The sequence below is a fragment of the Athene cunicularia genome (genome assembly GCF_003259725.1).
Source record: "Athene cunicularia isolate RWA chromosome 1 unlocalized genomic scaffold, athCun1 chr1_part1, whole genome shotgun sequence".
NCBI classification, from domain to species: Eukaryota; Metazoa; Chordata; class Aves; order Strigiformes; family Strigidae; genus Athene; species Athene cunicularia.
Window position 1 is genome coordinate 98,333,874 of NW_020799091.1, and position 60,064 is coordinate 98,393,937.

The 60,064-nt window shown below is 41.8% G+C and overlaps 2 protein-coding genes across 3 annotated transcripts; both read right to left on the reverse strand.

The window, feature by feature from the left end:
- Positions 1-11,736: 11,736 nt before the first annotated feature.
- Positions 11,737-51,604, reverse strand: MRPS6 (mitochondrial ribosomal protein S6). Of its 2 annotated transcripts, none has more exons than XM_026860615.1 (3): positions 51,473-51,604; positions 25,017-25,156; positions 11,737-12,359 (listed from the first exon to the last, which is right to left on the reverse strand). In XM_026860615.1, the coding sequence occupies exons 1-3, from the start codon at positions 51,578-51,580 to the stop codon at positions 12,179-12,181; spliced, it is 429 nt and encodes a 142-aa protein (XP_026716416.1). In that variant the 5' UTR covers positions 51,581-51,604; the 3' UTR covers positions 11,737-12,178. The 2 variants fall into 2 exon arrangements, with proteins under 2 accessions (XP_026716416.1, XP_026716420.1); XM_026860619.1 differs by lacking the exon at positions 51,473-51,604 and adding an exon at positions 26,076-26,120.
- On the reverse strand, positions 38,780-51,488 carry SLC5A3 (solute carrier family 5 member 3). The gene is made up of 2 exons (XM_026860602.1): positions 51,473-51,488; positions 38,780-46,459 (listed from the first exon to the last, which is right to left on the reverse strand). The coding sequence occupies exon 2, from the start codon at positions 46,155-46,157 to the stop codon at positions 44,016-44,018; it is 2,142 nt and encodes a 713-aa protein (XP_026716403.1). The 5' UTR covers positions 46,158-46,459; positions 51,473-51,488; the 3' UTR covers positions 38,780-44,015.
- Positions 51,605-60,064: the final 8,460 nt, after the last annotated feature.

Here is a 60,064-nt window from a genome sequence, read left to right on the forward strand (position 1 = left end):
CACCCCCCCCGACTCTCTGTGCTACCCTGGCTTCAGACTATCTGCAGGGATGCCACGAGAGCCCCTCTGTTGGTATGATGGGCTGGGAACCTCCTCAATAGTTTTCCCAGAGCTTTCCAAACCCCTTATATGCACCTGCAAGATAACACAGTGCTGGCCAAACCACTGCACACCCATATTGCTCCCCACCCCACTACAGACAGTGTGTCTGCCCCGAGGTCACACAACACCTAGCACATCAGTGTGGGGGGACTGCAGCAAGCTCCAGCATCAGAGGCAAGTCCCACTTGCCACTCGTCCTGCCACCAGGCCCATGGACTACCTCCACACACGCACAGCTCGGGCAGTACCAGCCAGCGCAGTGAGCTTCTCTGGGCACAGCACCGCACGCACAGGCCCAACCCCATTTTGTCATGTGCAAGGCTATTGCTCCCCATCCTCACTGTGCCAGCTAAGCCCTCTCCACCCAACCTGGAACCTAAGCTGCAAAGCCAGGCTGCTGTACTCGGTGCTGTCTCCAACTCAGGCAGGCACCAGCTGCCTGGTGCGGGAATGCATCCCCTGGCACATGAATACCCTAGGTTGTAGAATCATAGAAGCATTTAGGTTGGAAAAGACCTGTAAGATCATAAAGTCCAACCAAGTTGATGCACTTGTCCCTTGGGGATGGAGAAGGAGGTGCATATGAGGATCCATGAAGTGACTCCAGCTCTGGCCTACCCATTTTCCAGCAGCTGTAACACCCCAATCTCTGCCACAGACCACCTGCCCACACCTCATTCTGTCTTGCATCACGGTTTAACCAGGCAGGCAGCTAAACACCACGCAGCTGTTCACTCACTTCCCCTTCAGTGGGAAAGGGCAGATTATCAGGAAAAAGGTAAAACTCATGGGTTGAGATAAAGACAGTTTAATAGGACAGAAAAGGAAGGGAAAATAATAATGATGATAAAAGTATATACAAAACAAGTCATGCACAATGCAATTGCTCACCACCCGCTGACTGAGGGCCCGGACAGTCCACAAGCAGCAGACCTCCACCCCCCAGCCAACTCCCCCCAGCTTTATTTGTTTAGTATGATGCCATATAGTATGGGATATCTCTTTGGCCAGTTGGGGTCAGCTGCCCTGGCTGTGTCCCCTTCCAGCATCTTGTACACCCTCAGACTCCTTGCTGGTAGGGGAGTATGAAAAAAGTCCTTGACTTAGTGTAGGCACTTCTCAGCAACAGCTAAAACATCTGTGTTACCAACATCATTATTCTCATCCTAAATCCCAAACACAGAACTGTATGAGCTACTAGAAAGAAAAGTAACTCTATCTCGGCCAAAACCAGGATAATGTCCACCTCTTATGCTGTAGCATCTATGTCATGACCAGGTCCCACACTTTCCAATACATTCCAATTAATCACCACCACCTTTCATGTCTTCTGATATATACACACAGATATCACTCCCTTAGTCTATGGACTACCCCTCTAAAATGTCTGTTGAGTTCATTTAGTCCATGACTTTTGGCTCCATTTGTCATAACAGTCCTTCAGGGCAGAAGAGATGGTGTGTGGTGCTGGATTGCTGCATGCTGAAACCAGTTCTTGCTCCATCACCACTGCATTTGTCTGGTTCTATCATCACTGCACTTTGCTTGGTTTCTTCAGAATTCATTCTTCATTAATCTGGGTAATTCCTACAGTAATACTGTTGATATGGCATATAGCTGCCATAGTAGTGATGACATACGGTATTATGGATCTCCTGTGTAGATCCCTTGAACTTACTTTGGTTTATGACAAAACTGGCTCTCAGACGGGTTTGAACTATTTTCTTCCCTTTCTCAAAAACCTCTTCTGCTGTGTTGCCCCATACAATGATATCATCAATGGATTGCAGTGTTCTGGAGTTTCAACCCTGTTCCAGTGCAGTCTGGATCAGTTCATAGCAAATGGTGGGGCTGTGTTTCCACCCCTAAGGCAGTTGATTCCAGGTTCATTGGATGCCTCTCCAAGTGAAAGCAAACTGTGGCCCGCACTCTGCTGCCAAAGGGATTGAGGAAAATGCATTAGCAGTATCAGTTGTGACATACCACTTGGCTGCCTTTGACCCTAGTTTGTATTGAAGTTCTAGCATGTCCGGCACACCAGCACTTGGTGCCAGCATGACTTCATTCAGGCCATGATAGTCTACAGTTAGTCTCCACTCTCCATTAGACTTTCACACTGGCCATAAGGGACTGTTAAAGGGTGAGCAAGTTTTGATGATCACTCCATGGGTCTCCAGTCAATGAATCAGTTTATGGATGGGAATTAGAGAGTCTTGCGTGGTGTGATATTGCTGCTGGTGCACTGTTGTCACAATCAGCACCTGTTGTTCTTTGACCCTCAGCAGTTCCACAACAGAAGAGTCCTCCAAGAGACTGGGCAAGGTAGACAGCTGTTTAATTTCCCCTGCCTCCAAGGCAGCTATACTAAAAGCCCACCAATAACACTTCGGGTCCTTGAAATACCCTCTCCTGAGGTAGTCTGTGCCAAGGAGGCAGAGAGTCACAACAGGGTGCTTTTGACATTCAATCCTAGTTAGGCTCACTTCAGCCTCCAATAGTTAGCAGTTGGGATCCCCCTGTCACTCCAGAAATAGAGATGGGTTCTGCCCTTTCACAGTTTGATGGCATTTGGGTACACTGTGCACCAGCGTCCACTAGAGCCTTATACTCCTTTGGGTTATGTGCCAGACCATCGAATCCACAGTCCAGTAAACCTGGTTGTCCTCTTCCTCCACCTAGCTGGAGGCAGGACCCTTCTAGTCCTGGTCATAATATTTGTTACTCACTTCTTGTAAATACGAATCGTAAGCCTTTTTATTAAGATCAGAAGAGAGGTCAGCGCTTCCACTCTGTCTGGGGAACTGCCCACTGGAAACTGGAGAAACAATTTTCCCAGGAGAACACCCTTTTGTGATTGTTTTTCCGTCTTACTTCCTCATGTCGTCTCCATGGTCACACAGGTAAAACCACAGGGTGGCCCATGGTGTGTACCCACTACATCCTCTCTTTTGAACAGAGGAATGCTTATTCCTAATAGCTGAGATACTGGTCCATACAGGCGGGGAGTAGAACAAACTCTCTTTGAATTGCTGGAACTCCTGGGACAGTTTCTCCACAACCAAGACACAGGCCCATAGGGAGGAGGAGAGAATTGCTTTGTATTGCTGGAGCTGGATAGCCAATTCATCCACTGTTTGTCCCTCTCTGTCCTTCCAGGTCATTACTGCCAATGAGTTGGCATACAACAATGGTGAGCTCCGCACAAACTTCAGCCACATGGGTCACGTACCCTTGACTTCATCTGGATCTTTGAATGACTGCTTGTTGTCCAGGTCATCATAAATCATCTTCAGCACAACTAATTGCCTCAGGTTACCTCTCTCCATGGTGGTCCAGTTGCCTGGATAACATATAACATTTTCCTTGAAGGGATAACTTTCCTTCATGCCTGACCAGAGTCACCTCCAGAGGCTGAGGGCTTGTGCCCCTTTTCCAATCACTTTGTCAGTGCTCCCTTCCCTACCCTCTAATTCCAGGCTACTAGCCTGGTTATTCCAGAATCAGAGCAGCCAGGTGACAATGTGCTTGCCTGGACAATGGCTGAAATCTTTTCACATATCTCGCAGCTCTCTCAGGGATGGTGTTTGGGTGGTTACCGCCTCGTTTATGAGTTCTGCCTCTTCCTCCTCTTCTCATGATGGCTATGTTTCAGAGTAGCCTGCCTCATCCACTCCTTCCGCCTTCCCCATCTTAGTAGGAGTTTCTTCCCTTACTAAATGACCTGACTTTTGCATCCAATATTTCTTCTTGTGTATAGGGACAACTGATATTGGCACAGGTTGGTTCTCTGGTTCAGCTACAGTGCCTGTCACCAGGGTTGGAGTAGCAGCAGTGCTTGTCATTTTGTCATCAGATCCAGAGACCTTCTCTTCCCCTTAGGGTACTGAATAATGTTGAACAGGGCTCAGTAGGCATGGGCCAGGCCCCAACACGTCATAGTGATCTGTGTCATTCTGGAACTGCCAGGGTGACAGCATACTTTTTTCAAATATTTTACTAGTTTTTCAGGATTCTGCACTTGTTCAGGGGTGAAGTTCTAGAATATTGGAGGCACCCACTGTCCTAAGTACTTGCCTGTGCTACCCCACACACCCTGCCACTCACAACTATCCAGCCTCAGGGCAGATCTCTGCATGGTATTTTTAAATAGTTTAACCTTAAACAAGACCTGAAACACATTCAGGAGACATAGCAATAGGAACATTCCAAGGATATTCAAAATTCTCAAGAGGTATTTTAACTAGCCTGAAGGACAAGTGGAAGGGGAAGTAGCAGGGGAAAGTGTCCCCCCTTGTCTCCCCCATAGATTGGCTCTCCGAGGAAAAAAGGTAAAGAGTGTAGTTATTAATAGTTTCCAAGAGATGGTTCCCGAAGTACAGAGATGATGGCAATGCTGAGTACAAATACTACATTAGTCTCACAACCAGTAATTTTATGATATCATAAGCCAGTGTTAGATAGTACAGCAAGATGATAACATTAACCCAGTCCCCAGAGGTGATAAAGAGCACAACAGGGAGCACACACAGCAAGTAAGGTGTTACAAGGCAACTCTGAGCGCAAATAAATCAGCATGACTTCAATCATTATGACCAGTGACTATTAAACTAATATAATGAATGCTTGTTACAATTTTTTTTAACATGCTCTGGTCAGATCTCAACCCTTTGTGCCCCACGTTGGGCACCAAAAAGGACTGTCATGGTTTAACCCAGCAGGCAGCTAAGCACCACACACCCTCCCAGTGGGATGGGGGAGAGAACTGTAAAAAAGGTAAAACATGTGGGTTGAAATAGACAGTTTAATAGCACAGAAAAGGAAGGGAAAATAGTAATAACGATAAAAGAATACACAAAACAAGTGATGCACAGTGCAAATGCTCACCACCTGATGACTGAGGGCCCAGACAGTCCATGAGTAGTGGGCCATCACCTCCCAGCCAACTCCTCCCTGTTTTTTGTTTAGCATGATGCCATATGGTATAGAATATCCCTTTGGCCAGCTGGGGTCAGCCTCCCCTCCCGGCTTCTTGTGCACCCTCAGCCTCCTCAGTGACAAGGCAGTATGAGAAGCTGGAAAGTCTTTAACATAGGTGTAAGTACTGCTCAGCAACAACTAAAACATCAGTGTATTACCAACATTATTCTCATCCTAAATCTGGAACACAGCACTGTACCATCTACTAGGAAGAAAATTATCCCAGTCGAAACCAGGACAATATCCACCATTTAAGCCCAAATCTGATGAGAAGTTCAGTGGCTGAGCTGGAAGTCTGCGGGCAGGGGTGGCAGAGTATGGTGGGGGAGCACCTCTCGGGAGATAGCTATGGCAGGAGAGGAGGAAGGAGGAAGGAGAAAGGCAGGTGCAGCACCAGCACTCACCAGCCATGTCCCTCCATGGACTCCATAACCCCTATGTCATATCCAAGGACCATCAAATGGGTATTACTGTCAGCTCTGTCTATCACAGGTGACTCCTGTGGACTGCAGTCCAAAGCACAACCTGAGACACCGTAAGATCTAAGACAAACCCAAGCATTTAAGCATACATTGAACAAACAAGCACATCTTTTAAAGCCAAATCTTGGCCCATTAATCAGCAGATGACAGTCCTTTTGCACTTCTCTAACCAGAGAATAAAGTTTCCTTCAGCCACAGTGCAAATATCTCCCAGCAGCTCTGTCGCTATATCCAGCCTGGGGAGAGAAACCCTTTGCAGCTCTATCTCTTGATCCACTAAATCACTTTTCAGACAAGTTTAACAAGCGTGCCAGAGCAATCCAGTAGCAATTTCTATGCACACACGGAACACGGAAGAGCCATCACATCAAAGCGGGCGCAGCCACTGCTGATGTAGAGGCCAGCCAGTGTAGGAAGCCCAGGGTGAATGTCCCCATGAACGAGTAGCTGAGCATGACCCAACATACCAGTCCCCCACCTTCCAGCTCAGGCTGCACCCTGCATAACAAGCAAAGCCTTGGGGTCTGGAGTTTCTTGAAAACTACTTTTCCAGCCCAAGATTATGCAGATTTTCCTTCTTGATGGTAGTCCTTTCTCTGTCAGGAATCCTAAGCTCTCCTAATGCGGCTCAGATGAATCTGACCAGCATCATGAGTGCACTAGTTCATTTTTTGTTTATTTTTTCCCTTTTGGCTGGGTGGAGCTGTTATGTAATTTTTTTCATCAATATAGGGGAGGGCATTATTTATAGGGGATTGCCGAGATTACTAAAGCAAACCATTTGCACTTTCCAGTGGCTGGTACAACTTCCAATATCCTACCCTGCCTCACAGTTAGCAAGTTGGAGGATCAAACAATTTTGGTTTGATTCTCCTCCAGCATGCTGACGCAGCACAAGTCTTGTGTCTACACTTTGAGCACACTGGGCACAGACCCATACCCACCAGCTGCTTCCGTGCTCCTCTGTGCAAACATACCGATTGCTTCAGGGCAGGAGGGAGAGATGCTCTTTGGTTTTTTCCCCCCCTTAACATTCCTACACGCCTCTGTGGCCTGTATTCAGTGTGGGTCCCTTCAGCTTCTCCACGCAGACCCTTTACTCCTTTGACACCCTCCTCCATCGCACTTTTCACCCACTGTGGTCTGTTAAGACCATGCTGCAGCCACTGACTGTTGAAGGTGCTCGGCCCCATTCACCCCTGCACCCCAGTGCTACGGATCCTAGCACTTCTATGGTGCCTACCTCCTTGACATTTAAGGAGTGAGTGTATTTCTTTCACAACATTCCCACTCACTGAGCAAAAGAATGGGAATGATGCCCATGCATTAATAAGATAATAAACCTCTTGCTCTTTACATTTTCCTCAGTCCTATATCTCCCAGGTACCAATGCATACAGATGAAACAGATTATACATGACTTATTCATTCTGCTCGTTGCATACAAAAAACAGTGGGGAAGACAGCTTGCAAGAACACTGAGTATGAAACAAGCTTTCTCCACTCTGCTTCACCCCACTGCTGCTTCCAAGGTGAATTGTGAAGGGAAACTCAAAATCAAAGCCTTTTTCTCCCTGTATGTAACTTTCACATCAGCCCTCAGCAGAAAACTGAGCTGAACTTACCTCATTACCACAGTCAGAAGCTCTGTGAGAGCCCTGCACACATCAGGCATTCTCCAAGGTGCATCAACCAGCCCCTGTGTGGAAGCGTCATGAGAGTCTTCATCAACAAAAGTTCAGAAGCCTGCTAACCCTCCTAGGATGGCTAAAGAATTCCCCTGGAAGTAAGTGCATCTGCTCCTACCAGAACTCAGCCAGAGGCCTCTTACTGATTCAATGAAGCCACGCCATCTCCCAAAACTATCCTCAACATGTTGAAGAATTTAATAAGCCAGATTTTCTACGTGCCAGTTAGCATTCCCCAAACAAGGCTGACTTGACAGCCTAAGCAGAATGCAAAAACTCTCCCAGGTTTGCAACGAGCATTATGTCCCATTAAAAATGCTTTTAGAAGGCAACCTTGAATACTCCAGGACTGGAATCTGTCAATGCATCACTCCCCCTCTTAACGAGCATCCAATAAGTGGTGACTCTCCCACTCCTCCACAGCGTTGCACAAATAGCTGTGCAAAGAGGAGCAGCATTAGCCTAAGGTAGTCCACCAGATGCAGCCTGCATGTTTTTAAAGGTCTGTTGAAGCAGCACTAAGAAAGCAACACATTACATAGGTCATGGTGACTAACACAATTTTAATCTTCCCTTCATGCAGCAGTTGGGAACATGCATGTTTTGGCTCCACATCAATTCTCATTTTTATCCTATCTGAACATCAGAATTCTAGGAAAGGACACAATAACGACTCCCTTTTTAATTTCCCTTGTTCTGTTTCAGTGGGTGGAGGGACATAGCACCAGTCCCAATGAATTTATCAAGTATCTCATTTGCTTGTGTTTTTCACAGTCAGATGTTACGTGAAAATCATGCCAGCAACAAGGTTTGAGAAAAGTGAATCATAAAATCTAAAAGGCAAATAAAAAGAACCTCACATTTTAAACAATAGTCATGATTTTTAAGCCCATGATTACATGCATGAGTTCAAAATATCTCGGGAGTTTGCCTTGCGATTCTTGAACATTTATGCTGGACACACTGGCAGTGCTGGACAGATCCTAGGAGCCTCTCTGAGCAGAAGTAATGTGTGGCACACTGGTTGTTCTTAAGAGAAATTTCTGACTCCAACAGGACTGCTTTAATTTTCAGTCTTCCTTCATAACAGAGTGTAGCAACTTACTAATTAGAAACTGATCTCATTAAGGGACAGGTGATGTGTTTCAGTGACCAAAGCTAGATTCACCAGTAGGAGCCCACGAGTCACATCAACTGTTGCCATTCCAGTTCCTCAGATGACTTCCAAAGCAATACATCCCTGGGTGCTTGTTGTACCCAGATCAGCCTGCAGCTCCAACAGTCCATCTGAAAGATGATTTTCAGAGTGCCATTAAACCACTCAGTCAGCTGACTTCCTTAAACTCACACTATCAACACACAGGATTGTCAGATCCTCCAGAAACTACTGAATTTATGTCCAACCTGCAGGAGGTCATACCACAGTCAGATGTACAGAGTGTACGGATGCACCTGTGATCCATGGGAGCAAATCACTGCCTGCACAAAACTCCTGGGGTCAAGCCAGTGACCACACTGAGTGCTTTGAAGGTGCAGTGCCCTCAGTCATCTGAAGAAACTTCTAGAGTGCAAGATTCAGCTGAGAAAGAGAGACAAGATCAGGAAAAAGGAGTGACTGAAGATCTTCACCATAAAACCACTCGTGCTCATTTGTTTGCTGAAGGTCAAGATGGAGAAGAGAAAACATTTCTGAGGCAGGAGAACTGCCAGTTGTTATTTTAATACTTACCCAATCCTGTGTATCTCCACAGTCCACAAACAAGAAAACCAGAGTATCTAGGAGCATAAAACTACTTATTTTATACACTCGGAAACAATCTAAGTAAGGGTAGAAGAGCTTCATTATCGGATTCTTTGGTAAACAAAATTTAAAGTACTGGTATTCAAACTGTTCAGGGCTTTGGGAATGCTGAAGGAGTTTGACATTTTAGGTATTTGGCCATGGTTTGGCTGCACAGGCTCTTCTGGCTCTCCAGCAACACCACATAGTGGTCCTGAAATTTAGTTCTTGGAGATCAGGAGTCACCCACAGCCCAGCAGGACAAACTAGCTATCGACAATCAAAAAGGCAAACACATCTGAAAGACATGCAAAGGTTTCCCTTCCTCTGCAGGGAGAATTTATGCTCATTCAGGGTACAGTTACTCGCCTTCTTCCATGGCACAACTCAGACTGTTTGCTCAAACCCAGAACCGCTCCAATCTTCTGATATACTCCAGTGTCCATTCCTGCGTTTACAGCTATTAAGAGAGAAGGCGCACGCTGTTATGCATTAGTTTCCCAAAATAGCTAACTACCAGTCTGGTTGGCTGACTGGGCTAAAGAAATTGCAACCCAAGACTCCTTCCTTAGCCTCCCCCACCCCCTATTAAAACAAAAAAATAAAAAATGTTCTTATTAGAAACTATCAATTATGAAGAAAATAGTACATCCAGTTGAGAGCCAGCTATTCAGCAGAGCTTTTATAAATAAATCCTGCTGCTGAGAAAGCACCAGTGCTTATATAACCACGCACCAGTCCGGCAGGCATGGCTCTCCTTGTGGCCACTGGTTTCAGTGGTCAATGTTTCTATCCCAAAAGCAAAGGCACCTTTCAGTCACTCCCCTCTGCGTGCTCAGTACTTCAGAAAACAGGATCAGCTACGGCTCGGAGAGATGTGCTACTGCTGATCCATTCTTAGGATGAGCTGGACTCAGGAGCCCAAGGCTTCTACTGTTGACATTCATCAATCTTCTGTTTAGATTAGAAATGGGCCCCACAGAAAAGAGTGGCATGAATGTCTGATTGACCAAAGGTCCTAATTCACAACAAATAATGTCTTATATTTAATAATAAGCTGATGGACTCATCTCTAATGAGCATCTAGGATTTTCCTACTGAATGCAGGCATCAACCTAGAAATTGGAACAAATTAAATGCAAAATTTAATACTACGCTAAAGGAAACTTAATAAAGACAAACATACAACATTTATATGTGTAAAGCCTCTGTTGACAATCATCATCCTAATTTTGTGAAGTTGAAAACTTATATATTCTTTGTACTCCAATGAAATCTAGGGCTCCTAGCCAGAGGCAAAGTGACTTTAAAAGATAGGCTTTCTCTTCACTTTCTATTTAAGAAAAGCTTCTGAGCAACTTTTGAGTAAAACACTTTCTTTAAAGCATTTTGTATATCCCTACTTGCAGTTTACGCTTTCTACACCGCGAATCTGAATTTTCAGCAGCCCAACAGAGAGGGCAACTCAGGGAGCCAAACCTGTGGCAAAGGCTTACAAACCTATGGCTTCTTCTGGCAAAACTCACATGAGTATGAACAGAAGGTGTGTCCTACAAGCAAAAAAATCATTGATAAGAAAAGCTCTGCCCACACAGCAACCCAGGATCAAAACTGGCAGTAACTACAAAAAAAAGAACATCTAATATGGATTCAGCTTCAGCAAGCATACAGTGTATTCTCTCCATTCTCCTAGCATTTTTTTTTCCAGGAAAGAAGACACAAAATGTGACAGTCTGCTCTTAAAAGAAAAACAGATTTAAAAACAGAAAAAACAGCAGAAAAAAAAAAAAAAACCTAAACCCACAAAACCACACAGATTCATGTCTCCTAAATAAACATGTACAGAAAGAAAATTTTCTCTTTCGTTTTTCTAATTCACTTTTTCCTTTTAAAAAAAAGATAGAAGAAACACCGTGTTTTTTTCCCCCCCGAAGTTCTACGTCCAAGGATAAAAGCAGCATCCTGCCCCCCAAATGACCCAGGTACCTCCGTGAAAAAGAGACATGAAAAACTCATGATGAAATAGCACACTGGAGAGTAGTCACACCAGCAAGACCTGTCACAGGTCTCTGGAAATCTGACCGTGGCCTCTGCACTGCCCTTCCCTTTGGCAATGCATGACACTGGAGTGCCAGAGACGCAGCTTCTGCATGAAGCTCATTCTCATAAGGACTATGCTCTCTGCATAACAACGTACCAGTGGCAACTTACTTTCTTCTGCAGAAGTAACTATACAACACACACGCTCCTTCGGAAGGAGAAATGGCTAGTGCATTCCTTCAGAAGTGTGGGGGAAATACAGAGATCCTCCAGAAACTACTGAATTTATGTCCAACCTGCAGGAGGTCATACCACATTAATGTCACCTTTCACATGCACCGCATTTTCTGTGGTTTTCACAGGAGCAAAAGAAAGAGAAAACATACATTAAGACCTTTGTCCTGACATTTTTCTCAGTTTGAAATGTCCACCTGGGTCTAGCTGATGGTAAAACAAAGCATCTTTTATTCTTCTGTTCACATATAAGCATGGTTTTTCTCTAACCTGCTAGCTGGAAGTTTCTGGACTCTTCTATAAGAATCATTTTTTACCTGTACTTTGAACAGAGTTTTGATACCTTAAAGGAAGAAGTATGACGTGTCTTTTAGCAGTGTAGGTTATTTTTTCTCGTACCTTTTCTGCTTTTAAAAAATGAGTCAAGCTTTATTTTTAATCACACTTTTATTACCTTTTTCCAAAACCAAGCAAACCCCCCCCCTCCAACAAATCACATCCTATACTGCTATATTTACATTGTAGATTTCTTAATCTCTTATGTAAATATAGATATTTTGAAGTAGTCTGTCTTTGGAAAAGAATGCTATTTTTAGCATTCTGATGATGGATAAATCTTCATTATCAACATAATGCTCCAAGAGAAAAGAAAATCAATTGTCAGATATCAAGTTAAGCATACAGATTTAAGTCTATTCAAATTATTTTAAACAAAAAGAAACCTCAAATGTTACCATAACTCAAGATAGTGTACTACACCACACACATAACATGGCCAAAACTGATTCTTTTTGATGGACGTTAGTTATCACAATTGTTTTCCAAAGCAAGAATAAAAAAAACTTTAAAAACTTTCAAACATGCTATTTGGAATATTCACTTCTTCTTGACAATAAGTTTATCTTCATAGTTGACTGGGATTATGCCACTGCATTCTTCTGTCTTTGATACAGGATGTTTTATAAAACCACGTCTAATTACATCAATATCACGTCCTAAATGATCCATCATGGTCGATACAATCGAAGGTGGGCCCTCTAAGTCTATCAAAAAATACCTGCAATGAAAAACATACACACAATAAAAAAAAAATACCTGTACTGTATCAACTTGATAATTCAAGTAACTGTGGGATTTCTTAAATGAAACTGTATCATTTTTTCTTACATTTTGGTACCAGAATGATTTGAAATAAAAGCTCAGTATTACCTTGACTTCAAATAAGAAAAGTTCAAGTGAAGCAGGCTCAGCCTGAACTTTTCTTTGTTGTACATCACTGCTTACCCAAGGAGATTAAAGAGAGTTTACTCTTCTTGTACCTATTCCATCCATTTCCACACCTTGATTTGAATAGTGTTAAAAAAAAAAAAGGTAGGGTGGCACATTCATTTCAGTTAGAACATGCATCCTCCTCCTTTGAATTCACAGCATTATTTCTGTGGGGAACAAATGCCAGTGTGAAACATCTCAAGCATATATACATACAGGCACACTTCCTCCTTTAAAGTTCTGCTTCAGAGCTGAGTGGAAATTTTAAAAAATACAGCAAAAGAAACCCAAGGAGATGGACTTATCCCAAATTAGGTGCATTTCTGGTGTGAACATGGCTTAAATTTTCAATCTGAGGGTAGGAGCTGAAGCCACGTACAGGCAATGCGTGCTTGCACCCTTGGCAGCTGATAAGCATACACATACGGTTGTGCTGACCTTGGCAGGACCAGAAAGGTCTTTCTTCGACACATGCACAGCACATATAAAACACACTGCTCCAGGTAAGCAATTCATGTCCACCACACAGCTGTCTTTGACATCTATAAAGAAAAAGCTGATTGCCTACCTACAGGAAGGAGAACATTGCTCCCCATTAACCTTAGGCCACCAAGGTTACTTCTGCAATAAACTCCTTTGCTGAAGAACTGCACCTTCTTCATGAGCTCAATTATCATTTTGCAAGAGGCTTTTAAAATTCCAGTACACCCAAAGAGGTCTACTGCACTTCATGAGTCCCACTTCAGACAAGGGAAAAAACTACACACAGTGCACTAACTTCATGTCAGACATGCAAATTCAGATCCTGTCTCTTAACGCAAGATCTACCTTAAATTAGTTAGCAACATTATGTATGCTTTTCCTGCAAGTTATGAGCAACGTAGTGCCAGCCATCATATTAATGCAAAAATGAGTATCCATGTCACTGGCCACCCCTCCTCCCTTGAAATGCTGTGAATGAACCGGCATTGTCAACAGAGCTGTAACCAGGACACTTTTTAATCACCTTGTCTGCATTTGGCATGGCACTAACTCCAGTACAGTAAAAAGACACTGCAACTGTCTCAGAAATCCTATTGAAGAGAACGAACCACTCACCTTGTTTCCAAGACCATCAGTAATTTAAAGACTAAGTGTACAGCACAGCACTTCCCACCTAGCTATTTCATTTCCATCTTTACACATCCTCTTACTAAAGCTCTCCTTTCCTTCTAGTCCACTCAAGCCCACCTCCCCATGAAGCATCAGTATACCCTTAAAGTGATATCCCTCAACTGAAGTCCTATTACCCAAGCTAGATCAAGCATCCCAGTTTGATTTAAAAACTGTACCTAACAGAGAGGACTTTGCTCTGCAAGAGGTATGGATTATTAACTAAGTCAACTATAGCACGAGCATCACGGTCCATCTTCATAAAGGTAATCTTGGAGGCTAAGTCCCCAAGACCAGAAGTTGAACTGGGAGTCTGAACAGGAAACACAGGAGATGTGGTCAGGAACAATAGAAACACTTGCGTTCTTCACGCTGAATGGAGTTCATTTTCATCCAACGAAATGTGTTACATAAAAATACTACATGCAGAGGAGACCCGTCAGGCCAGAAATGACTCAGCAGTGTGTGGTGGATTACTGCACAGGGGTGGAATCCACCCATGGAAAACATGGCAAAGATGCTTCTCCTTAGCCAGACATCCTAATCCTGAAGCTCTTTACGCAGGCATCTACGTTAATAGCCACAATTCCTCTCTGAAGAGTTTTTCAGATTGAAGCACTGAATTCTTGTACATGAGGGGTCTGATGGAAAAAAATCTCCCTGTGGCCCATACTGAAGCAGCACGTCCTCCAGAACACATGTCCAGCTGGTGTGGGCTGCGGCCGAGCATCACTGAAGCCAAGGGACCAGTGCCAGGTCACGTCAGAAAAGGTGCTGCTCCTCTGACTGCAGGAGGGCTACTGAGAGCTACAGGAATAGCTTGCCTCAAGAAGGATTTGGAGGAACTCTGGTGAGCTCAGTCCTCCTCACACTTCCTCACAGGCTTCAATGTGGAACAGGATTTGGCCTAACATATTTGGAAGACTGAACTTCCTACCATTTTCTGGTCTCCAGAATTAAGACATGCCACCTGGTTAAAAGTTTAGGGAGAGAAATAATTTTTAAGGTTGAACAATTCATTAGAAATACTGCACAGCAACATCTGAAGGATGCACACCCCTTAAAAAAGGGAAAATCATATTTTCTGTTAAAGCCATTAAAAGCCACTGGTAAATTTAACAGATGACACTTAACTCTTCTCCTTGGGAAGAAGCCTTCCAAATCCTCTCACAATTGCAACTAACAGAAAGGAGGATAGGGATCTACCACCACCCTCATGCCCCCTTCCCTTAACAACTGCATTCATTCATATTGCAATTCATGCTCTTTGCCACGCCATTTTAGTCCCACCATTTCTTGAGAATTTAATTTCATTTCTGCTTGCAAATTGTATGCTGATTTTCATTGTGTTCCTAAAACGGCAATGGTGGGGCTTTTTTTCTCCAAAGGCTGCATTGCAACTTTGCGCTTTCTCTCACATTAGCAAAGGGTGGAAATTTCCACTGACGCACTGTTGATAACTGAAGGAGAAGTGGGGGATGGGAGGATGAGCTGTTACAGCATATCTTTATGACTCCTCGCAGAATAGGTATTTTATCTGAGGATACAAAACTGCAGTAATCGGGGACAATGCGAGTTTTTAAAAACAACCACCACTCTTCAACGTTAACAAGCAATGATTGCTACCCTGTGCCAAAAAGAGAGAGAAGTAAGAGGCCCAGCATAAAAAAAAATATTATTTCTTCATTAGAGAAAGAGAAGAAACTAATGGCTGAAAAAGCAATAACCAAACACAATTGACAATGCAATCCCTGAGGAGATCTGGTACCCCTTCCCCCCAAATATACGCATTTAAATCAGCTGTCATGAGGCCATGGTTGGTTTTTTTTTAACGGACTCTCAATAAGGCATGCAGCAATCTTAGTTTCAGGCAGTGATCTATGACCTGATACACAATGCTGTAGCTACTGTTTGTGTAGTAAACAAAAGCAAATCCCAGTGAGATTTAAAGACAGGGAAAAATACAGGAATGCAGGAGGGAAAACACCTCATTCTTGCAAGCAAAAATGCAAAAGCATTTAGGCTCTCTAGGAGTCAGTCGAGTCATCAGGGGAGAAATGCAGGAAAATTCCACTGATTCACTATGAGACCACAGTTATTTTTGTCATCCTGCTTGACTGTAAATAGAAGGATGATTTAAATACAGAAGAGCAGATTGAAACATATTAAAACAATGCATAACCGAAAAAAAAAAAAAAATATTGTATGATCTCAATTAAAGGAGCACATGCCTTTGCATATGAGAAAGAAAAAAAGAGAAAAAAAAGACAGGTCTCATTTATCCTTTTTAACATATTCAAGCCCAGAAACTGTTTGAACCTTGAGTCCTAAGGATACTCAAATATTTTGCTTTCAGATGGACAGTCTAGGACTTGAAAGAACCTAAAAAGCAGCTGCATCAAAAGTCCCTTTTAAATCCTCCTAGAATACAAGTCTATCAGCCTGAGGAGCCAAGGGAAAAGCACAGGTATGGTGGACTTGGAAGAGGCTGTCTGGTCCCATAGTTGTGCCCCAAAAAATGTCTGTAAGCTTAAATTTCTCCTTTACATAGTGGCAGTAAGTGTACATAAATTTCCCTAGTGGGGAGGTGGAAGATACAAAGGAAAGAAAATGTCCTGTCAAACAGGTAGAGGTGAAGCATTTAACAGTGAAACAGGAAACCACCTGGAGGAAAGCAAGCTGTGGCACTCACGTGAGAGCTGCTGGACATTCACTCTGATTAAGGTAATCCTATATAAATGAAAATTTTTTGCTACCTGTATGTTCACTTCATCTTTGGGACCTCTGCATTGCTCTGAAGAGAGGTAGTTTGCTTTTCTTCTGAACTCTTGTGCTAGCTACCCTTCCTCAGCAGGGCAGGCACACAAGTTCATGCTCAGAAGAATTATAATTTTGTAGCTGGAAGGCCTAGTACACGTGTTACTTTTAACTTTTAAAAAATACATATGGAATAGATGGAAGTCTCTTGAAAATCACAAGGACAGCAACGGGGAAGTACCAGATCAAAGCCAAAAGCTGGTACCTTAGTAACTAGACTGCGCCACAGCAATGACGCAAACAATCCATAATGAGAAAGTACTTTGGGGAAAAATACCTTTTACCATCCACAGTCTTCAGAAATTTCATTTGCCAAATTCTATACATAGATGCATGTTATTGAGCTAATTAAATAATGGAAAGACATTTTGCAGCGTTGCAGAAAAATAAAATAAAATACTGTTACACTGCAAAAGAGAAACCAGCCTGACCTCTTTGGAGTATTCGAGAAGTCATGCTCACAGGGCAGCATTTAAGAAGTTTGCAAAGTTGTTATCAACACTGCTGAAGTTACACAGCAAGTACTAATTCTGCTTGTGTCACTTCTCTGCCTCATGTATAATTTACAGCTTAAAAAAAAAAAAAAACAACAAACAAATGGTGACTGTTTCCCATTCCACCGAGCCCACTATTTGAGAGCAACCATGACATGTAATCAATGTGTTTGCACAAGGATGCTACATAACTTAGTGCATCAGAAAATTATACTGGTGCCTCAACACCACAAACTATTGCACAGTGCCATTTCTGACAAGCACCAAAATTGCCAATTGCACTCCCACAGGTAAGGTAGAGGGAAAAAAAAAAAGCATTTCAGGGCTCTGATACTTGAGGCACATCCACACTTACATGTATGTGCATGTGGACAAAAGCATTTGAAGGAAAAGTGATGGTTCAACTCATCAATGAAGAAAGCCCCATCTAGTGGAAGAAGACAATCAATTTAGCAGAAAATACTACCAATGTGCCTCAAATACTCAAATATTCGAGTTGGTTTGTTCTCATTCAAGTGCATTACAGACCCCAAATTCCTTTTTGCTGAAACAGATCAAGATGTTCTAAAATCTGAACAAACAAGTGCACTAGCTATACATTTCGTTTAGTGGTATTAAGAAAGGAAAGCTTGCAACCCCTTTCATCTCTTTTTTCTTTCCTCCTCTTTGGTCTTCAATAGTCATGGAAATCATCAAGAGAGTCTACCTGAGTGAAGCTAAACATGTCGGTACATTTATCTGCATGATGAAGTCCTTTACTTATGCAATAGTTTGTATTTTACTAGGGGGTGGGGAGAAGAGAAGGGCTGTTAAAACTCAAACACTGCAGAAAACAATTCTGATGGGCAACTATTATTTTACTCTTACAAATAAAGTAAATACAATTATATCCAGACAGCATACGTTATTGGAAGACACTTCAGCATCTCTCCTCCACATGGAGTATTATTTTGCCATAAGCTGCTCGTTTAAAAATATGTTGTGTAAGTACAGTTCCTAAGCTCTTTATGGAAAGAGGTAAAGTTTGAACATGTAACATAATTTACATAGATACGTTTCCAAAACATTCAAATGCCTTAAACAACATGATGCTCAATTACCGAAATACTCCTCTTAATAACTATCTATTCCTTGTGTATTAGGCCACTGAGGCACCAAGAAACGAGAGTCATGACCCCTTTCATGAGCTCGTACTTTGGCTAAGCAACGTTACACCACACGCCACGTAACAAAGGCAAAACACAAGGTGCTCCTGCAGGAGGACTAACTGCTTCCCACCCTAAACCACCCAGAGGAGGTGGGAGCAGTTTGTGGGAAGGCCAGGACAGCGTTCAAGCCTTCCCCATCACAGCAGAGGCGAAGCTGGTACTGAAGCTTGGTGTTCCAGCTCCTGGTGGGTAATCGCAGCACTGCAGGGCCTGAAGGCAAGCTGAGTTCTCCATGCTGCGTCCCTGGGAAATGACCTCCTAGCCTCACCATTTTCCCCCATCACACAAACAAGTCCACAGCGCAACTAAAACTGCAACCTGCATTTTCTGACTCCGGATCCTGTTAGATGATATTGGTATATATCCTGTGCTCCTCAGTGGTCCCTAGCAATCACCAGGGTCCCTGCACACCTCTTACAGAAAATTCCCCATACATGTGTTAAGATAAGCTCCCAAAATACAATTCAGCAAGAACCAACTCAGTAAGACCTGACTTTGCTATTTCAGAGAACAAGTGGGCTGATGAGATAACTGGGAGTGAACAGCAAAACAAAAAGATTAAGAGACAAGCAGCAAATAACAAAAGAAAACTGCCATCTTTTCAAAATCAAATTTGAAAGGGAAAAAAACAAGACAATGAAAATCTGGCAAATAGAACATGGAGATTGTTATGAATAATCAGAATTACACACTGTTTAGCTGGAGAACTCACAAATAAAGGAAATGAAATGAAAATGTGGAGAGAAAGGTCTAAAAAACATTACTGTACTACAGTAGATTTGAGGAAAGCACACACAAACATAAAAAAAAAAAAAAAAAAAAGGGAAAGGTCATGGTTCTCTATCAATTTACAAAACTACTAAATCTGAGCACTGACCAGGATGACGTATATCATTTTTAATACAACAGAGATAACAAAAATAAGAATGGAAGCAACACTTTGGGGACGGAGGAAGAATAAAGTCACTAACAACAAATCTCTATTGGATAGCACGACACCCAGTATTCAAAACTCAGTTACACCTGGCCACTCTCTTCTCCCCAGAGCACTTGTCATAGCTCCTTCCAGTTTAATATTTTCCTGGTCTGCAAAAAGTTTGAGCCATTACCTTCCCAAAGGAGTGTCTGAATCTTATTTTTTCAAAGATCTGTTTTGCAGTCACCCTTGTACCATCTCCCCTAAAGTAAAAATACCCTACATACCAACCACGTCCCCCAAACCACCTCCTTTATCTGATGCCCTGAAGCATTAAGCGTCACAAGCATATTATTAAGGCATAGCCTGGCAAGGCCAAAGAAAACAGGTATGCCGCAAAGTGCAAACCCACAGACTGTGTGTGCTACTGGGATCTATCATTTTACAAGCAGCTGCAATATTCTTCAGTTTAGTACTGACCAAATATGTGCCATGGCTCTACAGTGTCATCACCCAGCCCCAGTCTGGACCCTTTATTTGAAAGCTGCTTTGAGGGATTCAGTGCTTCTGTACCATCTTAACCAGCATATAAATCCAGACTTTAACATTCCTTGAATTCAAATACTACTACACACCTTATTTAAATTAGTTCACTTCTGTTTGTTCCAGAAATAAGCAGCCCCTGATACATGTAATACAGTATTTAAAAAAAAAGCAAAGCATCGTGTTAAAATCAATTTAAATACAACTCAACGAAAATTATAAACAAGTAGTGGCTAGTAAAACTTGGCCCAAGTCTATTTCCCATTAGGAGATAAAGTTGGTAATCCTTATTTACATTCTTCCACTGTTTTTTCAGAGACACTGTGGCCATGGGCAAGTCACTCAGCCTCAATGCCGCAACTAAATTTACATACCTAACCCCCACTGGGAACAATGTGTCCTTGTCACATTTTATTAATCTATAAGGTGAATAGTATTTGTTACAATTTTGTGAGATGTTACTTGAATCATGCTCTTAAATATTTTAAAAATTAAATACTAATGTCCTGCTATGGCAATTAATACCATAAATGTGAATTAGCAGCTAATTCAACCTCAGTTTAAAATATCAGTAAAGCAGTGATTTAAGTTTTATTCTTCATACATATCCACACAGTTCCTGAAACATACTATTTTCATAATTACTGAAATGCAAAAGCTGTCAATATTAGGTCTCTAAAAAAGGAGGGTGTTTTCTGCCAAAAGAGATTCATTTAAGAGAAAGACCTAAATTTGTTTTAATGTACCCTCAATGCACATGCACCACCTGTTCAGTGAATATAATTTCCTGAGAAGAAACAAGTCAATTATACATATGATCTGAGCTCTTCAAAGCTGCCTCAGAGAGTAAAACTGCTCATTCCAGCGACAGCTGTGGGCCACAATCCCCTATGGCAGGCTTTGAAAAATCTCAGCTTTACAGATCAATTGGCAGTAGAATTCTCATTTTCTGTAAGGTCTCCTGGATAGTCTTAAATTTGTAATGTGCCTGTAATGCAGTGTATCTGAGACAGATGATGCCAAAGCACTTGGAACTCAGAGGGGGGAAAAAGTGCTTTATTAAGGAGACAATTACCCTCCTCATTGGACTTACGAATCTGTGTTTTCCAGTTTAATTCTTTACTGTTTACTAAAGACATTACCAAAACCTGTCTAAGTCCAGCAGTAGCTTTTCTGTGTGAATCGCACTTGTGTGTCCTTTCACTGTCAATCACTCGGTTTTATGATATGCTGTGTATGTGTATAAAGACTTGAATTGCAGTTAAAGATGGAATTAACTAAATGAAAAAAACATACAGCAAAAGCCTAGGAGAAGGATAACTGCTAGGCATGCCACACAGCACGTCTCATTTGACCTGTGAATAGCTGGTGCTGCCCTACTGATGGCCCTTGATTTTAGGTTAAGAGGGACAGTCTGAATAGCACTGGGAGTTTTACAAGGCAGCAAAGCTAGGCTCACTATGCTGATGAGGAAGATTTTGGGTTTGTTTCGTTTTTCAGGCAAACACCCCACACAGGTAGGGGGATCCCATGCCATTCTGAGTGACAGGTTTGTGCAGCGGTCACTAGGACAAGAGCTGTCTCTAAGAGACAGGCTATTAAGCTATGATCCATGATAATACAACTATTCACAGAATCATCTGGGTTGGGAAAGACCTTGAAGATCATCCAGTCCAACCATTAACCTCACACTGACAGTTCCCAACTACACCAGATCCCTCAGCGCTATGTCAACCCAACTCTTAAACACCTCCCGGGATGGGGACTCCACCACCTCCCTGGGCAGCCCATTCCAACACCAACGTGCCCCAGGCCTCAGCACTGGGGCACCTGAGGGGAGGAGCACTGCCTTCCCCTTCCAGGGGCACCTCCAACACTGGTCACCCTATGACTCAGAGCAAAAAGCAATATCCAAACAGTGTACAATCTATTACCATTACCAGAGTTTTTCTTCGAGATTTTAAATCTTAGACCTGTGGTAGAGCACTTTTATACTGCATGCATCCCATGGGGGTTTGGTTTTTTTAAGTAATGACATGTTTAAGCACTATGAGACACATCCTCAGCTAAAGAAAACGGAGGTGTGGCATTGCACACCAGTGAACCACTGGCCATCAAGATTTTTATAACTTCATTCCATGTTTCAACAATATTCTCTGCACACCCAAATTAAAAAATATCTTCAGTTTAACCACAGACTATGTTTAAAAGGAAAAAAATTTGTAACATTGTATTGTGTTATGAATGTTGCTAAATTCTGCTACTGAATACAGGGGAAAAAAACCTCCCAGTCCAGCTTCTGTATGCTGCTAATTCATTTCTATATTTCTTATTATGTCTGTCCTTATTTGTGTCCTCCCTCATATAACTAACTCTTTCATTCCTATGTATCTTCACTTAACAGCTTCTCTGCAATTCCAATTAATTTTTATGTTTGCAAAATGAGTATTTTCTGTTTCTAGGTAACTTTTCTGACAAAGTAACTACTATAACAGAGTATCACATATTAGATGAATCAAATAACGTACAGAACAACATTATTGCATTGCACTAATTTTCATACAATTTATTGTTAAGAATATGGTGTTCCATTAATTTTCATATAATTCGCCAGCCCGAAGGTCCAAGAAATATCAGATTCAGCGTACTTTCTAAATCTCCAACCATCTACCACTACAGGAAAATAAACTAGCTGAAGCTCTGTTAAGAATCACAAAACTTAAAAAAAAAAAAAAAAAAAAAAAAAAAAATTAAAAAGCAAACAAAAAACAACACAAAATGAAAAGCTTTGAAAGATTCAATGCTGTCCCCACCACAGACACACAGCATCACTTGCAATCTCACAGAAGCCCTCTCAGTTACTTCAGAAAAAGCCCAGACTAAGGAAAAGATGACACACTCTGTACTACTTAATAGACTACTCTACACCAACTTGCTAAGAAAGGGAACATAGACAGAATTAAAAAGCGGCTATGAAGGAGAAAAGACTTTAGGATTTTCTAGTAAGTTTTTTCAGCTTAGTGAGGTATCTTGAAAGGCCTTTTTTTTTTCTTTTAAAATTTGTCCCGTTAAAAAAAATTATTACTTTTTTATAGATGCTGTAAAGTAGGACTGGTTTTGTAATGTGGATCAAGAATTGACCTTTCACTTCCTATTCCTAGATCACGTTTAATACCCCAAGTAACTTATTCTCCAAACCATATAAAATATTGGATGGTATACAAGGAGTCCACCACACCCATACACTGAATGATAATCTCCTCAACAAAATTTACAGAAATACAATTCTCCCACATTACCAGGTACTGAAACTGCCTGCTGTTTTCCCTTGTAATATCTCATGTCTCCTGAATTCGAGTTCTCCAATTAAAAGCACACAAACCAACTATTTCCTGAAGTACCCCCTCTCAATCACTTCTCCCTTTCAAGAAGCCAAGCAATTTAGGGGAGGGAACTGTTACATTCAAATACAGAGGATTCAAATCCAGGGCAAGAAGAATGACTGCTAAATATTTAGAGACACTTGAACTGGGAGGAGGAGGAGGATGAACAGCAATGGCAGCATAAATCTGATGGTATCCTGCCTGTGTTTCAAGACCCAATCACAATGATTTGCTGCTAAAATCTTGCCTCATTCGAAACACAAAATATGTCTGTTCTGAAGACTCTGCAAATAAGAGGGTTATAGTCTACAGATCCCCTCATTCTGCTTATTAAGTAGGTAATCTGCTACAGTAAATAAGTTAATTTACATGTCTGAAAGATCCCCTGGAGAAGTGGCTTCTATTCATCTCTACTACATAGTGCTTGTGATGCTGGTTACTGTCTTCTGTCTTGGTTTCCCTGTGGAAGAACCCAAGGCCCAGTCTGTAGAAGTACTGCCACCCAAGCCAAGCAGAAACTGTGATCCAAAGTGGTGAAATGTCAGAGAGTGCCAAGTACTCTAGAAAAAAAATCTAGAAGCTAAAAGTCTCAACTTCAGAATGGAAAATTAGTGGAATTTAGTGCCTCTGCCCTAGCTGCCCACCCGTACAAGGAGAATAAAACCAGCTCCTAGTTCTGCTAAAGCCATCGGAAAAGACTTTAATGTTTATAAAATGCTTCTAGTCCAACAGGATGAGGTAATTAGTAATTGTGTCTTGAGACAATGCTTTGATTAGCTCCTATGTGTAGGCAACAAGACTTCACTCTAAAATGCAAAACTGGCAGGATCAAGCCATGTTTTGAAGGACACCACAGAGCAGGAGTGCAAGACAGTCACGGCTACAGTGCCATTGCTTTCAGTTAAGTAACAGGCATGTGGTGGAGATTTCCTCCCTACCCTTTGTGTCAGTCTGCTTTAACTGGCACCTGTCACCACTCCCACTTCGCAGGAGAATGAAGAGGTCCTCAGAAGAGGGAGTGAAACCGTGAGTCACCCCTAGGGAGATGATCCAAGAAGGGCTTCATAAAAGGCGCACCTCTGGAGTCACCTCGCCTTCTTCAGTGCCAAGCACCCCTCAAGGAAGACAGTAGGTAGGCGGGTTGACCAACCATCTGATTATGAACAGTTGCATTACAGGGATTAGGAGGAGCATGTCGCTAATTGTTGTTTTGATTACCGCAGCCAGCCCCAGCGCAGTGCAGGTTGCCTAGCAACATTTCTCAGTCCTTGTGAGAGCCAGAATCCATTTCGGAGGTAGCCTCAACGATCAAAGACACACCGGCATAAGCTGGGGGTGTGATCCACAGCACCGTCCCCCTGCACTGCGGGGGCAGCCCGGCATCCGAGATGCCAATCCACAGCTTCATTTACATTGATCGTACTTCCTGTAAACCACATGGTCATCATTAACATCCTTAACAAAAACTCTATCAGAAACACAAGGAAGTCTTAGCGGGTGCATATGGTAATTAACATTTAGTTCAGATGCACTACAGAATAAAAATCAATCCTGCCAATTAGCAACCAATCATACTTAGTACGACTTTTATCAGGAAACAGCCTGACTGGCTTGGAAAGTAGTTATGTAAAAATAACATAACAAAATAACATTGTGTATGTTGGGGAAAGTAGCTCTGCAGGCCTGGACTCAGACTACTTATTACACAATGACTAAACACTAACAAAAAGCTGACACCGCACAGAATAAAAGACACAAAACACTTGAAGCAGAACACTCGCACGCACAAACAGACACACAACACCTTACTGAGATCACAGACATTACAGGTGTACTCCCAAAAAGCACAAGGAAGACTAGACAATGGGAGTTACTTATGTACATTTTAAAGGAGCACTTAAAGGATTTTAAAGAAAAACACATCATGCATACCCTCCTCTTCTGTGGCGTTCATTGTGCTTGGAGATTTTGTAAGGTAGAGACCTTTCTCCCAGGTTTTCTAGGTTCCTCACAACGGCTCCTCTCTCCATAAGAGCCTCAATAGTGCGCTTCAGCACAGCTGCAGTCTCAGGCTTTAAAAGAAAAAAAAAAAAAGAGAGAGGAAAATGTACACAATTGGTTGTTCTTACTATGCGATTAGAAGGGACACCTGTACTTGCACAGCTCAGCGCTGGAAGAGACTGTTCTGTAACTTGACAGGGCAAAGTGGAGGTAGAAGCAGACCTCCTCCTAAGGAAGAAAATTTTTAAGAACAAACAGTCAATTCCTCTGCGAATTATGGCAACTGCAAAGTTTCCACCAATTTTGAAGTCAGGCCCCAACAACAGGAAAAAGGAAATAGTTAATCAATTTAACTCACCTGGTATTACTTTGGCTGACCCTTCCACAAGTGTCAGTAAATATATGTGGCAAAGAGCAATTACGAATTGACAACAGTTTTAAGGTCCCTGGATCATAGATGCTCATTAATATTGTTCACCACAACATTTAAAGTGAACAGCATGGGGAGAACATTAATTTGTGGCTTGCTACAGAGACAACAATTAACCCCACACTCATTTTATATTGTCATTTCAGCTGCACCTGCATAATAGATAATCTAGACCCTTGGCTAAATCACTGCACATCTCATTAATTTTGCAAAGCCAACATCCAAGCCTTTTTAAGAGTTAAGGAACTTTCATGCAGTAATTAGTCTAACATGCAGAGATTTCACTCCTTAGAAAAACAACTTTGAGGGACACGCAGCCAAAAAACAGTAGGTAAAACAGATGCAACATTTTCTTGCTCACTGCATATCAGGGCTCTTTAGATTGCTGAATCATTTTGGTAATGACACTCAACAATATCTATGAAAATGTTAATAAAGTTCAAATTAGAATGTTTTGGAAACAACTGCAAACTTATACGCTCTCAGCAACAAGAAGTATTTTAAGAAACAGATCTCCTACAGAGAAAGGAAACTAAATGGATGTCCAACTGAACACAAACCAAACTGTACAGCTTTCTTCTGCGTTCCATGCAACTTTTCACATCAAGAGATATTCCCAAGTCTACTCATCCAGTGAGATGGTAACAGATGTAAATGGAAACATAACGAAAGAGCTGATTTTCAGCTTTATTCAAATAGATTTTGTTAAATCAGATCATCATCATAATTTCACTGTCCCTTCTCAGTCAGAAGAAAACCTAAGCCTTCAATCACCTTAGGTATAAGACGACTGAAAGTTAGTTTCCTAAGTCTAAGGTAGAGATTCCCTTAATGGAAATTGGTGAGAAAAGGTGGTACCAAAATCTCATAGCATGCAGTGCAGCCCATGCTCCTGCATGTGAGATTTCTCTTTCATTTCCCTGAGGACACAAGGTGGTATGAAAGGGGCTCCAAATGCAGAGAAGAGATGTTCAACATATGAGGTTTTGCAATATTTGACTGCTCTTTGAAAGACCTGAAGTACAGACGGCCTGAAATGTTTTCTTGTTTCCATGGGCTAATGGCAGACAAGAGTCAATCACTGGATCACACCTACTGCCCCTCACCATCAATCAGAAATTTTATCCCCCCTCTCTCCACTGTCTGGGAAATCTGTTTTCAACACAAAGAGCCTAAACAGGTCAGGTCAGCAAAAATGCCTGGACTTTTTTTTCAACATACAATTATACTGTGTTTTAAAACAATTACAGGGACCAGACAAGTATGTTCACACATGAGGAAATGTTGCTACCTTGCCAAAATTCTTCAATGTATTAAAACTATTGTTTCTCACAACAGACACATACTAAAGGTATCTCTTGTCACAGTGTGAAAAGTTAGGATGAAGGGATTAAGAGATTTTACAGATGATACTATATTACTTTAAATCATATTTTAGCTCAAAACCAGGAATAACACTGTTTTTCAGCTGACTTGAGATGACTGCTTTCATCATCACTCAGATTTTCAAGCAAGCACCTTTCACGCTTAAGGCCTCCTTCCCCAAAACGTTTGCAGAACTAATTGGGTCTCCCTACAACTCTTTTTGGCCTCTGGCCACAAAACAAGCCATTCCCACAAATGTTAACAGGAGTCTGAATTTCTGAGATTTCCAAAACTCATTCAAGCTTACCTGGAACAAAGCCAGCGTGTTCAAAACTTATGAAGGAGAGACTGACAGATGGACAGGCAGACCACAACTATACAGCCCTTTGCTACAGAAATAGCATAAACCAAAATCTGTAAGTCACTCGTGTGTTGATGCTCCAGCCAATGATGCTGACCATGTTAATACTTTCATTCCCCCTTTTAAATCTGTCTCTTGTCACTCAAATACTTCTGCATACTAGTTTCAAATACTAGAGAGTATCCCACCAACACAAGGATTTTCTTCCAAGACTGGATTCTCAGTCTTCTCTATATGCTCATATTTTGCATTACTTTTCATCCTCTAATATGTCTGACAACTGCCACCAAGCAGTCACATGCAGTCCTCTCTCTCTACAAACCCAAGGAGAAGGAAAAGCAAATACTATCAGAGAAGAACTCGGAAGCAGGAGCTATAGCATGTTACTCTCTCAGTACTTTGAGCAGTACTCGAGGAGTGGGAAGAGTGACTGTGAAATCTGTTGGCTGAGCTGACAGGACTGAAGGTGAGGAACAGAATCAAGAAAAGCCAAGTAAGGAGATCACAATAATGCCAGTAACTAGGAGTGAGCATAGAACAAATTCTCTTACTTTTCATCACACCCACATGTTGTTTTGCCATAGTGGAAAGTCTTCTTTCAAACTTCTGCTATTGGAGAAACATCAGTAACAGCCAAAGAAAGGTAGCAGCTCCACTTTACTTGACACTGTTCTTCACACTCCACAAATGCCAAAACATAAGGGGAGAAAGGGGAGCAAAGGCTTGTTTCTTACGACTTTTCCCATGAAGAATTTCTACCCAAGCTCCTCGTGGCTGTTTTAGTTCGACTTACATGGCACAAAGGCAAGAGAAGCTGGCCCAAACTCTAGACAGGCTTTACACTACTTGCCATCAACACAGGATCTCAACACTCAAACCCGTTTAAATCAGGAGCTACTGGTGAGACACCCTCATTCGTTGTGAAGCAGCAGCCTAATACAGACAAGCCAAAAACTCCGGTTAACAGAGCTGCTAGTGATATCTACAGTTTAATGCTGTAGGAACCATAACAGAAATCTGGCTTTCAGAAAGAAGATAAAAACAACAACTGAGTTTGCAAAGCAAGCACCAAGGTACACATTACTGTCTAGAAGCTTTTGCCTTTTAAACAAGAATCTGACACTGACCGTTAGGATTTTACTTACCCACACTAGTGAGGTAAATGAGCAGTTTTAGGAGAGAAAGGGCATCTAATCTAACAGCTTTAATATTTTGTGCACAGCAGCGCACCCGTAGCGCTTCCAATCCTAGGCTTGAAAATACTTTCTTGGAAAGCAATAGGATCTACCATTCAGGTCTTCTCCCACTGCACCTGCTGGGTGTGGTTAGGTTGCAGAAGCCTTCACAGTGCTCAGACAATTATCGCAAGAGAAATCTGTCAGGTCAATGAATAAAACCAGTTATGTTTACTGTTGCTACTTGTCTCCCACTTGCCTAAAAACTGCTGATCAATAAACAGAGCTCTGTTCAAAAGAGATCTTAATTAATCGAGACCTTCAGACAGCCAGCTGTATGTCCAGTGGTGGAGTTGTCTGACATACCGCCCTTAACAACCATGCAGATTTAAGTTAAATGTTATTGGGTAAGCTTATTCTTCTACATCCCTCATACCCTCAAATGACACACAAGCTTTTTGTCTCTTTTATACATGCCAACAGATCAGCACATTCCCCGAGTGGCTGCATGTCCAACATGATGTGCAGTTTCTAAACACAATGAAGCCTAAGATCAAGTCCCATGTATTTAAAAGCAAAACAAAACAAAAAGAACAAGAAGAGAAAGCCACAGATTTCTACATTAAGGATTGTAAAATATTACACGTTTTTGCAACCTCCCCACTTGTGGACATACTTTGAAAACATAAACTAATTGTTGGTTTTGAAAGCTTGTCACTGTAATCCCTCTCATTCTTCCTCTCCAAAAAAGATCATGGTTTATCATAGCTTGCCTAAAGCCATCAACCAAACTATATATAGGCTAGCCTTTGCTAACCATAATATCCACAGACACAGGTTCCTTGGTTTGCTTCCGAGCCAGACCCATTGAGTACATAGGAAATGGTATTGCCTGGCTCCCAACCCAGTAGCCACAACATTTTTTCCTGAACAGCCAGCACTAATTCCAGTACCACAGATGTGGAGAAGCAAAGATGGGAGAGAAAAAAGGAGAAAATGGAAGCTGATGCCAGGATACTGGAGAACAGGAAGCGCTAGCAAGAGCATGTAAGCCCTGGTATGTAAGGCCCGGTTCCCCCTCCTGTGTGCACAGTCAAGCCAGAGCACTATCAACTGTCTTCACCCTTAGTGAACTTGGTGAACTCTGTTAGTGAACTTGATTCACTATCATTCAGCCACCAGTAGTCACCTTGTTCTCAGAAAGGTACACAGCCCTACGGACCTGCTCAAGCCATGGAAGGAGAGAGGAAGAGAGGAGGGAGGTCACCATAGACTGTCCAAGAACTTTTCCTTGAAAAACTGCCCCCGTAAGAACTTACTGAAGGACTATTGCCTACAGATCAAAATTCCCCACTCCTCGACCCCCACATTTTTTTCAACTTAAAACTTCCCAGAAACGTGGCAGACACATTAACTAGCATGTCAACCCTGTGTCTGCCAGGCAAAACAATCACAACAGAGGTACATTACAAAACATACTTTCTGCGTAACATTGGCTTTCTCCACAGATGAGATCACTACAGCCACATTTACTAGGTGGCTGCACCGCCAGGAAGACCCCACACAGCTGCTGCTGATGCCACAGGAAGTACATGCATCGAGATGACCAAGCACCTTTTCACAAAGAATCCAGTTCAGTTTATTTAGAACTCCACTATTCCCATTAAGTTATACACAGCCCCAGGTGCCGTACGAACCACAGCTGAACGCCATGCCCTAAGCACTTCCTCCATACCTCCCGCTTCTCCCCTTCGCCTTGCCAGTCTGTCAGCTTAACATCATCATCACCCAAGTGAGCAGAAAGCTGTTTAAGGCACAGGTTTCTTCAGCATCTCACCAGACTGCGCAAATATAAACGGACAGGGGTGCACTGTTAATTAGCGCCCAGGATCAATGCCACAAACGCTCAGTAATAAGCAGCAAGTACTGCAACACAGCACCAACAACCTCTTTTTGAGGGGAAGTTATATACCACCAGCGTGAGTGAAAACTGTAGCTTGGCTTTTATCAGTCATACAGAACCCACATGGCAACCAGAAGGTGTATTAAAAATAGGCAAACAGGAAAAAAAAAAAAAAAAAAAAAAATGTTCTACCAGAGGCCAAACAGACATGAGCTCGTCAGCCATAAAGCTGCAAAGAACAGCTTGGAGACAGACTAGGAACATGGCTTGAAATAAAGCTTTTGTAATGCTGATGTCTTCTAAATAACAAGGAGCCACCCACCCAGTCCTAAAGGGAAGGACAACGCTGTGGCTGGAATTATGTCCATGTGAAAGGACTCTGTGCCACTGCTCAATTTTCCATCTCATTAGCTGGCCAGAGGGAGCTCAAGAGAAAGGCAAAGGGATAGAAAAAACAGAACTGGCTAAAAAAGAAGCCTTCTCAAGCCACCAAAACTCCTCCAAAAGGGTCTTGAGAGAGAGAAAAGGAAGCAGACACCAAATACTTAGTTTTAGGACTAGGACTGTACTCAAATTCTTCTGGCCATTTATTCAGTTCAACAGGAAGCATTTAAAGTCAGCAGGCACATCTCCTTAAATTATAAACAGAAAGAAATCCATCATGATTATCTCTTCAATGTAGTAATAGCAGGATAAAATTATATCTTTTTTTTGGTTGCGAAACAGTTACAAAAGTTTCTGAGATTATTTACTGAGGAAATCAAATAATGCAAAATCTATGTTTAGAAGAAAGCTGCAATTTAAAGCTGCAAAACTAGGGGGGGAAAAAAACATCTCCTTACTGTCATTTACCACATAATAAAACATTAGAAACTTATTAGTGAAAATGATAAAAAAACCACACATACATTGTGAACTAGCCAAGATCAACACTGGCATAAAAAGAAGAGCTTTGCAATGAGAAACAAGGGGAAGCTGGAGTTATTTAACTGTCACACCCTATTTTAGTACACAAGAAGGCACAGCAAACAGATGAAAAATAATCAGCAGATTAAGAATGGACAGCAAAGAAAAAAATAATGCCATTATTAGTAAAAACCATAGCCAGGCATACAACACAGCTAGCAACAGGGTTGTTCTTTATCTGCCATGGGAACAAACTTGAACTCCTGATGCAAGATACAAAGCTGCAATTACTATAAAAGCATAAACAACACAGAACAGCAGTCCTAAAGTAGGGTGCAACCACTGAAGGATAAGTACTCCTCAGAAGAGATCAAAATAAAGATACAAGTGGTAGATCAAGCTAACAGAAGATGTGGGAGCTGTGCTGCACCCTTGCTAAAAAGGGCCTGCATGTGATCGATGAGCACAATCAGGACGTCCAGACACTGAGCAACAAGAATGTGAGGACTCTGGACACCTGCCTGGAAATTCAGACCTGGGCAGGGGTGGGGAGGGATCAGTCCAGGGAGAGCTGGACATACGGCAGCGCTAGGTAGGGACAGAGGTTTCTGTAACTACAACAGAACAATTTCCCCAATACAGAATAAGGAACAAATGGGAGAAACCCAGGTGCTCCTGAACATGATAACCATTTCGTATTTCTATCAAATGTTGATTGAACAAAAAGGCGTGATACTATTCTAGAAATGGATTTGGCAAATAGCAAGAAAGTTATAGCAGGCAAGTCACCAAAAATAAGTTTGGGGGAGTGATCAAAATTGACTCAGTCAGTCTGTATTAAAAATAACACCCCATCCTCAAAACAGATAGTTAATTAGCATTTTAACAGTGCATAAGCCCAGGAGCTAGCAACTTCACCTCATGCGAATATGGAGCCCAGGGATTTAGATGCCAACAAAGCAGCAACTTTTAAAGTCAAAGTGATGCTAGTATCTCTTCAGTTCCAAAATCCACCTTTCTTCTTCAAAGCATCTAATTCCACTATCGATATATTTTTTTTTAACTCAACATTTAAGATCAAAGGAAATTACCAAAGAAACTGAACTAAAACCCAAGCAATACAAGTACCATATAAATGCCAAGTCACAGTTAAAATAACATGAACCTCAACACTGAACTTTGCTGAACTTAATTAATTTTAGAGAGTTCATACTCTTGGTATTTTCTAAAAGGAACTCTAAAAGGTGTCTTGTAAGGCTGAAGTAAACAGCAACCAAATGCTCCATGATTCAGGGCCATTTCAAGAGTTTATTACTAGAAAGAGTTAATGTAGCCATTGGACACAGCTTCAGAATCAATTATACACCTTCCTTAAAACTCCATTTAGAAACTTATCCTCTTCTCAATCACAATAAATTATAATATGGACTTCAGTGAAACACTCTTGATCAGCTGAAGTCTACTTATCAGAAGCTTGCTAACACCAAGTGTAACAGAAACTACAAGTAAGTTTTGTTCCTCTTGTGACTTTCAGATGTGAATACATTCTATCAAGTTTACTTCATATAATCATTAAGCTTAAATAATCAAGAATGGAAAGGAGGGAAAAAAAAAAAAGCACCAACCAAAACCATGGACAGTTATTTTCAAACACCTTTTCTTGCTAGCTTTTGAAATGCATGCACACACACACACACACAGAGTTTCTGTTGTTTCCACATTTGTTGTGTTTAAGATGAAAAACAGAAGACATTGCAATGAAGAGAACAAAAAGATAACAGTAGGAGCAGAAAAAGGGGAAGGTGAAAGGAAAAGAAGCTTTCTCCAGTCTTGTGACACAGAAGCTGGAACCAAAGTCAAGAAACCAGTGCTCCTCTCACCATGTAAGTACTTTTCACTGGTAAACATCTCCTTGAGCACATTGGAAGGGGATGCATCATTACACTTTGCCAATTCAGGTCATCAATTCCTCTCCTCAAAGCAATGAGCTGATAGTTTTATGGTACCCTGAAACTTTCTCTGAACTTTACAAACTTTCCCTTTGATTCCTCAAGCATTTGGACTGCAATTGCCCAACCTCAGAGATACACCTTCAGAAGACTCTGAGATAAGCAAAATGTAAAGCCAGACTTAACTGTGCAGCCTAGTCTAATCAAAACCTGCATCAAGACAGACAAGTTTAAAATAGAAATCCTGTGCACAACAGTATTTTTAGATGTATTCAGGAATTTACTCTCCACAAAGAGCAGAAGTTTTGCTCTTTCTTCCTCTCCATCTTTCAAAATTACAGCTGACTGTTATAGTTTACTGCTTTCTTGAGAAAGCTGGTTATGCCTCCTCTGGATAAGAGGTCTTGTGGTGTAACTCTACCTAGTAGAATGTTTAATATGACATAATCCCTATGGAAACAGGCTGTGGATGATAAATAATGCATACAACCCAGCACCAGAATTAACCTGGAACTTAAGTGTAGAAGCTTACTTTTCAAAAATGTCACCTATACTACCAAATTTCACAAGGCAAGACTAATTTTAAGCAAGAATTTTAATTCTGGATAAGGTATCTCTTCTCTCAAATAAGCTCGCTCTTTCAATCTCTCCTCTCTAACACAGCCTTGTGCCCATCTCCACACACTGCGTGTATGGCTCCCCTATTATTTTCTCTCTAACTTATTTTAAGCTTTCTATTCACCCACATAATTAACACCAGCTTGTAAAACTTACAGGCACTGACAGAAATGGTCCAAAAGTGATGGTTGCTTATTTCCAAGGCAAGCTGAAGCCCACCATCCCCTTGCCCCAAGTGTTTGAAAGGAAAAGGCTGCCTGAACACAGAGCTAATCACTCCTTCAGCTGTGTGGCACCTCAGAATCACAGCATCATCGAGGTTGGAAAAGACCCTGAAGATCATCCAGTCCAACCACGGACCTAACACTGACCATTCCCAACTACACCACATCCCTCAGCACTGTGTCAATCCAACTCTTAATCCCCTCCAGGGATGGGGAATCCACCACCTCCCTGGGCAGCCCATTCCAACGCCTAACAAGCCCTTCTGGAAAGAAACACTTCCTAATATCTAGTATAAATCTTCCCTGGTGCAACTTGAGGCCATTACCTCTTGTCCTATCGCTTATTACTTGGTTAAAGAGACTCATCCCCAGCTCTCTGCAACCTCCTCTCAGGTAGCTGTAGAGGGCGATGAGGTCTCCCCTCAGCCTCCTCTTCTCCAGACTAAACACCCCCAGTTCCCTCAGCTGCTCCTCGTACGACCCGTGCTCCAGACCCTGCACCAGCTCCGTTGCCCTTCTCTGGACACGCTCGAGTCATTCAATGTCCTTTTTGTAGTGAGGGGCCCAAAACTGAACACAGGAATCGAGGGGCGGCCTCACCAGTGCCGAGTACAGGGGCAAGATCCCTTCCCTGTCCCTGCTGGCCACGCTATTGCTGACACAAGCCAGGATGCCATTGGCCTTCTTGGCCACCTGGGCACACTGCTGGCTCCTGTTTCGGCTGTCAATCAACACCCCCAGGTCCCTCTCTGACTGGCAGCTCTCCAGCCACTCCTCCCCAAGCCTGTAGCGCTGCTGGGGGTTGTTGTGGCCCAAGGGCAGCCCCCGGCATTTGGCCTTATGGAAACTCCTCCAGTTGGGCCCAGCCCATGGCTCCAGCCTGTCCAGGTCTCTCTGCAGAGCCTCCCTACCCTCGAGCACATCAACACTCCCACCCAGCTTGGTGTCATCTGCAAACTGACTGAGGGTGCACTCGATGCCCTCCTCTAGGTCATCAATGAAGATGTTAAACAGGAGTGACCCCAAAACCCAGCCCTGGGGGACACCACTCGTGACCGGCCACCAACTGGATTTAACTCCGTTCACCACCACTCTCTGGGCCCGGCCATCCAGACAGATTTTTACCCAGCAAAGCGTGTGCCCATCCAAGCCTCGAGCAGCCAGTTTTACCAGGAGAATGCTGTGGGAAATGGTGTCAAAGGCCTTACTAACGTCAAGGTAGACAACATCTACAGCCTTTCCCTCATCCAAGAAGCAGGTCGCCCTGTCGTAGAAGGAGATCAGGTTTGTCAGGCAGGACCTGCCTTTCATACACCCATGCTGACTGGGCCTGATCCCCTGGTTGTCCCACATGTGTTGTTATGACGGTACTCCATTCATTAACTTCTCTGCAACTTGGGGAAGGGACGCAAATCAAACCATTGTCACACTGCTGCTGTTACTGTTTGCTTCCCTGGATGGCTCAAGGACAAAATCAGTGGTATTTTCAAGAAGAAGGGCTTCAGTGTGTTGCAAATGGTACACAACATGATCAGAGCTCACAACCCAAGCTGCCCCCTTGCCACACGATATTGAGCCTGATGCTTTTCCCGCAGGGAACAGCTCGCTGTCTGACATGACACATATGCAGGCAGCTCTGAACCCATAGAGGTTCTTCCAGTCTAATTGCTCTGGGCATATTCAGCATTTTTCAAACCAGCTTTCATACCTCTGTAACTGGGAGAAATCTGTGCAGTGTCAAAGGAAATGGGCACTGAGTGGCTTCCAGAAGACAAACACTACTTTGGTTGAGTCACAGTTGCAAAGGCCAAACACAGTTAATTTTCAAATTCTCCAAGTTGAAGGCTTCTAGCCTTGGAGTGCCAGCAATAGTCCAGCCTTGGAAAAAATACCTGCAACTGTCGAAACAATCCATTGTAGCAGCTGGGTGTCAGGATATATTCCAAACAAGTCCCCAACACTCTAGACCTAGGGTGTACCACCAGCACCAACCAGATTAATCTAAGCCACTGAAGATCTCCCTTCTATAAGAAATCTTTCAAGGACTAGAGATCTGGTTCTTAACCCACAGTTGTGACACCCACCATCACATCCTCACTGCCACAGAACAAAGAGGAGTCAGGACTACAAAAAAGCTGAATCTGGTTAGTAAAAAAAATTCCCAAAGAGTCTGTGAGGACCATAGCCATAATTTTCAAATCCTCATGCTTTTGCAGAAAAGTAACTATCTTTGGCTCTGAATCTGAACAGTGTTTAAGGTGGAAGTCACACTGTTTTCACCAACTGATACGCACAAGTGACAGCAAACCTTGGCAACTTCTTGCTTAAATTCTCCTGTATGCTACAGCATATATACTGGGATACTCAAAGCTAACTTACAAAACTGGTTTCACGGCTCAGATAAGTATTAAAAATAGTTGCTGACAAATTAAAGGGTTCTAAACGTCATGACCATGCAGTCAAATTGTCACCTTATTCCTATCAGTCTACAAACACCTCAAAAAAAACATCAAAAAAGCAAATCACAAAGTACAAGTTGATTAAACATGTTTGCTAGACAGGCAGGAAGAAAGCACAGAGCTGAAACCTCCTGGCTGGTTCACTTTCCTGGCATGAGAACATGCACAGGGCAAACTGGGACAGCCACATCCAAGGAGGGAGAAATCACTTCAGAGCCAGTAGGCAAAGAGTACTCATTACCACCATCTCCTTGGGTTTTTCCAGTGAACCCTCAAAATAAATGCTGCTGCAGCATTTATTGAACCTGCCTACAACTTGCCTGGGCCAGGACTCCATACCCAAAGAAACACTAAAGTCTTAAACATCAGTAAACTGGAGATTGACAGTCTTTGCTGACTAATACAAATGGAACCAGCTGGTGACAGAGGCTTCTTTGAACCTCTCTTAAAATCCATGGACAGCTGCTTAATGAATAATCACCTAATAAACTAATTAGATAACCAATTAACAGCTAACTAATGAAAACACAGGAGTCCCACTCCCTCCCAGAAATCACAAACCCAAACCAAGTCTGCAGGCAGGAAACTTTTTTTTTTTTTCATTCCAAATCCAAAGCTTCCTCTCCAAGTGTTTTTTTATCCATTCCCTCAATAAACAACAGCAACGCTTCCACTTTCCTTCTACAACACAGCAGCAAAAGAATACCAAGAATAATTTTGATGAATGCAGCATTTCCTCTGCAGCTGAAAAATCGGAGTTTAGTGTCCTTCTCAGAGTTTTTGCCAACAAACTGTCTCTAAACCTTAATCCCCAATCTACAGGTGATTAAACACCAGGCCTGACCCCTCCTTGCTGAACCATCATCACTGGACAACGAAGAAGTCATGATTCACACCATGCTTTCCACAGCTATTAGTTCAAACATGTCTATAGAGGGGTACAGGGATGAGGGGGAGAAGGAAGTGGAAGACTCCAGTATCTGCTTACAGAACCGTGTTGATGTTTTGATCTTTTTCAAATAAAAATTGTGAGAAGGTATTCTTCTCTTCCTGAAGGCAACTATCTAAGCACTGGCTACCACAAGCTGTTAACTGCTTCCTTCAAGGGAGAAGACAGCATCACATGCATCATTCTCAGCGCACAACTGCTGGAATGGGCTCTTTAGAGGATTTGGGCACCAGGACTGATTTCTAGATCACAGTCAGAGATAAACAGACACCAAGGCATCAAGGCTAGGGCAGTCCCAGAGTGACAGCAAAGCACAACTGTAGGTATTTAAAAAAAAAAAAATCATCACGATTTTACACAATAAGCAACAAGGCCACCCTGCTAAAGGAGGCTTCACCCATACTTTGTTCTGAATGCAAGCTGCTGCTCTGCAAGATGCTTCGGGCAGCTCGCCTTGTCCTGCCAACATCCTGAGCTTCAGGTCACAGAAAGATCAGTCCAGTCTAGACCACCTCAGCCCCACCTCCCCACAACGTGAGTTGGCCTGAAGTTTTTGCAGCCAAACTGCACCCAAATTTTGTATTCTTAAATTATTCTTGCAGTTTTAAACAATCTAATTAAGGGTTTTTTACTTCTCTAACCAAATGCCCACACCCTCCTTCAATAGGTCTGCCTTGTAATAATGGGGAAAAAAGGGAAGTATCATTATGTATAGGGATGCAAGGATTACTACAAGTAAGAATACATATAATTATGGACAGGTTCTCCAAAACAGCTTCACAAATATCTGTTCTGTTGTTGTGGGTTGTTTTTTTTTTTTCCTCTATTTTTATTGAAACTTTGTACAGAAGTTTTAAACATTTCCATACAATACTTTTAGACAGGACAAAATGCCATGGTAAAGGAATGTAAACTGCAAGAAACACAGTCTGAAGTATCCAAATACTCTCTAATAAGAGTTTTAGTTTGAAGACTAATGCAGTAGGCAAAATAATATGCATACAGTATACAAAGAACAGTATACACAGGGCCAGCAATGCTAACTATGAAAATTTTGCATCAGATTTACTTCAAAGATTTATAGCAATATGATAATTCTATACACTAGACCAAAATTAATTTATCATACATCGTTTCTATGACAAAAAGCTTGTCATTATGGACAGTAGCAACTTACAATATAATTAAGCTGTATTAATCTCATTAACACTTCTAAATCTATATTCCTACTACAATAATTTTTTTTCAGTATATTGTCTTATAAGATCTTAACAGACCTTTAAATAACACTTTACCAAAAGAGACCTGGATCCATTATAGTGATCTTATCTACATGCCCATTTGGCTTATTTCAAAAAAAAAAAAAAAAAAAAAAAGGGGAGTGGGGGGACACAAGGAAAAAGGCAGGTTTCAAATGCTATATGATATCATTTGGTTTTGGTCTGAAATGTATTTTAGTTGAATAGTTAAAAAAAACAAAAAGGCAATTCATTAACTGGTATTTTATATAAAATCTGCAGAAAAATACAACAGCAACAAAAACAAAAATACTTCACAGATATCTAAAAAAACATTATATCGGAGATACAAGGTAAAGCAGCATCACTTTGACACTGTGCTTTAAAAATAAGATAAATGAAGAGACTGCTCTAGTGATATTAGAAAATTTGCTTTCTTCTTGAAGAAGACTACTAACATTTTGCACAGCAACTATTTTTATAACCACCTCATTTAAAAACGTGTATTCATAGACACAGAGAATTGTCATATCATTACCATTTTTGCTCAAAGTGTCTTGACTTTACACAGTGAAACTGATAATGCTAAGTGTCACCAGATGTCACTATACCATGAATTCAATATTAGAACAGAAGTGAAGCAAATGCCTTTAAACCAACACCATAAAAGAAATAATAGAAAGTGTTTTGTAAACAAAACAAACCACTTTGCAAAACAAGAGTTCAGAGATCTCACAGTGAAATCAGAAATCCTAATTATATATGTTTACATTCTAGGACTACTCTTTACCTTAGGCCAATTAAAGCACATTAAACCATTTAATTATATACAAACATTTTCTTAAAAAAAAAATTTAAAACATTGCACACAAGTCTGCTTTTTAACATCACATAACAAGGTTAGTTTTATTTTCAAAACAATTACATTTAAGGGCACAGAACATACAGAATACCAAATTAACAGATGAGTATTTTTGCTTCGCTATACATGCTAAATCCAAAGATTTCCTCAAGAAAGCCAGAGCTTGGCAACTCCAACTTCTTCCATGTATCCTGTTCTCTGAAAGGGAGCATCTCCCAACACCTCCTTTATCTTAGGATTTAAAAAATATATATATATAAAAAAAATAAAGCTGTACGTTTTAAAGTTGTAAGCATCTTCTGCTTTAAGTGTTCGCACAGAGATCCATTGATGGCTCTGCCCACTCCACTGTAACCTTGTGGGAAATCTTTTTCACTACTCAGTTACAGTACTCATGACTTGTATCAGAAGTCTCATGCTGGCCCTTCTGGGATTAGGGTGGAAAAGGGAACACAGAAGTGGAAAAGTAGAAGATTACACAAGCAGTATGCTGAAGGCCATTTTAATTTCTTACAATCTCACACTGTTTCCTTTCGGGTATTAGTAAAAGCTAACGGGAAAAATTACAAAAACAACAAAAAAGTCCCTAAACTTTGGCAGAGAATAGCATCAAACCATTCATTTAAAAAAAAATTAAATAAGAACAGTCTCCCAGAATGTACTATTAAGCTCTCAAAAAGCCTCTTTTTTTTTTTTTTAAATAAAAAGCTTCTAAAAAGTTTCTGGGAGAAAATTCAAATATCTTAACAGAAAAATAAGTTAAGGGAAATAACAAAAAAACGGTGTCATTCAAAAATAAGTTTTTCAAGACTGTCATTCTAAGATCAAGGCAATAAATAAACCAATCGCTGCCAGACAGAAGCATGTGTCCTCCTGGATCTACCCCTGCATGACTAGCCAGTCCCACCAAGGAGGAGAACATTTGTGGAAGTGATTGTCCATTATGGGAGACACTTTGTAGTTTTACTGGACCAAAAAGTTGGTGTTTAAACCAAAACGTATCAACCTGGGTTAATCTCTCTTCCATGTAGATCTTGATCAGATCATCAGCAAAGGCATGTTTACGCTATAAAAAAAATCCTCAAGCAACTTCTTCTGCTAAGGTCCGTAATACAGGGCAAGGTACTTCCCTCACCAATAGACAGTTTGCTTGAAGCCTTATAATTTTTTTTTTCTAATATAGGCTTTTTATTAAGTGGTTATATGCAAATAACATTAGCAAGTTCTATGACATCTAACACATGAAAACAGAATACAACTGATGAGGCTGGCATTAGGCAGAAAGTAGCACAGAAGCCCATTTTTAAACAACTGAAGAGGAAAAAGCACTGGAGAAATAATTTGCTTAAAAGCTTCACAATAACAGGTCTAAAGAAGGGGGTGAGAGAAAAATATTACTTTATTAAGATCCTGACTGCCAATTACCACTGCAATTAATGCAGCAACTTGGTAGTTTAGCCAAAGTGAGAATACATTAACTGGGAGATGGGAGTATCTCCGATTCAACAGCCAAAGGCTGCACCATACATTTGTGAAGGATTGACTCCCTACCACATCGAAGGGTAATTTCACCATGGACCTGACCATAGTTCTACTGAACAGGATACAGGCATCTTGTCTATAGAGTCTTTAAACAGCGTTGTCTTTAAACAACAAATAACTTGGGGGTGGAGAGGGGAAGAGGAAAAACAAGCTGAGAAAAGCCATTATAAGCAAACCACTCTTCAGAGGGCAGTAAAAACCATGCCTTCAGCTTTATAACCATGTAAGGCACCCTGGGAAAAAAGCAAGCACAGATGAAGCAATGGCAGCCACGCAAAAGGGTCCCTGAGCTAACCTGGCTTCACAGGTTAGGTGGTAATGCATTTGTTAATACTGAGAGCAAAGAGGACTGGTCTGGAAAATCCAAGTATCAGCTGCTGATAGAAAGACATGCCAAGTTACTAAGGGACAGTGCCTGGTACATGAGTGTCTCTTCCTCTGTGCCAAATTAGGCATATTAGCCAGATCCCAGCCTTTTCAAGAAGATATTCTTGGACTGAGACTTATCTTTACCTTCCAAAAGTTGTTATTTTTGATCCCACTAAGATCAAACTTTGCCCTACTTTATCCTGCATAGAAACAATTAACTATGTTTTACACCTTTCTTATAGTACCATCCTTCCCAACTCAGCCCACTAACAAAGTAACTTGAGATGCCATTAACATATTTCACATACTACGATTTTACCATTAAAAAGGATTTAAAGTATTTTTCTGAACGAAGCCAGCCACACAAACCATAAGAAAATGTGTCTTGTCACACTGGTATTAACATCAAGACTCAGGTATGGTAACTCTCCTCTTCTACACATATTGCAACATCGCTCCCACACTTATTACTGTATTTCCAGTTAAGAGTAGTCTACTTTCCAGCAGCAACAACTAGACGAAGTGGAGAAAGGTGGGGCATTTCGGCCTCTGTTTAAAGTCTTGGAATGAATGGAATTCAACTGATTTTAAAACACACCAAAAACAAACAAAAAAAGATCCAGAAAAATGGAAGTTTTTAATTTTATCTGAAAATATGTATTATACATCATACTACTAAAAGCCATTTGGACAGCCTGCAGCTTATGGCACCACTGTACTGGAAAGCAAACTTTCTTCAGCAGTCAAAGGCAGGATTAACCCAAATTTCATCTCTAGAGAGCTATTTCACCCCATAGGGATTGGTTCTTGTTTATGTGCCAAGGACACATTGTTGGACCCTTGAATTGATGCTGCTGAACTGTCAGCATGGTCCCTCATACCTAACTGGTTGGTGCTTACCCAAACAAGTCCTGAGACAAGCCTGGGAATAAAGATAACTGGAGAAATTATTTTCAGAGGAAGCCTGGATATAACCACTCTGTCCTGGAGGGTAAGGGAGTTTAATGCTACGAGCTCAGCCACATATTGTCAGCTGGCCTCTGCACCTGGAAACAGGCCCTGACTTGGTTTAGGTAAGGACAAGAGCACTCAGATGGCAACATGTACTCCTGCTTTGCCAAGGGGGGAAGCAGACCAAGTTCTGCAAACTTCTGGTCTGCTGAGCTCCACCAACCTGCTGCACACAGATGTCCTCCACACCTGGAAACTGTTCATCCCTGCCTCAGGCATTCATCCTTCGTGAGAAAAAGAACCTCAGCATCTTGAGACCTAATGATTGTCTATGATTGCCTGGGAAAAGTTTCACTTTTTTTGAAGAACTGTAAGGGCAGACCTCAATTGCCGACACAGATTACGACTGCACACGTTCCTTATCTCGACACAGAATCCCTCAGGAGTCATTCCTTAAAGAAGAAGGTTTGACAGGGTGAAAGGGGAAGCGGGAAAAGATATGAGGCAAAAGGACTCCGGAAAACAAGGACCGCTTTGACCTCTTTCCCCCACTTCACCTTCCTCTTGTCTTCCTTCTTGTTTTTGTCCCCTTATAGACTCAGTATGCAGCAATGGCAGGGGCTGCAGAGTATTTCCTTCTAGAAGTACACAGCAGAGAAGTTATTTTTCAGTGTGCTTACCAAACTGAAGACATTCAGTTTCACACTTTTCTCTTTTCCACGTGGTAGAACCTACAGATTTTTTTCTCTAAAAAGAGGCTAACCCTAGTCCTAAAGGTTTGGAGACTAAGAGGCTGAATATATACTCTTCTATTTCAATATACTAAAAAACCCAAAACAGAGTATTTTTTCCCCCCTTTTCCCCCTCTCCTCCATTGCCAGTTTGTCATCTTCAAGGTTTGTTTGGGTTTTTTCCCTTTTTTAAATACAGCAGCTTTTCAGTAATGGAATTTACAGTGGATAAAGTCAAAAAGACAAACATTTTCTTACAGAGAAAAAAGAGAGAAGGCTACTAACAGCTATCATGTTTTTAAGGGCTACAAGATGAGACAAAACATCATCCTGTAGTTGCCAGAAGAGAAATGAGAAACTGAAAAAAAAATAGAAGCAGTGAGCAAAATTTAAAAAGTGCTAAGTTGGCCGAGGTAATACAGCTATGTTACAAAGAATGACAACAGTAATGTGCATCGCAACCCTATATTTAAAAATCTTTTGACATAGCTTTAATCATTTAGATTTTACACATCGGTAAATTACTTGTTATCTTCACCTTAATGCTGAGCTCTAACTGCCTGACTTCAAACACAGCCACCTGCCTGCCTTTGGTATATTTATATATGTATACAAGGAAAAACAGGTTAGTACTGCAAATGAAAAAAAAAAAAGACAAAAGGGGAAAAAGAAAAAAAGACACCACACAACACATTCTGCTTTGAGCAGAGATAGGACAACATGTCTCAGATGGTTTCTAAATAGGCTAAAGTTGAGTTGATCTTACAATTATAGCGTAAACAATGCCTGGGTTGTGGTTATTTGAAAAGAAAAAACAAAAAAACAACAAAACAAAATCTCCAGAGACCTGTATCAACTTCTGTATGTTTAGCCATACCCTTAAAAGTTCACTATTCACTCACAAAGAGAAATAGACAAACATGAATATTCCAAGCGAACAGACACAAACCAGTCCAGTATTTAGTAATAGTTTAACTTTTGGAGTCTCTTCCAACATTTGTAAACAAACAGTCTCTTCCTCCATCTCCCGAACAGCTCTCTTGTTCATGTTTTTACTTTTAAAGCCACAGAACCAATCTATGAATTTCAAATGTCTCTCTCTATCATCAGTCTCTTCCTCATGTTTTTTCTCCCCCATCAAAGCTGCTTGTCCGTTTGAATAACAATCAACTGGTGTCTCGACTTCAGAGTGACTCACAGAAATCACCGGGTTGCTGTCATCTCTGCAAGTAACCAGAAGATTGATATCCTCTGGCTTAATATTTTTAATATTTTCTTCCGATTTGCCATTTGGAATGATATGGTTAGCGTTTTCATTGCACTTGAGGATGCTCTTTTCTTGCACTTTGTACAGCTCCCCCTTTGCGGCACTCTCTTTTACGCTCCTGTTTTTCACAGCCCAGAAAGTGGTCGTCCGAACCTGCTCCTTCGTAGGCGGAGGCGTGAGAAGGCTTACTACAAAGGTCACAATCCCGGTGATCCAGAAGAGAGCTGTTGCAACATACATGTAATGGATGTTTTTGATAAAGCTTGGCCTAGTATCCGGCTGGTTGCACTCTGGAGCACGATAGATAAATGCCAGTATCAACCGTATCGCTCCAAGAACAAACCCGGCCATTCCACCATAGAAAGCCCCCTGCTCATTGCAACGCTTCCAAAAGATACCCATAAGAAACAGAGCAGCCACCGGTGGGGTCAAGTAGTCCGCCACCTCTTGAATATAAAGGTACATCTGACCACCTTGCATTTCTACAATTATCGGGACCCAGGCAATGCTTATAACTACCATGAACGCAACAAAGACTCTTCCTACAATCATCAGTTCTCTAGATGTTGCGCTCTTCCGAATGAGTTTGTAGACATCAAGTGTGAATATGGTGCTGGCACTGTTGAATATCGAGTCCAAGTCACTCATCAGTGCAGCGATCATCACAGCCATCATCAGTCCCCGCAGACCAACTGGCACAAGTTTCATCACCAAACGTGGGTAGGCAATGTTAGAGCATCCAGCTCTGCTCCCGCAGACTTGAAAACAGTGTTCCGGATTAATGCAGGCAATATCATCTGCAAACAGTATTCGTGATATCATCCCTGGGACAACTATAATGAACATAGGCAGCAACTTTAAGAAGCCTGCCATCAGAGTGGATCCTTTGGCATGAGCAATGTTTTTTGCAGCAAGAACTCTCTGAACTATGACTTGATCAGCACACCAGTACCAGACAGAAGCTGGGGTCTGTCCCAATAGAAATCCAGGCCAGGGAATATCTTCATCTGTTGGCTCGCGCAACATTTTAAGAGCATCAGGCTTTGGGTCGACATTGCAGGAATTGGTATTGGAAATGTTGTAGGTTAACAAAATAGACGTAATATTTGGCGATGCTAACATGTACCTTCTTTTAACTTCTTCAAACCCACCAACCTCCGTAATACTTATGATCATAAGTGTGAGGGCACCAATAATCATAAGCAGAGCTTGAAGGGTGTCTGTGTAGATGACAGCCACAAGACCTCCAGTCACAGTCAACAGTGCAGTCATTCCAATAAGGAGGATAACTGACAAATAGAGGTTCCAACCTAGCGATTCTTGAATAAAAAGTGCCCCTGAATACAAGTCAACTGAGAGTTTGGTGAAGATATAAAGAATTAGAGACAATGCTGCAAAATATATTTGAATTCTATGCCCTCCAAAACGCTTGGACAAGTATTCGGGCATGGTGTATACTCCCGACCGGATGTAGACTGGGACGAAGACCCATCCTAAAAGCTGCAAAAGCATTAAGGCGTTGAATTCCCATGCACCTACTGCAAATCCACTCGCCGCTCCAGATCCTGCGAGACCAATGAAATGTTCACTTCCAATATTGCTCACAAATAAAGATGCACCAATAGCTACCCAGGTCATAGAACGCCCTGCCAAAAAGTAGCCACTTACGGTGCTCCGATTGTATTTCCACATGGCAAAAAAACCTATGCACATTACAAGCACGAAGTACAGTGCCACAATGGCAATGTCTGCTGTTTCCAAAGAAGCCCTCATTTTTGTAAACAAAATGACTTCGCACAGCTGACGTCCACTTCTCGCCCCCCAGCAAACGTCTTTTAAGCAACACGTGAACCAGTTAACATATATCAACACTGTGGATCAAATTCTTTGTCCCTTGGTTTGCTGTCCTGATGCTGGTGGTTGTGGTACATTTACTTTCTCCGCTTCTCAAATGGAAATTTGGAACTTAGCACGCACTTTTAATCCACATTCCACAAGAGCATCAGCCTTAACTCAGTTGATGTAGGAGAAATTCTTAGTTGCAGCTAAGTTTAGTGAGGCCTACTGTACCAACCCTGCAAGGCAGCAAAGACAAAAGACAAAGATTGAATTAGAGAAGGATTTCATGAAGTAATGAGAAAAAACTTGAAGTCTAGTAAAACAATGACTGAACACCACAGACTTTTTCCCCCTTATATTTCCTGCTGTATTTATGCAATCCATGAAACACGTAATTAAATATTTGTAGAACTAAGTAGTAATGCCTTTTACAAGACAACTTTAATGTTTACAAGTACCTTAAGAGACGCAACAATACTGGAGTAATAAATAAACCCAATTCCCCACAACAAGACAAGGAACAGAAATACATTTTATTTTTCTTTAGTCTCACAAGTCTACTTCTCAAGCCACTAAACAGGCCTTCCTCTTTCAAGCAATCTTAGGGAAAATAACCCAAACAATCACTAAGGAGCATTAACCTTCATTTCCTGTATTGCTCTAGCACTGCACCCCACAAGTCTTGGTAGACCCTTGCATCCCATGCATGCACTTGAGACACCAGCTGGCTGCTAGAGCTAAAAATCAAAGTGAAGTCACAACACTGTCAAAAACCAACATTTAAGATCAGCTGAAGAATCAAGGGTATTCCACAGGTTTTAAATGAGTTTGCATCTGTCTCAGGTACAGATGACCACAGGGTTACATTTTAATCTGAAAGCTCTTCATGCATATCCCACATAATCCAAGTGAAGAAAAGTCTCATTCAAACAAGTGACAAAAGCAAAACTACGCTTGACATCCAGCTTTAGGGTCTTTGTCTGCCATGTGCTTTTTGATACCCACACCCATGTGGTTTCAGGATTTTTTAGGAGCACCCTAGGCGAAGGAGGGAGAACTGGATAGATTCTGGTAGCAGTCACAGTTGCTAGGATGCCAGGAAGCGCTGTTCCCAGCATAATCTATTTGTATCTACACATGAAAAGGATCTCTAACATCGGAGGCAGATTTTATGGCAAAGCGTACCCTGCCGCTCTACTCCTGAACCCCCCCTAGCACACCCAACTCTACCAGAGCATGTCAGGAAGCAGGCACTCATTTAGGCAAGCAGGACTGAAACACTCAGAGAGAAGGGAATAAGACGACTTGCTGATAGACAACTGGACAGGGGCGAAATGAAGGGGCACTGAACAGCTGCACACTGGCTCCTACCTTCACCATGGAAATAGGACACTCCTCTCTCCCATTTATGCCTTGGGAGGTATTATTTACCTATACCCACCAAAAACCTTCTAACGGGTTGAGTGTGCTGGACATCAGATTCTTCTACTTCCTACACTGCATGGGCACAGCAAGGAAGGGAAGACCAAGGCAAAGAACCGGTTTAGTCTAAAGATCAGAACTTTAGTATTCAAGATTATTATAGAAGAGTAAGGAACAGGGTCTGACTCCACTCCTCTTTCCCACCCACTAGTAAAAGTTAATACAGACACGCACAAAAAAATTAAAATCACCAGATCTTTTTTCTGACCATAAGGCCTACCGGTCTTAGAAGTCTTACAAGCATCAGCTTCAGGCATTCCCCCTTTCACATTTGCAGAAGTGCTCTGGCACTATGCTGAAGCTCACATTTCCCTATTAATTTATCTATGATTAATGCAAACACCTAGATAACATATTCTAGTATATTGGTGGTTTCTTGCTTAGCAACCCTGTAGCATATTTGTTTCACTTTTAAAAAGTAACTTTAAAAAAGTAAATAAAAACATTACAAATGCTCAGACCGTAATAAAAACTATAGTTAAAGGTTGAAAATGCACACACTCCCCCCTCTGCCTTACTTTGTGCATTACTGAAGGCAGCAACAGTGCTGATGTAAGAATGTGCACTTCTCATTAAGGCAGATGAATTTTAAAAATACCTTACAGCAAACCACAACTTCAGCCTTAAGGAGAAATTCACAATCATGTTATTTGTATGAGCTGGCTGTTTTTCAAGCGTAGTTCAGAATCAAAAAAGATAATAAGGGTTCCCCACCACCACCACAAACCCACATGAGAATACAGATATTCATTCTGCTGGAGTTATAGCCAATAATGAGAGACTACAGAGACATGGCACAAAATGGACTGATTACAGCAGTGTGCTAAATTTATCATGCTCATAAGCCTCAAACCACAGATGTATTTTAAATTCTTCCATAGAAGAATCCACATTTATCCCCACCCGCAAATGCAGCAGTAGTTAAATGGTCTATTAGTTTAATCCAACACAAAATTATAAACTCTTCAGATCATATAATGTCATCAGATACAAGCATGATATACTATTATTATTTTTAAGCATTTCTGAGTAACGCTTGAATAGCATTGGATTTTTTACTATTATCACCTAAATTTTCAAATGCAACTACATTATAATGATTATACCAAAACTATAAATTTTTTAAAGGAAAGAGGAGGAAGAGATCTTACTCAGACGTAGTGGGAAGAAGAAAAGCTAGTATACAGAAAGTTAGAATAATGGGCAAGATAAAGAAACAGTAACAACCAGTATTTTCCCTCTTCTATTGTCCTGCTCTGTTATCGAAAAATGTTAGACTTCATCTTTAGTTCACTTCCCAACATCTTCTTTGTAAGTTAATCGATGACCTTGCAAAACTATACTACACAATAATATGCATACATCACAAAAACACTTATTAAAACTGTATCTATTTGATACAACAGGTACCCAGCTCATAGTATTATTATTACAAACATGTTTAATCCCTCTGAAAAGTGTACAAGTAGAAGATGCAGCTGTCCTTAAATTATGACATTTCTCAATTAGAGTACTGGACAAACTACAACAGGCTCATTCTAACCCAAATAAACAATACATGAAGTTTCTTGAGCATTTTCCACTGGAAGGCACAGCCAGACCCACATTTGAAATAATCAGTCTACACCTTTGTAATCAACATCTGAATTTTGCAGGATTCAGCCTGCTTAAGCAGGAATGTGTAAAGTTTTCAGTAGCCACTACAAGTTTCATAGAATCACAGAATGGTTTGGGTTGGAAGAGAACTTAAAGATCACCTATTTCCAACCCCCCCCCGCCATGGGCAGGGACACCTTCCACTAGCCCAGCTTGCTCCAAGCCCCGTCCAACCTGGCCTTGAACACTGCCAGGGAGGGGGCAGCCACAGCTGCTCTGGGCAACCTGTGCGTGTCTCACTATGAGTGAAGAATTTCCTCCTATCTAATCTAAATCTTTCCTCTTGTCAGTTTAAAGCCGTTAGCCCTTGTCCTGTCACTACATGCCCTTGTAAAGAGTCCCTCCCCACCTGTCCTGTAGGCGCCCTTTAGGTACTGGAAGGTCTCCCTGGATCCTTCTCTTCTCCGGGCTGAACAACCCTAACTCTCTCAGCCTGCCTTCATAAAGGGGGTGCTCCAGTCCCTTGACCACCTTCACATTCCTCCTCTGGACTTGCTCGAGCAGGTCCATGTCCTTCTTATGTTGGGGGCCCCAGAGCTGAACACAGCTCAGTGCTTGCTGCACTGTCATTAAATTACTGTACTAAAGTAGCTTCTTGTACCAGTTTCTTATTAGACCTAATTCTAAAATAACCCTGGAACTTTTTTCATTATGAAAATGAGACTCATCCCTCTGAACTTTCAGCAAGTTATGACCTCAAGTCTTAAGAAGGACTTTTGAGATGCCCCATGCGAGTTTAATCTCAAGTTATTAGAACAGTGTACATTGAGGCACTGACAGGAAAAAAGAAAGACAGCGCTGCTGCTAAAGGACTGTGAATTTTTCTCCCTAAGGCTGTTTTCTGGCTGGATCATATCAAAGACACAAAACAATGTGCTTCCCTCCTGTCTGAAGATAGAGGGCTACAGCTTTGGTGAAACAATGCATATGTCTCTCCAACAGGCAGCCTGTCCTTTAAGAAAAGTCTCAAACAATTCCCTGAAGAGATATTAGATAATGTGAAGCAGATTTGGGGTGAGATTTTTAGAAGTTTGTATGATTGTTTTAAAGGAAAACTTTCTCCACAGTGCTGCTCTAATAAGACGGGTCTTTAAATATGCCAGAATCAAAACTGCTCCAGCCCTAAATCAACTGTTGTTTTCTGCTCAGTCTATTTCTCTTTCAGCAGATGGGCAGTTTCTCAGCTGACTTCCCTTTTCTCTTAAAGAGTCAGTCCTAATGACCAACGCTTTAAGGGTTAATTTGAGGATGCAGACACCCACATATCATACAGAAGCGTCTACTATTGTTTGTTAGCAAATAAAGTACATACTTAACTTTGTTCACAGACTTAAAGTAGTTTTGAGGTTCTTTTATAGATTTTTCTTCTCCACCTTCTTCAAGCAGGGGTATGTTAACTCATACCAGTAGCACTTTACATACTGAAAAACTCACTTGCATTGAAGCAATATACCCAGATTGCCAGGCTCAACACTTACATGAAAAATACTAACAATTTCTCTCCCAAAAGAAAAAAAAAAGTCTCATGCCTTAAGCAGGCCTGTAGAATATTCAACCCCTTGAGTCTGTTGTCTGGCCTGCTCACACTGCAGGCTACCTGCTACAGACATGCAAGTGAGTTCCTACCTGCCCACAGATCAGTACACACAGGGTTGTCTGGTGCTACCTATGTCTCAGGAAAAAAAAAAAAAATGAAGAGGAAAAAGCTTTGCTCCATTTACTGCAGCAGTCTAGAACACAAAAAAGGGAGCACAAGTGTTCTTCGTGGAATAACTTATACAAAGCAACTTATCCTTATGCAGTACATGTCCTTGAGGAAGTGGGGGCTATCCTTGCCAGTTGCTAAACAAAGCCCTAAACATCCAGGACTGCAGTTTCAAGACTTTCCCTTGTAAGCCAGGAGCTGGGGCAGAGGAGCCAAGCAGGAATCCCACCTGAGACAAACACGGTATGTCACAGGAAGCAGGAAAGCTCAGAGGCAGAAGTTGACCTGTAGCATCTAATAAATAACTTGAGTTAAAATCTGGACTGGCATTCCCAGCAGCTCAACGGGCTAAAGTAGAAAAGTACCACATTTACAAATTACCTGAACCAGCAACCACCTGACTAACCTGTTTGCCACACGTGCTCTGCTGCCCCATGGTGGTACTGCACTGAGACGTCTGCTGGCCTTGGAGAACACAGGTGCTGCAGAGGCAACTATAAATTATCACTACCATAAAAGTCCAATTTGAGGTGCAAGGTTCAAGTCAGTCACTCAAAGAAGTTGTTATCAACATATAACTGGGGTTTCAGGCATTGCTTCCGTTCTGGTCTTCACTTTACTGCAGCATCAGAAAAAGAAGCTTGCTCCACAAGACATTCTTCTTGATTCTTTTCTAAAGGACTGCTGAAGGAGACACGAGAGAAATAAGTAACCTCACAGCATGCAGTTCAGCAGAAGAAACAGAGAACTACACTGCATTTGCTCATCAGAAATATAATGCTACTGTGCACTATTACAGAAGCAGTAACTGGAGTACTGTAAAGCCAAAAGAAGCTGAAGGGCACTGTGACTGATAAGAGTAGTTTATCAATTCAGTTGTTTTGTTTTTAACCATTCTTCCTCCCCATCCCAAGTGTATACAACTATTTAGGTCTCCCACCAAGTCATAAACAAAGTGGGGGGGAAGGGCAGAAGAAAGAGGATGCCGGTTTATTGCGGGGCTCATTCAGTACTCTGTAAACACAACAGAAGCTACAGTACTGCTAAACTGCAAAGCAAGAGGAAGATGGCGTATTTCCTGAAACCTACACCACTAGCAGTGCATCGGCAAGCCACTTCATGCCACTGCCTCTGGCATTCACGTTTGGATGGTTTCTTTCCCCATGAGTCAGTCCACAGCACTCTCTCAGGAATAGTGGATTTATTTGCTTCTACCATTCTTCCAAAAACTTCAAACACCTAAAGGTGAACTGGGCAGGGGGTGTGTGTTGACAGATAGAAAGTTCCTTTTTATTTGTTAAAATAAAGAGATAACAGAAAGAAAGACTATATTCTCCATGCCTACATAGACATACTGTAGCCATCTTACTCTGGTCTCAAGAAAGACTAGTCCATCAGCTTGTTAAACTGACTATTACTTTAAAGAAAATATGTCATAAGTACTTCCTTTTCTCCTTGTCAGCCCAAAGAATTGGCTGTTTACACAGGTGACAGATGTTATCCGGGTTCTCTGAAGAGAGCAGAAGTACAGTTGCTGCTCAGCACCACTGAGGAACTGGCCCACTCTTCCCTGGCAAATAAGCTGAACCATTCATGCCTCTGCCATAACCCAAGCAGATGACTACCAGAGGCTCAGATGCTCAAAGACAGGTTATCACTATAAGCTGCTCCATCCCTCAGCAAGGAAACCATGCTTTTCTTTGCAACTGCAGACAGATGACATTCTTCCTTCTACGCAGGAACTGGAAGCAGAAGAGGAAAGAGGGTACTGAGAAGGCACGTGGTCAACAGTAACTAAGTGAAGAGCACAATGAGGCAAACAGGGAAAGCAAGCCATTTTAATGGAGGTGGAAGAGGGTGTCTCCCCCAGGAGATGGCAAAAACCAGAAGATTCTGGCATCATGAAGCATCAGGTAGAATTTTCCCTGCCAGGTAAGTGTGTCAAGATGTCAGCTGACATAGTAAGTAGGAAGCTGCAGAGGAACACTGAGTCTAAAGACTCAAATTCCTTCTTGTGACAACCTAAAGTTGAGAAGCACAAACATTTTCACTGCCACTGGCAAGTACTATTTATCTAAATAACTTTGATTAAGTACTTAGTCACTAAGAGCAACAGCAAGAAAACGGGTAAAACAAGCATAAACATGCAAGTACTTGATTTCTGTAGAGGATTCGAGACCACATAATCAAGTTTTCTGGATGCAGAGGACAAACATTATCACCCTATTAGAAGCACGCCATCAGAAAGTCTTATAAAATCTCTACCACTACTGAAGATAAGACTTTTCTTTAGCTGGTGCACAGATGTGATTCAGCTGTTGGTTATCACCATTCAGCAGTAACTAATGTAATTCGCATACCCCCAGCCTAGAAAAATGTGCTGGTTCACCCCACTTGAAGAGGATTTTGGCTAAGAGAGTACAAACCTCCAAAGTTAGTTGAGGAATGAGAAAGGAGTAGTGGAAGTATCAGTCACCATGCAACTGAGCAATATACAAGGAAGAAATTCTTCCTAGAATTTCTAGGGAGAATAGAAAATAAAACCAGTCTCATTAAGCTTACTTAGGATATCCCCAAGTTCCCACCACATTTATGGCTGCACACAATCTTTCCAAAAGCATGAAACATCTTTACTGAAAGGCGAGACAGAAGTTTCAGGGGCATGCATAATCCTATGATTTAAGTTTGAGGCCCTCCAAGCTTCCTAGTCTGCCGAGTGCTCTTCTGAGATTTCTGGATTTGGGGATTTTAGGACACCAAAACAAGGCTTAAAGTTATCTTGGTTATAAAACAACTAGTGCTATTCCACATCAAGCTTTGTAATTACCTACATTAAAAGGTACCAAATACTGACTTATTTTTCTAATAGTCTCAAACACATGAACTCCACTGAACACATTCCCCTCCTGTATCCATTATTCCTTAGATATTTGCAGAACTGAAGTGTAAGGACTGGCTTGCAAGTGGACAAATCGGGATTAAAAAAAGATGTGAGAAATAGCAGAACAATAGTTCCTATGTAGCTCCTCACAATCATATTGCTAGGGTTCATGAGCCTTCCTTTATGCAATCTGCTTCTTTCCTTCCCCACTCCTCACCAGAGGTGATGCATTTTCTTTAACATCTCATTTTCAGCACCAGTATTTGCACTAGTGCTTCCACAGTACAGGTCCTTACACTGATCTTGCCTTACTTTCCATATTTTTACTTCCCATCTTTCTTGTTCTACTTCTACATAACTAGTTATATTTTGTCTATCTGTCCTCCCTCTTATTTTTCCTCTCTTTCACCTTCTTATCAGCTCTTCTACTGAATGCACACCAGAGATATTCCTGCTGGTCCACTGGGCATGTGGTTTTGAAGGGAACAACCTGGTACCAGTGGTTCCTGCCGCTCTCGGCTAAGCAGCACAGAGGCTGGTATATGCAGCTCTATCAAGCAACTGCTTTCACATAAGCAACTCCTACATTGCCACAGACTTGTAGCACAGGTTTGGGCAGCTGTCACTCAAGGAATTATAGCCTGCTCTGGCTGGAGTCTGACGACAAGCAAGATACGTTACTTGATCAATAATCAACAACCATCAAAGTAATTTTTAGGTAGAAATTGCCAGCGTTATGGCTCTGGAATAAGGTAACTGGAGAAATCAGCTCCTGAAAGAATATGTAAAGAAAGCAATCCATCATTACAAAACATGGTATGTATGATGTGTTAGAAGAAAGCAGACATACACACATTCATACTTGAATTAACAGCTTATTCTAGTGCTATAATGGAAATCTTTAAAAGAGTCAATCACTTTTGAGGGTTTTTATAATAATTGAGAGCAGTAATACTATTTTATCACAACAGGTTCGCCTTCCTTCTTTTTCAGCAGTTAAAGTATAGACAATCTGCTCTCATGCTGAGGTTTACTGGCATCTCCCTGTTCATATACACGATGCATCCAGATGTACACATACACACAGTGAACAAATGAGGAGAAATACACCGCCAAGAGAGAAGAGCACATTGCTAAGTAAGCAATGGGGACAAAGAGAAGTCATCCCTTATAGGTTAAACTGCCACTGCTGCCCACTGAAGCAGGGCTAGCCAAATCCCACTGAAGTCTGCCAGTCCCAGCAGGTACACAAGGACCTGCCCACAGTCCCGCCACAGCACTCAGGCTTGCAGATCTACAGCTTAGTGAACGAGTGGCAGAGTTAACCCATGCATCCCATTACATACACTCACTCAAGCACATCACTTGATACACTGCAGAAGCCTCTATAAACCGAGAGGCTTTTGAGTCCCTTATTCTTTGCCATCAACTTAGTACTCACTTTGGACAGCTTTGCCAAATTCACCTAGCTAACAACTATCTGCTATAAAAAGGCTTAAAATATTTTGTAGAAGTAAATAATCCTCTACCTTCCCCCATACCCCAGCTAGGTGCATATCCCACACTTAGCAGAAACTTAGAAGACCACTCCCTAGTCTTAAGACTGAAAGTGACATCATTCAAAAGGGTATCATTCCCAAATACTGTCTGAATCACACACTTCAAAATCCAGTTATTCTTATGGGAATGCTTAAGGCAGAAAACAAAAAGTTGACTCCTACAGGAAAGTCAGCGCTAGATCTTGTGGTTTTCCTGTCACCTTTTAGTTCCAACTCTTTGGTCTTCTTTCCAGCACCACCCTCAACACAAGGGTCCTACCCTGCTAGGCACAATGCTGTAACGAGCCTACTAAAGTAGGCTCAAGAGTTTCAGCCCACTAAAATGTCAGAGGAAATAGAGGAAAACTTTTGGGTAATTTTAACCTGCTAAGTAGGGAAGAGCAGCAGGGAAGATGCAATATTGGACTGTAAAAACAGGTGGGTTCATCAGAAAGTAAAGAAAATAAAACCAGCATCTGCCTGCTTACTGCTCTCTTCATTCTCTCCCCCTCCTAGCAACTAAGATATCAAAAGCCCAATTGCTGCAGCTGCCTACACAGCAATTAAGTGTAATAGTCAAGATGTCAAGCAACACTACTGCCCATTACTTTGGCTTTCCTAAAATAGCTAACGATCTCCACAGCAGGAAGGGAATTTTTGAAACACGGCAACTCACTCCAAAGGCAACAAACAGATGCTGAAGACAAATTACGTTGTGTGAACATGCCAGTCAAAGCGAGAGCTCGGATTCACCGTACTATTACAGCGGTGGGTGGATGGGTCCCCTAGTCTGGGTATTTGCTGAAACAAGGTAATTAGGTTTTTGACTACTGACACACACTATGTATTTGTCTTTTGTTACAGGTGGGGGGGGAAGTACACTGCTAATAAAATACTGATATGCTTCCTCATTTTTAGTGAAATACTCTGATATAAAGTATTTTCAAACTGTGCATTCACTTCAGTTCCAGTGACAAGGTTGTTTTGTTGAAGACGGGTGTCCCAGCTCACACGAGTGGAGCAGCAGCAAGAACAGCATGGGAATACCGCCACCTTCTCTGTCCTAGGTTCCCCAGGCCGGCAATTTTCCTTGGAGGGTGTCTCACATTGCCGCCCTGTGGTCAGTCTGTAAAACAGCATCAGAGCAATAGGAAGCCATTTCCAGCTCTTCCTTCCCTTTCCCCCTCAACACTTCCTTCCCCGGGCTCCCAAGGGAGTTTTGGCAGGACGAGTAGGGTAGAAAGAGGAAGCCTCCCTGAAGACCTCTCCTTTCTCCAGCAAGTGACGACAACTGCTAATTCACTAGCGGGTCACTACCCTTTCCTGCTGAAGGTCCTGCTCTGCCATAATCCCTCCGCTGAAAGCCGAAGATGACTCTCCTGGGAGAAAGTTAGAAATAATTAGAAATTCATCTTTTGCTATGAACAGTAAAGGTTAGAGCATGAACAGCTGTGTCTTTATTTTGCACTTCTACCTTCACCACAACTATAGTCTTTGGCTCGGGCTCTTGAGGGTAGGCAACGTGTCATTTACATACATCTGTGCACTGCTGATAACAAGTCTGCCATCCAACCCCAAGTTCATTGTAATATTTGTATATTGGAGTGCAGAAAGCCACACAGGTGAGCAAAATTCATTATTTCTACCCTAAATTCCCGTCACTTCACTGGCCTCATACCTTTCTTTTGCCAAAGCATCTTCTCCATATACTCACACACAGACTTAACACAGTCCAAGTCCCTCACTGCAGCTATGCTTTGAATACAGTGATACCACATAGAGGTAGTTTTTTATTTGTTTGCTTTTGGGTTTTTTTATTATTTCTTTCCTAATAGTCACTGACTGGGGTCTCTGCTGATCAAGGACTCTGTCCCCAGGCAATTTACAAATACAATATTTCTATTGCCAGTCAATCACCTGATCATCCGCTACCTACAAAACGGGATCGAGAAGAGCTGCTCAGCTTTGACTTCAGAATAGCCATGAGCTTTTGTGAAAAGTGCATGCACACAAGTGGTGACAGTTTGAAAGTAAAAGTTTCCCCCCTTTCCCCCTCCTCCCCCAAGCTCTCGGGTGTTGCATTTTTAATACACAAAAGGAGAGCTGCAGAGGCTGAGGAAGATTGCCAAGAAGCCAGGGGACATGGGAGCTTCAAGTAGGACTGTGGGGTCATGCCCACCCTGTAACCGTGTCAAGGCTAGCTGGGTAGGGAGGAGACCAGCTACACAACAGATTCCACAGTTCACAACAGAAGCCACATGCAAGAAAAGGATGAGGAAGGATCCCCAACTTGAACACAAGCAATGCTAGTGACCAACAGAGTTTAAAGTCACAAAAATGAATTTGAGGGATTTATTCTGCCTAGATCTAGGAAAACACCAAGGTAACTATTAAAAACAATTGTGGGTGGAGGAAACCCCACAGAATCAAAGTTTGCCTCTGGAGAGAGCCGTGAAAATCTACCGGACTGTAGCTCTGAGGTTTGTGCTCAAGCTGCCAGGGAGCTCAGAGGAGTTAACAGCAGCCCTAAAGGGCAAGATAGAGTTTTTTTTTTTTTTTTTTTTTTGCAAGGCAGGGAAGCTGTCAGAGATGAGGAAGGATGCCACAGACAGCAAGAGAAGAGTCAGCACTTGCTCAAGCCTCAGACTAAAGTAGGCACCAGAGCACAGAGCCACCACACAGAGGGACTGACACAGCAGGACAGTGAACACCTGCCCAGCGTAGCTCCATCAGGAAGCACTAGTGCCAAGAAGAAATGCAATTTATTCAGGACTGTATATGATCTCTCCAACTTCTATAGGAAGGAGTTATGTAGTCACTCCATAATTTCAGATTGTTCTATTAGCCCCATATTCAGGTCTCTGTGTTCTGACTAATTTAAGTTTAGCATTATGGCCAAGCATTATGCACTGCTATGGTTTAGCACATTATGGTTTAGCATTCTGCACTGCTATGGGGGTCATTAGTGCAACTTCTTTGCCAGGATTCAGCAGCACCGTAGCATATACCACTACAGAAATTCTTTTCAAGTGTTCTCATTACACAAGAAAGTCATCAGTAGTAAGATACTGGAACACTAAAAAGCACTTAAATCTGGTGTACTATCAACAGCAACAAAAAACCAGCATCTACATTCTCTAAATTTTAGAGTTACAAGGGCAGGTTAAGAACAGCAGTACACCTGAACCAAAACTTACGTATTTTAACATAATCACAGAGCAAAAAAACACCTTTAAGATACATCTATCAGGAAAGAATATACTAGTGTCAAACTTCAAAGAGGAAAAGGTTGCAGATGTTAAATCCTCAGGGCATTGATGCTCATTAGAAGCTTCTTACAGCTAAAAGCTTATCCCTGCATCTCTGAGCTCAGATCCTAGGAACCAAAGACAGCACTCCATGGCATCCTTTCAGAGTAGTCAGGCTTTTGTGTCCCAGTATTATGTCAGATTTGCTATGCTTTCTGTCCTGTTCTGCATTTATAGCATCTGCACAGCATAATGTATCTCCCACATTAACAGCACGTATACAAAAAGCATCTCATCACCTTACCTATGGCTTATACACTGATGAGGAGGTGTGTGAAAAAAAAAAAAAAAAAAAAAAAAAAAAAAAAAACACACCCACACAGGTTGACAACCCAAGTCCAAAAGCAGCGTGTTTTGTCAGAGCGAATGCTGCTCCATGAGGCGGTGCAGCAATGTCACCAGATTTTTTTTTCCCTGTTGCTGTATTTCTCCACTAGAGGACTCACCTGAGGTCTACTACAGCTTCTGCAGTTAAGCCAAGTTGAAAAAAAAAAAAAAAAGCCAACCCTGACATGTGGATGGTACATGTAAAATGAATGGAAATGTACTAGTATATGCAGCACATGTAATACATGAAGACATGGTCCCGTAACTACAAAAGAAACACAGCAACGCTACTTAGCTTCCTGCTAGCCTATGACAAATATACATGTTCATTTAAATGAAGGTTAAATGCGAGAGCAAGCATGTCCACGCTGGGTCAGATCAGAAGGGTTACAGCCTAGCAGAAGTGCTGCTACATTCCAACACCAGCACTGCATATTAAGCTGGAAAGTAGCAGATAAAGGCTATAGAAGGTACTAGAGAAGGGCCAGTATCAGCTATTATTTTCCAAATAAAGGGTCCCATCTACACAGAGATGTTTCTATTTTATTTTTACGCACAAGTATGCACACCCCCCCGCACTGATTCAGCTCTTGTAAAATAGAAAGAGCATCATATAACCTCACTCACTCACACCACTGCTTATCATCACGCCGCCAAAAACAGCGGCAACGGCTAGCAACCCTTCCCGTGGGCGATACGGCGAGCCGTATCAGCACAGCTCAACTGGTGTTAGCAACGGCAGGAAAAAAATAAATTTCTTGAGACTTCCCTGGTATAGAGGGGGGCTGGAGAAGCGGGGAGCAGGCACCCCACGAGGGGCAGCTTGCCGGAGCGAGTCCTTGCTTTCCCCCCACCAAGGCTCACGGCAAGGCCTCTCACAGGCGAGGGGACCCAGCGTGGGGATGCTGCGACCTAGCAAGGCACCCAGCGAAGCCACCGCAGGT

Excerpts from the sequence above, each read along its gene's own strand:
- MRPS6 (XM_026860615.1), bottom strand. The coding sequence starts at position 51,580 with ATGGTAGTGATAATTTATAGTTGCCTCTGCAGCACCTGTGTTCTCCAA. Across the intron at positions 25,157-51,472 it reads AGAGCACGTGTGGCAAACAG|CCTGAGACTGCAGCTGTGCT; the intron begins GTTAGTCAGGTG and ends TTTCTTTTAAAG. Across the intron at positions 12,360-25,016 it reads GAACGCCACAGAAGAGGAGG|GTATTTTTTGATAGACTTAG; the intron begins GTATGCATGATG and ends TTTTCATTGCAG.
- SLC5A3 (XM_026860602.1), bottom strand. The coding sequence starts at position 46,157 with ATGAGGGCTTCTTTGGAAACAGCAGACATTGCCATTGTGGCACTGTAC.